This window comes from Daucus carota, chromosome 8, assembly GCF_001625215.2.
Source record: "Daucus carota subsp. sativus chromosome 8, DH1 v3.0, whole genome shotgun sequence".
Lineage (NCBI taxonomy): Eukaryota > Viridiplantae > Streptophyta > Magnoliopsida > Apiales > Apiaceae > Daucus > Daucus carota.
The window spans coordinates 4193241-4265329 of record NC_030388.2 but is presented as its reverse complement, the minus strand read 5'-3'; the positions used below and the strand labels follow the sequence as shown (position 1 = coordinate 4265329).

At 34.4% G+C, this 72089-nt stretch overlaps 3 protein-coding genes and 1 long non-coding RNA gene across 17 annotated transcripts in view; 1 reads left to right on the top strand and 3 right to left on the bottom strand.

Annotated features, from left to right (window-relative positions):
* The window catches only part of LOC108199350 (pumilio homolog 5), a 9024-nt gene extending 336 nt beyond the window's left edge, over window positions 1-8688 (bottom strand). The window contains exons 1-11 of one of the 5 annotated variants that reach the window (XM_017367131.2): window positions 8476-8615; window positions 6308-7038; window positions 5328-5387; window positions 3727-5102; window positions 3504-3645; window positions 3298-3405; window positions 2713-2925; window positions 2501-2611; window positions 1093-1287; window positions 348-519; window positions 1-30 (exon numbers count right to left, since the gene is read on the bottom strand). The exon at window positions 1-30 is cut by the window's left edge and continues 336 nt beyond it. In XM_017367131.2, the coding sequence (XP_017222620.1) occupies window positions 1-30; window positions 348-519; window positions 1093-1287; window positions 2501-2611; window positions 2713-2925; window positions 3298-3405; window positions 3504-3645; window positions 3727-5102; window positions 5328-5387; window positions 6308-6928 (3028 nt within the window). In that variant the 5' untranslated portion in view covers window positions 6929-7038; window positions 8476-8615. Of the gene's footprint in view, window positions 31-54; window positions 188-347; window positions 520-1092; window positions 1288-2500; window positions 2612-2712; window positions 2926-3297; window positions 3406-3503; window positions 3646-3726; window positions 5103-5327; window positions 5388-6307; window positions 7039-8475 lie in introns of those variants that run through there. The other 4 variants (XM_017367132.2, XM_064083326.1, XM_017367133.2 and 1 more) reach the window with 4 other exon arrangements.
* Window positions 8689-45740: 37052 nt separating this feature from the next.
* Window positions 45741-47627, top strand: LOC108198745 (1-aminocyclopropane-1-carboxylate synthase 7). Its single transcript, XM_017366524.2, has 3 exons — window positions 45741-46016; window positions 46109-46398; window positions 46493-47627. Exons 1-3 carry the CDS (start codon window positions 45843-45845, stop codon window positions 47355-47357), a joined length of 1329 nt encoding a protein of 442 aa, XP_017222013.1. The 5' UTR covers window positions 45741-45842; the 3' UTR covers window positions 47358-47627.
* Window positions 47628-48181: 554 nt separating this feature from the next.
* On the bottom strand, window positions 48182-50707 carry LOC108197696 (uncharacterized). Of its 10 annotated transcripts, none has more exons than XR_001802064.2 (7): window positions 50582-50707; window positions 50398-50483; window positions 50143-50211; window positions 49911-50060; window positions 49473-49836; window positions 49046-49084; window positions 48182-48667 (listed from the first exon to the last, which is right to left on the bottom strand). It is a non-coding gene; the product is annotated as an uncharacterized LOC108197696 (long non-coding RNA). The 10 variants fall into 10 exon arrangements; XR_010286083.1 differs by having other exon boundaries at window positions 50143-50199; XR_001802062.2 differs by having other exon boundaries at window positions 49911-50032; window positions 50582-50706.
* Window positions 50708-55357: 4650 nt separating this feature from the next.
* On the bottom strand, window positions 55358-56872 carry LOC135148425 (uncharacterized). Its single transcript, XM_064083635.1, has 7 exons — window positions 56676-56872; window positions 56414-56593; window positions 56223-56327; window positions 56062-56143; window positions 55881-55985; window positions 55694-55790; window positions 55358-55563 (listed from the first exon to the last, which is right to left on the bottom strand). The coding sequence occupies exons 1-6, from the start codon at window positions 56870-56872 to the stop codon at window positions 55698-55700; spliced, it is 762 nt and encodes a 253-aa protein (XP_063939705.1). The 3' UTR covers window positions 55358-55563; window positions 55694-55697.
* Window positions 56873-72089: the final 15217 nt, after the last annotated feature.

The window sequence follows — 72089 nt, the reverse complement described above, 5'->3', positions numbered from 1 at the left end:
CGGAGATCTCAGGATCCTCATTTTTCAGTTCTGCAACACAATAACACCATGGTTCTACCGCACTGAGACTCCATTTTATTTAGAGGTTTATGAATCACCATACTAGATACAGAACAACTTTATGTAATTACTCGATTCACTTCTTAAGAAGTCTTTCTCCAATGTTACATTGAAAGGTTTAGCAGCTCTACACAGCATATAGACCAATTATAATACCATACCCGTGTATCTTTCCATCAATTAATCCAAATATATTCTATCGAGGGTCAGGTACTAGAAGTTAAGAAGAAAATAATATTCCAACAAAAAAATTGGACAATTTAATGCCAAAGAACGAAAGCACTGACCTTCTCCATATAGCTGCTCAAATCGAGCTACAATATGTTTCCCATAGGTGTATTTCTTCAATGAATTCAGATGAGTCTTAATACGGCCGAGCAACATTTCCCTCTGATCACCACTACAGTTTTGAATAATCTTCTGAATCACATAATTTGCGTATTGGTCCTTCACCATTGTCTTGATCATGAAAACATAAAACAAGACTTATTAGTAACTTAAACAACTGATCTTCTATGTACATGGAAGTGTCATGAGAACACTCTCAATTAGATTTCTTAATCTTATAAATGTCTTAAAAAATCCTATAATAGTGCTTGCAAGAAAACTTCAGCTCTACAGAATGTGGAAATATGGCTAGACATTTTTAAGATGATTAAAGGCTGAATAGAGGGCTCAGACTATTCACAGCCTAACATCGAATATGGGTATCAACTGATACCTTAGTCCACAGGACAACACATGGGTTACATTGCTATGCCTAGCAATATCAAACTTGCCATGACCATTTTCAGGGGTTATAGTGGGCTGAATTGAGCATTGAATAACATGATTGCATGGGTAATGTGAAGTGTTTATTAACATTCACACGAGAAAGGGCAATACAGTAACATGGAAATATTTGGCAACAGAACTGCATGGCACGTGACTCGTATAAAGGTAGTGGCAGATTAAGATAATAATAAGCATAACAAATTCCCATGCGTTTCGGTATAATCAAACAATTCATACTAAGCTATTCATCTGGCTTACCAATAAATTATCATTTCCATCTTCATGTCCAATAATCTCTCCAATTATAATGTCCAATGAATTAGAATCGCCATATTCCAAACATTTCTCAACAACGTTTGATGCAAACTTGTGCTGGCTTAATTGTACAATATTTCCTGATAGCTTGTTAATAATAAGATGTCTTTCTGGAGATTTTCCCCTCTCCAATACATGCTATTATTTACAACAGAATATTAGACATCAGTAGAAGATGGTAAATGATAAAAGAAAACACATCAAAAAAATACTGTAAGTAATAGACATTCTGAACTTGCAATGAAGATGGCCAAATATTAGCCACTACATAAACCAATTTCAGTTACGTGAAGATAAAGAAGTATGTAAGTTGCAGATACTTGCACCAAATTAAACATCAAGAGAAAACAATGGAAATACTACTTGGGCAAAGAAAAAAGATCAATAAAAGCAATTACATGCAGTAATAAGGTTTTAGGTACATATTAAATATTAGACTATATAAAGGTCTATGTTCAGTTGGTATTGTAACATTAAAACATTTAGCAACCAGGTGTATTAGATTTCAATCTTTATATAGATTTGAAATGTTATAATAAACATAAAGATATATTTATATTCTCAATCATATATTCCAGACTGGATATTCTTTTCCCTAGTAAGTTGATTGAAGTCATACGCATACTTCGCCACCTAGGCAGCCAAAGAAGCACCTCAGAAACCTTTTAAAAAAAAAAGTTTTCCCCTTAGCAGCGTTTTATATACATATTCTAATATTTAGTAGCAACACTGAACTTAGTAGACAAAACCAAGCAACACTTAACATTTGAACTATGAATTTTCATGTTATTTCTATAAAATTTCATCTCCTCTTAATTTGCATAGTTGGACTGGGTCCTCTTTCATTCAGTGTGCATGGGCCTATGGGGGTTCTGAATTCAATTTTAGACTGGTACATTTCGAACCAGTTAAGTAATTTGCTCCAAATCTATTTTTGGTGATAAGAGGCAAGTCTGAGTAATGTAATTCAGGTCTAAGTCACCATTTTTCTGGGCAAGAATGACCTAGTGAAGATTTGAGAGAAAATTCATACTATGTCCTGAACTGGCAGTAGCAACAATTATAAATGTGGATGACTAGCTAAAAAGTAAAATGTGAGAGTGTATCATAACATTAATCTTGTGATTTGCAGAAGTCAGTCATATTAATTAAGCATTGCATGCTTATTAATAAGCATTGCATGCTTGTACAATGCCTATTTAGTTGTACACACATCTTTAAACAACAAATATGCACAGACATCATGTTTTATCTGAAATGATAATAATTTACTTGGACTAAAACTGAGGAGTTCAACCACAAGACATAAACAAGGTAATTTTAACTCTTGTTTTTAATAAATACAACAAACCTGGGTGACATAATTGCCGTATTGATCCTGTGCTAGAGAACAAACAGATTCCAAAATCTCATCCACAATAAATTGGCTTTGCAAGTCATCAGTGCAATGTTCTAGAACTCTCTATAGCAAGGCAAGCCAAAACCATCAAGCTTTCAAAGAATATATTAAAGAACGCAAATGAATAGAGGTAGGACTGGAGTTACAGAATGTTGTCTTATTACCTGTATGACACGGCAACCATAGGGATGTGTTGAAAGTTTTGCAACTTGACCACGAAAAGAAGAAATTATGAATTCAATCTGATGGGTCGGCATAGTCTCAATGCACTTCTGTATGACATGATTCCCATTTTGGTCACGTACGCATCTAATAACATGTCCATCTAACTCATGAACAAGCTTTACTTTCTGTTCTTGCTCAATAACGTCTAGAGCCTAACAGAAGACAATGGTTAATAAGTGTCAAGACATTATTAAATATCAAAAGAGTGAAATACCTGTAATTTAATAACATGAATATGTTTCAAAGTTCAATATTTTTCACCTTGTATTTGTATATGTAGCCAATTTTCGGAAAAAGAACGTGTAGAGCATGCTCAGTATTATATGAAGTAGTCAAGCAACGAAAGCAGAATATGAACGATGATGATGATGATGATGATGATTTTGGATGATAATAGTAATAATAGTAGGAATTTATAGTACTAGTAGTGATAATAATAATCATAATAATAAATAAATAAAAGAGTATCAGGATTCAGGACTTTAAATAAGAGTTTAACTGCAAATATGGGGTATGGAATGTACCTTTTGAATTACGCGACATCCATACATCTGCAGACTTAAAGTCAGTATCTGCCCAGCAAGTTGCCCTGCGAGTTGCTTCCTTTGCTCCAAGCTTCCATATTCAAAAAACTGCAATTTATAAAAGACAAGTCAATATTAAATGTAATTATGTAGACTAGTATTGCCCATGCATATGTCTTTATTCATACTAACATTTTTTAACTCACCTTTTGAATGACATAATTACCAAAAACATCAGTCATCAGTTTCGAAGTATATGGCAGAACTTCCCTAAAAACAGATTCCTTCTCCTCAAAACTACAATTTTCCAATTTTTGCTGAATGAATCGGCTCCCATGTTGATCACCACTGAAGTCAAAAGTTTACATTAAATTTATTTCTTGGAATAATAGTATAATGATTACAGATTATTTTCAAGGTAGAACTTGCCTAAATTCAATTATATGTCCGACAATATCAGGTAACTCCAATTTTCGACCTTTACCAGATTTCAATTCTTCAAGAAATGATATTGATTTAATACCATCAGGTCCCCTTGCACCCGGCCATCCCGAAGTCAGGCCTGATCTCCTAGCCAGATGTGGCGAGAACCGCAATTGATTTGTCCCACTAAAAAAACTAGTTCCATTAATTGGGGATCCTGGCAAGACTGGACTAGCAACAGCCGTAGCTGGGAAGTGCAGGTGACCTGTGTCTCTTGGACTTCCAACATAATAAGGAATAACTGGTCTTCCCGGGTTCAGATAGATGTTTCCCATGCATTCTTGATTCCAAAAATTTTGATCAGCTGAGAAAGCAGAAAGCTCTGACCCTTTCGTCGAGTCAACTGCATTTATTAGATTCCCAGTGGCAGCGGGTCTAGGTCGCAGATGATCGAACTGACCAGGAAGACCATAGGCATCTCCTAAAGGACGTTGAAAGTACTGGATGTGAAGAGAATCAATTGAAGGTTGTGTGGGATACCCAAATTGTGCATAGTGACTATTAAAATGTGGAAAGTTGATTCCATGTGAGTTTATTCCACTAAATGATGAAGTTTGAGGACTAAAATGCGGATGAGCACTGGCATCAAAAGCAACTGGAACAACTGCTGGGGGAACATATCCAGCTATATATGGTGAAAGACCTTCTGATTGAAAAGTATACGCACCTAGTGTATATTGAGGAGAGAAATAACTGGATGGATGTAAATTCTGATAAAGTACGGATGATGAATTCATATGCTCCGCTGCTGCTGTTGCATACAAGGGAGGGTCGATTCTTGACGACTGTGCTACTGGGTGTACCTCAGCGCTGTGGTAGTTAGAGGGAACATGAAAAGATTGATTAGAACCAATATATGGGGGGTTGATTGCTTGAGGAGACATTTCCGACTGGGAATTTTGAACTTCAGACATATATCTCTGTTCACGGGGTATTTGCTTTTGCACCACATTACGTTGACGACTATGTTGCTGGTTTTGATTTGGACTGCTACTACTAGAAGAATTCAGATTAGAATCAATGCCGGCAGGGACTGTATGAGTAACGCTACTACTTGAGTTGTGATCTTCTAAATAAGAGTCCACTGTATTCGATAGTCGTCTGTCATGATCTAGCTTAGATGAAGTGCTCCTCGAACTAGGGAGAGATGAGGAGCTTGAGACTGAAGAAGCTGGGTCAGGGTATGATGATTTATGCATATCATCTGCACTGAGTACAGGTGTAAAGGAATCAGCGTCCCGAGTAACTCCTTCCTCTACAGAGTTAAGGCTAAAAGATAGCTCCTGCCTGTGTACAGGCGACTTGATATGAGTGGATTTTTCCTGCAAGATTGATAACTTAAATTTATAAAACCCTATACACATGCACATAAATGCAAAAACTAGCCGTAGCTACTTCATCAAATTTCTACTATGCAACAATACGATATACGTGTGAACAAAATATTGGAAAAGGGGTGGAAAACAAGAAACAAGCACATTTCTTTAACCAACCAATGTCAATGAATATAATGAATTTAGCGAAACGTGAGCTTATTAACATCCCACCTGAATATACAACGTTTGGAAGTAAGTGTTCATCTGTCTGTATGTGTGCAGGCATGTGGTCTGTAAAGTCACAATTCATCAATTATATTCAACTAATTTAAGTATATTTATGCAATTTAATTTGATGGAGCAAATGCAATATCTATGTCAAGAAAACACCCACTTCATTTGTGCTACTTGGCGCATAACTGCATATGATTCTGTGACGAATGTCACTGTAATAATTAGAGGTGGACTAGAGAGATACTCGATTATCAAATACATGGTTGTCACGTCGATAAGTCGAGTCGAGTCGATAGAGATCCAGCTTATCGACTAGTCGACTAGTCGTAGACTAGTCGCTGACTAGTCGAAAAGTTAATTAATAATTAATTAAATAATATATACTAATATATACATTATATACGTGGTTTCTTATAACTAGTCATATGTATATCAATCACAAAATAGATATGTTAGTTACAAACATATTTTTTCCCCCTTTCATGTATACACATTAACACACTACACACCTTAAATGTACCAATATATAAGCAGATTATACTACATGTATATTCAGTTTTAATCAACTTATGCATACATAAACACATATCCACACAAAGATCTATAAACTTAGATTAACATGTTGATTATTGCTGATATTTAGCAGTTTCATAGAATTTATTTGTTTTCATTTTAATTTTTGATTGAATTTTACACTTGTCGGCCGACTAGTCGACCAAGTCGACCGACTAGTCGATAAGTCGATCAATTAGTCGACCAAGTCGACCGACTAGTCGACAATTCGCAAGTCGACCTCTCCAGTCGATTTTCTAAACCCGACTAGTCGACTAGTCGTCGACTAGTCGCGACTAGTCGAGCGCCGTGACAACAATGATCAAATATGATTATACATATTACTTAATAGAGTAAGACCGAGAACATGAGCATATTAGATTTGCAGGAAATCTATTTATTAAATGTTATTGTCATGCTCATACCTGTGTCATTCCCGCTACATAGTCTGGTTGGCTTGGAACTTCTAAAGGGGTGCTCCTGTCTGGCCAGTTACTAAAAGTAAGCTGAGCTGCTCTATCATCCTCCGTCTCTTCCCTGTGAGTGGGAAGTTTACCATGAGGCATTAACAAGGAACCATGGCTGGAGTCACCAGAAGGTGTCAGTCTTCTATCATATCCAGCTGTACCAATTTGGCGAACCAGCCGCTTATTGTTACTTGGTATCTGAGTTGGGGTAAGTCTAGGGTTCATTTTGACACTGGATAAATATGCAATATAAGCTGGATCAGCATATACGTTTTCTCCTGATACATGACTGTCTTTGGAACTGTTTATACTTGCCAGGCTAGCACTCGAATCAAAATGTTGGTTGGCTATAATATTTTTGGCAGCGGCAAAGGAACCTTCCATGCTAGGCGGAGCACTCCCACTCCGACTGGGGACCAATGCCCTTCCACTGCCTTGAAATGTTTGGCTGTTTAGGATCAAACCCAGTTCATCAATTCCTCCTATATTGGCAGATGATGATCCATATCCAGATGTGCCCTTCAGAGAAGCCCAAGTTCTACTACTTTCCGTAATTCTAATAGGGCTTTCAGTTGCCATTCTACTATAAAAGCAAGTCTATGGGATTAACAGCGAAGGTCATGCAAATTCCTGAAGGTAGCAGACCCACCAATTCTTAAGATTGTTGTTACTCTTAGGCCAGATGAAAACTTGTTTTACACACAGCAACCGAATAAATAAGATATAATAAATCAAAATCAGAATAGAAAAGGAGAAAGTTTTGTAGGACTAAAATTACACCAATTGCAGATATCTATCCAAACGACTAAAAAATACTCTGTTATATATAAATTAGTAAACAGAAGATGACATGGGTATCTAAAAACTGTCCTTACTGGAGGGGCATGTTGTTCACTAATATAAACCAGAAGATAATGGAAATGATAAACTATACTGATGAGTATCTAGTTACTTATACTCGGTTTCCCAATATATCTCAGAGTAATAAATCATAGCTTGAAGAGGACAGGTCAAGAAATACAAAGTTATCAAATTGAATTATAAAACCCATTTTATTATTGTTATGGAGCCTATACCCCAACTACAGCCAATCTAAAGTAAAAATTACTGAGAATGGCAGTCATAATCTTTCAGGGCATTTAAGGTAAGACTTTAGACTTGCTGAAAAAGCTTTCTTCATCTTACATAGTTATAGACATGTATCCCAGATATCTTTTAGTTAGTTGAGTATGTCATTGAAGTAATGCCGGATACAAAGAAAAATATCTAACATGGATAACAACAAAAGCAGGGTGGTAGAAAACAATCAAAGTGACAAAACAAGCATGAAAAAAAACGGGGAATTTTGATGTAATGCCACAAAGTCTGAAATGTTAGCAAGCTGATAACTTTTTAAATACTTGGGTTGTGTTCACTTAGAAGGAATGGAATGAGGGGAGAATGGAATGAAATTTGTACTCTAACATGGTGTTGGTTTATTTTTCATTCCTTCAATCATTCCATCGCTACTATTTTAACTAGACTTGTAACCCACATGTTTTGGAAGGAATGCTCATTCCATTTCTGAATCATGTTTCCTCACAATTTTTATCACAAGAAATTTAAACTCGTTCATATTTAGTCATTTATCTCATACTTACTTCTTTATCCATAAAACTTCTATATAATTTTTCATTCCATTCTATCCAAGTGAACACAGCCTTAATGTGTCTGTTTCATAGTTATCAATATGTCCAGCTCTAGCATACCCGAACAGAAAGTCTTGGTTTTTACACTTGATAACAAATTCTTTTACCACAATTCCCACACATGGCGATAGCATGATCTCTTACTAGCCACTCTGAACAATCAACGGATTTACAAAGAAACTGAAAACAGTTATAAACTACACAAGAAGCTTCAAAATCAACAAGTTTAGTAGCTTCCTTCTATTGTAGGTTTTGGCAACAATCTAAATCAAAGTAACAACCTAGATATCGTAAGAACATGCTAGCCAGATGGATTCAATAAAATTAACATGCTAGCAATAGTAAGAACATGAATTATACAAAGAGATAAACAAAATAGCAAGAAAGATGGATTCTTGGAACCCTAAACAGCAGTTAATTAGGAAAAAAAAAACTTACCAAGTTATACTGGAAATTCAAATCTTGGAAACCCTAAAAATGAAAAAGGATGAAAGGGGGGTCCTTGAATTTTAGTCAGAGGAGCTTTGCTTGCTTATTCCAGACTACTAGTATCGTTTGTGTGTGTACTGTGTGTGTGTCAACATTTGCTGAGACTTTCTTGTCCTGTTTTGTGTCTAACAATTATTAAAAAAACTAGAAATTACTAGGAGTGGTGAATAAAATAAAGAATTGGATACTTCATACTCTGGTGTGTCCTGTTTTTCTCACCTAAATTCAGATAGAAAATGATGAAATAATATATAAAACAAGACAAGTTGAAGAAGTGATGTGGCCTGGCTAGCCAGTGACAGAGTTAGGAACTTTATCCAATCAAACAATTTCATCTAACTGATTACTCTATAAATTTACTCACAGAGATTCATTGTATTAATAGTGTACCTACACTAAGTACTGGTCTAGCAGACAAGAGTGTAATGATTATTTGTTTGTATATGATTGGTATTGTGCCAATTTAAATACGATTTTTCTATGGTGTGCCCATGGGCACATGCTAAGCGCGGAAAATTTTGTGCTTGGATCATTTTGATTGGCTCCTATCTCATGATAATGGTGGACCCCCCTGCAAATACACCAACCACACCAATCAAAATCCCCCAAATATAAAAATTTCCGCGCTTAGCATGTGCCCATGGGTACACACTAGCCAAACCGATTTAAATACTCTCATCTCATTTGTTTCATGAGTTTCTGGAATCAGCCATGTGATTTGTTCATTTTAAACCTATTTGGTTGGAAAAAAAATAAAAATCTCAAACTCATACTTTAAACCACGATATATGGATTTTTTGATTTGTTCATTTTAAACCTATTTGGTTGGAAAAAAAAATAAAAATCTCAAACTCATACTTTAAACCGCGATATATGGATTTTTGATATCCAAATGGAGAGATAAGTATAAGATGGAGGTATGAAATGCATGCATTTTTTATATTTTTTGTCTCTATTTAAATTATGAAATATTAATATTTGATAAAAAAATATATAATAACTAATATAAATTAATAAATTTTTTTTTACAAAAATTGTATATATTTATTCCAGCGCTCCACCAAACACATGATATCAGATATCATACTCTAACTCATACCAGCTTAACCCGATTTTCCATTCCAACCTCGTACCACTTCTCGACCCAAACGAGCTCTTGACGATCATCATGTCATTTTATGCCTCCGATCCAAGGTAACATACTCCGGAGGGATCTGCAATCCATAAAATTCAGTTATATTCTATTTAAATTAAAATATTATAGTAAAATTTTGTAACTTTCAATCAAAATTTTAATTATATATAAAAATATACTCCCTCTGTCCCTCGGAGTTATATACGTTTGGAATGGACACCGAGATGAAGAAAGTGTATAAAGTAAGATAAAGTAGTGGAAAAAAGAAAGAAAGGTGAGTAAAGTGGCGGAACCCATTAATAAATAATTGATAGATTTGAAAAAGTGGATGAAAGTATTGGGTGGTTGAGACTTTTATATTGTAAAAGGTTACTCCTTCTGTCCCTCTCATTTCTTTACGGTTATTATTTTGAGATGTCCCTCTCATTTCTTTACGTTACTATAAATAGTAAGTTTTTTCCATCATTACACCCACTATCTTCCCCTACTATATCATACTCCCTCCGTCCCAGTCAATAGTATACATTGGGGGACGGGGACGCGGCACGGACTTTAATGCTTCAATATAGTATAGTTCTGTAAATTATTTGTAAAATTTTCTTTTTTTGTATAAAAGTATAACATTTATACTTTTATACAAAAAAAGAAAATCTTAAAAATAAGTTGTAGAACTATGTTTTATAAGTGTCTTAAAAAGCGTGTCGAGCAGTGAAAAAGAAACGTATACAATTGACTGGGACAGAGGGAGTATTTAACAATAAAAACTACTATTACACCCACTACTTTCCTCCACTATCTCAAATCTATTATTAAATATTGATAGGTCCCACCACTTTACCCACTTTTCATCTAACTTTACTCATTTTTTATACATTGTCTTGGTCTCCGTGTCCCCCTTCAATGTAAACAATTGAGGGGGACGGAGGGAGTACTATTTTAGGAAAGTTTTGAGATGTATAGAATTGAATGGGACATTAAAAAAAAAAGTGTATAGAAATCAAAGGGACCGAAGGAGTAGTGATATCTGATTGGAATCAGTTATTTTTAAAATATAATAATACTAGAAAAATGATGAATTTTTTTGCACTTTGTAAAATGATTGCACACTTATGAAATTAAAGTTCAGCAAATTGTGGGTAATATTAAGACAACTACAGTTTAATAAATTTATAGAATAATATTAATCCTCTAAATTTTGAGTTGAATATATAATATATATATATATATATATATATAATTTAATAAATTTATAAAATAATATTAATCCTCTAAATTTTGAGTTGAATATATAAGATATATATATATATATATATATATACATATAATTTATATATTTTTTATATAACATAAATACACATATACTGAATTAAATATATATTATTATGAAAGCCAGAAATTATCAATATATATGATTATATTTAATCGACATGTAAATTTTATGATCTTTCGTATATGTCATATTGTACTCTTAAAATGAAATTTGTAAAATTATGATAGATTTTTCTTATTATAAAACGAAACAAGCAAGAAAAACTTTAAAAGTAATGGAAAAAAAGAGCGAATAAAATAATTAGTCAAATATTAATTAATTTTGATATAGTTGTGTTTGTCAGTCTTTTCCGTAAATTCACGTAATTGAAAATCAAAAGATTAATAATAAATTTTGGTTATAAATTAGGAAAAATTATAGCATTTGACCGATTAGTATGGAGTATATTCTCTAAATATTTGTTACCATTCCAGGGAAAACAAATAAAAAATTAATTCTTTAAAGAGTAATCAATGAAATAGAAAAATTACTTCTTGAAAGAGTAATCAGTGAATTAAATTTTAAAAAAAACTCGTATATGAGCAATAAAATATTCGTATTGCCCTCATTTCTTTTCTTTTTTTGACACAAAATAAAAGCAATTTCATTAACCATAACATAATACTAGAGATGGCAAAATTTCCCGAACCGACAGATACCCGACCGAACCGATCCAAATGGTTTTTACAGAACCCGATTTTTATGATTTGGTTTCGGGTTTGGTTTTTATTTTTAAAAACCGACTGAATTTGGTACGAGTTTGGTTTTTGGGCCAACTGAACCGATACCGACCCGAATATCCGAAACTCAATTCGAATCCGAACCAAATCGAAACCCGACCGAACCCGATATTATAAATTTATCGTATACCACTATACCATATATATATATATATATATATATATATATATATATATATATACATCATATTTACATAACAAATAGTCATTATCACAAGACGAAAAGATATGTGTAAAAAAAAATAATTATATTGCTATTTTTTTTAATAATTATTTATCACGTATTCAAATATTGAATATGATACAAATTTATTTATAAATGCTAAATACTTATCTTTTTATAATAAAATAAACATAATATAGGATTAAATAATATTCTAAAAAGAAAAAGTATTATCAAATATTTTGTTCAACTAAATAAATAAAATAAAATCAATACAATTTTATATTAGAATATAATGCTTTATTTTCTTGTGTATAGCGATCAACCTACATTTATTTTTAATAGGCTGAATTAATAAAAGATTTTTAAGAAGCTGAATTAATAACACTTAACTAATACTTAAAAAAAATGAAGCTTCTTTTTCAATTATGAATCATTGTAATTGCTAATTTGATCATGTATGTTTTGTCATAATTTGAGGATATGTTAATTGTTGAATAAAAGACTTGTTTATGAACCTATATTTTAGATATATTTTTTATATAATTTTCGGTTTGTGTTAAAACCGAACCGAACCGAAAATCGGTGGTTCGGGTTTGGTTTTTGAACTTCGAGTTTCGATTCGGTTCGGTTCGGGTTCGGTTTTGAAAAACAATATTCGGTTCGGTTTCGGTTTTCGTTAAAACCGAACCATACCGACCGATTGTCATCCCTACAGAATACAGTCGGGACAAACCCCCAACTGATCATAACATAATACAGTCGAGACAAACCCCCGACTGACGATATAACCAGGTTGGAAAACAAATAACATGTTGAAAACAATTAGTTGATTTGTTTCCTGATCATTTAAAAAATACAATTTAAACATTCTTAAAACAAAAAATGAAATCAAAGATATTCTAAGCAATCCAAATTACAGCAACATCGCAGAAAGTAGCAACATCACAATTGACCTTATCACGTAAAAGCCATTGTTTGAACAGTGTTGAGAAACCATAATCTCATAAACTGAGATTGGAGGAGCCGCACCCCGGCTATCTACATGCCGGATACGAGATATAGACATTTCGAAAGTGTAAACCTCCAACAGATGAACAATCTTTAATTGTGAAAGGTGAGCTCTTGTCATGATTACCATCGGCTGATATATGACGCGGGCTTTCCGAATCTCCAAAAACATCAATAAAATCATTCTAAATAGATCCAACATCTAACGAACTGAAACATAACTAAATAAAAACATAACAAAACACTCCAAAAGGAGGGACAAATCAAACATACTCCAAAAGGAGAGAGACACACAAACATCCAAAAAAATTGGATTTTATTGAATGAAAATCAGAAAAGATGAAAGAAGCTAAAAGGGTTTTGGGGCTTTCCACCGGTGAAAAACCAAGTGGAAGCCCCTCAACTAGCTTGAAGAAAGACAAGACAATGGACGGAGGCGCAAACCCTAGCTAATTCGCGTTTGTGGTTTTCCTATTACCCTCATTTCTTAATCCTTTGATTTGCAGTAATACTTGAATGAAAATTAGCTAATAAAATTTAAGATTGAACTAAAATAATCAATATACTTATATAAAAGAGAAGCGAGGGGCGTGTAGGTGGCGCCTCTCACATCGCTTCGTTCTATTTTGCTAATTTTCTGGAATTTTTGGATGAAAAATATCAAAAATTAGAATTACCTTTTTTAGTTTGGGATATATCAAAAGCAAGTTTCAGAATATGATATTGTTTTAAATTATTTATGGAATATAGTAACTTGAAAGTTTTAATCTGATTTTGTTTCAGATTATTTAATTATGGGAAAGAGTAGCACACAAGTCTTTCTGCACCTGTAAATATCCTTAAAGATTGTAGGGTTTTGGATCATCTAAACACAACCTCCTCTCTCTCAATATCACAACCCTACCTCTTTTAATCTGATTTTATTTCAGATTATTTAATTATGGGAAAAAGTAGCACACAAGTCTTTCTGCACCTATAAATACCCTTATAGGTTGTAGGGTTTTGGATCATGTAAACACAATTTCCTCCCTCTCAATATCACAACCCTACCTCTCTCTGGTGATAGTTCTCTTGCTCAATTTCTAATTCGATGGTGTCGTTCTTCTACAACGATAAGTGAAGGCTGTTTATACGGTATTAAAAAAAATAAAGGTTGTTGCAAGCAAAGTTAGTTATAGACCGCTGTGTAACATGGGAGAAGAATATAGTCTTGACATGATATTGATGGGTGATATCAATAAATAAACTATTAGTGATGTATGTTTGTAAGTTATTCGTTTATAATATTTTAGTCGGATATGTTTGTTGTTCTTAATTTTTATATGATTTACTTTGTATAGAGAAAAATATTGTTCGTGCATCTGTTTGCTCCGTTCAAGCAATTTTTAAGTGAAGGCTGTTTATAAATTATTAAAAAAATAAAGGTTGTTATAAGCAAGGGAAGTTATAGACCGATATCTCACAGATTTAGGTTAGATGTTTTTGTGCACAATCAATCCAAAAAAAATTGGAGGAAGGTGACAATGTAAGAACATGATTGAAAAAAAAAACACAAATAAAATTAAAATTCGTCGTGCTTTAAATTGTTAATAACGTGTAGAAATTTATTTTCATTTTTTCACCATGAATTATAGTCCAATTTTGCAATTTTATATATTAGTATTGGTATTACATCAAGATTTTTATAATATAAAATTTATTTTATTCTACAAATATTAATTTTAAATCATTAATATATTTTTTGTAGACAACCATAAAATTATTGCATTATACAATATTAATATTAAATTATTAATATAATTTTTATAATCCGCCGCAACGCGCGGATTCTCAACTAGTTGGATTATAAAAGATAAAGTGATATTACTGCCACGTGATATTGTGATATTATTTTAAAAAGATGTTTTATAGTAGGATCAGTATTGATTTGATAAATATATTTTAATATGTGTTAGATTAAATATAAAAATTAAATAATAAATCAAAAAGAATCTATTAGATTCGGACGACGATTTGAGTATATAAACTAAAATTATTACAACCCAAAGTGAGTGTAATTACTTATAATCTCATACTATAATTTTACAAACTATGTGTCTAACTAATAAATAAATTTCATGTTGCTAAATCTATTCACTAAGGGGTCATTTGTTTAGTCTTAACCATAACTTCTGGACCATTTATATCTGAACCTCTGAACCATGAGTGAGTGATGTCATTTGACAATTGTAATTTTTCAAATTTCTGAATGATAATATTTGTTTGAAATTTCTTTTTTTTTATACTTAATGATATATTATTGTTTTTAAAAAAAATACTATTTACATAATAGCATTACATAAGAAATACAATAAATTTTTTTTCGACAATTAGACTTATATACCTTATAAACTTATGCATGTCATTATAAGAAAATTCAAATTTTATCCTTAACCACTTGAATTATTTAATCACACTCAATATACTATATATATTTTATAAAAATCTGTACCAAGATATTAAAATTTTGATAGTTATTGAGTTGATATATGGATACCGACTAGTCACTGATCATTATTAGATTATTAAAAATCAAAAATTTATTGGTCACTCGGTTGATACTTGTGATCTGGTTTGTCATCGATAATTTAATCATTTTGTTAACATATTTATTTATTTTTTAATAGTTACCAAATTAAAATATATTTTATTATTTTAATTCAAACACAAATCTAGATTTAATTATCAATATTTATGTAAGTTATAAATCATAAATATAAATTTTACATAGTTTCAAAGTTTTCAAAGTTAACAAGAGGAAAAAAGTTTAACGGTGAAATTTTTCAAAGTAATCAATTTCAACAAAAATTAAAAAAAAAATAAAGAACGTAACTATGTTTAGTAGAGTATAGAATAGGCTGCTGGACCAAACCACCTCCATTTCTTCACCTCAGTCATCCAGCTAATTTTATCGAGTCGTCCAGCTAATTTTATTTCGTCCAGCAAAAAGAGCACCGAGCCAAATGATCTGAACAAAGGAACCGCCTCGTCCTGTTCAGTTAAGCCATTAACAAATAGCCCTTAAGAACCAGATAGATTGGAGAGAATTAATCTTTTTTTGAAGAAAAATGATTTTCATTACTAAAACCTCGTATCATACATCACCGAATCCAACACAAAACGTGGAAGAGACGTAAAGTTCACATAGCGATATAGCGGACAAGAAACACGAGCCGTCGAATGGGCTGGTAATTAGCATTTTCATTTATCCCTGCACAGCTAGTAAGGATTCAGACTCAACAATATCACATCTTTTTTCCGGCTGGACATAGCCTAGGAAAGAGCTTCTTTAACGCCTATCACCTCAGTCTCTAGCACAGAAACAACCCTGCTAAACTTCATAATACGACCCCCCACCAAAAACTCCAAAATGACTCCTAGCTAGCCACCATTCTAGAATTGTAGATAAGTATAAATACTTTCTGACAATTGTAGATAAGTATAAATACTTTCTGACAATTGTAGATGATCACTCTAGAATGGTGTGGGTGTACCTCATGCAGTGCAAATCTGATTTTCTAGCAAAATTCAAGGCATTTTATGAATATGTGCACACTCATTTTAAAAAAAGAGTGAAGGTGTTGAGGTCTGATAATGCTCCTGAGTTCAGTGATAGTAAGTGCAAGGAGTTTTACACATCTAAGGGCATAATTCACCAAACTTCATGTGTGAATAGACCTCAACAAAATGCAAGAGTAGAAAGGAAGCACAGAAATATTCTGGAGATTGCCAGAGCCTTGAGAATTCAAGGGAATTTGGATTTGAAATTTTGGGGGGACTGCATCATGACTGCTGTCTATATTTTGAATAGAATTCCAACTCAAGTATTGGATTACAAAGTGCCATATGAAGTGCTTTTTGAAGAACCAGTGGATTATGATGAATTTAAAGTGTTTGGATGTCTAGCATTTGCTGCACCTGGAAGCTCAAATACTGATAAGTTTGCTAACAAGGCTTTTCCTTGTGTTTTTCTTGGATATCCCCCACACCAAAAGGGTTACAGATTATTAAATCTAGTAACAAACGAGGTCTTTGTATCCAGAGATGTAAAATTTCATGAGAATGTCTTTCCATTTCATAAGGAGTCTGCTGAATCCTACATGACTCCAGTTCCTGCCATTATGCCTCATACTGCATCATCATATGTTACAGATGATATACTGGATCATTCTGCATATATATCAGATGATCAACTTGGGGTTCCTCATGAGTCTGCAACTGGTCCATCTCACTCTGAGTCATCTGAGCAAAATGCTGAGGCCATTGTGATAAGAAGGTCTGGCAGACAAGTAAAGAAACCTGTGTGGTTAAATTCTTATTCCACTGCAATGGCTCAAGCTGAGTGTTATGAGACTGCCACAAATGTACCTGTGAGCAATCAATTCAATTGCTTTCAGGCATCCCTCAGTATGACTGCAGATCCAGTCTACTTTGCTGAAGCAGTTCAACATGATCATTGGGTAAATGCAATGAACTTGGAATTGGATGCCTTGGAGAAAAATCAGACTTGGGATATAGTTCCCTTGCCTGAAGGACACAAATCTATTGGTTCTAAATGGTTGTACAAGACAAAGTACAATCCAGATGGCACTATAGAAAGACATAAGTCCAGACTTGTGATCTTAGGTTGCAAGCAGACTTATGGGATTGACTATGAGCAGACATTTGCTCCTGTAGCAAAAATGTCAACTGTGAGAGCATTGCTAGCTGTCACTGCAATGTATGATTGGGTGGCAGTGCAAATCGATGTCACCAATGCATTTTTGCATGGTGACTTGGAAGAAACAGTGTACATGAAATTGCCACAAGGATATAGTGGTTTAGGGAGTAGAATTGTCAAAGGAATTACTATTCAGAAGAATCACTCTAATATTGAATTTGTCTGCAGACTTAAGAAAAGTCTGTATGGTTTAAGACAGGCTCCAAGGCAGTGGAACAAGAAGCTTACTGATACATTGCTGGAAATTGGATATACTCAATCTAAGAGTGATTACAGCTTATTTTCAAAGCATTCAGGGGAAGTGTTAACACTGGTATTAGTATATGTGGATGATCTTTTGATTGCTGGTAATAATTGTGCTGCAATCACTGATCTCAAACATATGCTATCTTAAGTTTTTCATATGAAAGATTTAGGAGCTGTGAGGTATTTTCTTGGCATTGAAATAGACAGGTCTGCCTCAGGATTCTTCTTATCTCAAAAGAAGTATGTGACAGATTTGCTGAAAGCTCATGATTTGATAAATGTTACTCCTCTTAAAGTCCCTTTGGATGCTCATCTCAAACTAAGTCCTACTGCAGGTCAAGCTCTGACTAATCCACATCCATATCAGCAGCTTCTAGGCAAACTCATATATCTGACTGTTACCAGACCAGATATCAATTATGCAGTGCATACTTTGGCACAGTTCATGCACTCTCCCACTGATGTTCATATGCAGGCTGCAAAGAGGTTGCTGAGATATTTGTCTGGTACCAAGAATCAAGGTTTATTGCTGGCTTCTTCATCTGCTGCAGAATTAACTGCTTTCTCTGACTCAGACTGGGCTAGTTGTCCTTTTACCAGGAGGTCAACTACTGGATTTTGTTTACTTCTTGGTCATTCACTCATCTCTTGGAAAAGTAAGAAGCAAAATGCGGTTGCCAGGTCCTCTGCTGAGGCAGAATACAGAGCAATGGCTCACACAGCTTGTGAATTAACCTGGATGACTGCATTACTCAAGGATATGGGATTGACTCTTCCACCAGCTGTGCTCAAATGTGATAATGTGGCAGCCATTTCAATAGCTGCTAATCCGGTTCAGCATGAAAGGACTAAACATATTGAGCTGGATTGCCATTATGTTCGAGACAAAGTGAAGTCTGGAGAAATTGTCACACAGTATGTGCCTTCCACCTCTCAGCTTGCTGATCTCCTTACCAAGCCTATCTCTGTTAAGCAACATCATTTTCTGCTATCCAAGATTGGTGCTTCTGGTTATCCATCTGCACAGCTTGAGGGGGAGTATTGCAGTACTAAGCATGTAAAGTGAGATAAGTGAGAAGGAGTGAATTGTAATTTGGTAAGGTGGTAAAAGTTTGTTACAAAGTCATGGCTCAGCTAAGGACTATAAAAAGGCTGCAAGTCTGTACATTGACATTAGAACAAATATTTCAGTGAATGAACAAAATGCTCTAGCTATCTTCTATCTGTTATTCACATATCTTTTTCATTATTTTTCACACTCCATGTTCATTACAACATAAGAATTTGTATTCATTATCTAAATAATTAGCTAAACCGAGTGTAGTGTGCACCTCATTTCTTGACGGCCTATCCGCATTTTTCGATACGAAAAAGTGACTTTTTTTAGTATTGAAATTTATAATACGGTAAATTTTCAATAATTCTTGTATTGGTATAATCTTAATCTAAAATCTCGACTCCACTCACGTATATATTAGCATATAAAATATTAGTAAGATGATTCATAAAATAAATTAAATAATAATATATTACATATTATATATATATATATATATATATATATATATATATATATTAATATGAATATATATTTTAAAAATATCCGCATATCATACGAATTATTAAAACAAGCTTATATTTTCAAAAATATAAAAAAATACAAATATTAACACAAACACGTATGGATCATTTTTTTGGTGAACTAATAATTTAAAATTTTTTCATTTGTTATAAATAATTGGTTTAGTTGAGAAATTAGAACTTAGATATAAAAACAAATATCTTATAATCTAGTGTAATTAAAGATATTTGAATAACGAAATCGGAACATCATTACTCTCTCCATCCCATTTTAAGTGTACTGTTTGACTTTTGAATGATCAAATTGACCAAATTTTTGACTGAGATTTACGTATATAGTATAAATTTTAGAAATAAAATGGATTATGTCATTATAAAGTACATACAATATACTATAAAATGTAATTTTTAGTTTTTTGAAATAATAATAAATTTGTTCTTTATGCTTGGTCAAAAATTGGTAACACTTAAAATGGGATGGAGGGGGTATTTTGTAAAATAAAAAATCGAAGAATTTCACACACTCCCACTCTATTTATGTCTCCCGATAGGTTGACAGCCTTAAGAAGGAACTAGAGACTCAAACCAAAACAAAAGCAGCCCGTGCAAACTTGGCTGAGAAGAAAATCCAGGATCTAAACCATAAACTTGAGAATGTAAGTATATATAGTGGCTGTTTGGTTAGGAGAAGCCGAAGCTGCTTCTGGCTTCTGTTTTTCTTGACCCGTTTGTGTAAATAAGCAGAAACTTTTAAGAAGCTGCGAATCCTAGCTTTTCTCTCCGAGCTTTTGTTTCTTTTCCAAACACTTTATTAATTTATTTACTTCTCACTTTTACTCCACTTTTTCAATTTAAGCAATAAGTCACTTCTTTTAGACTAACTCAAACGGCTCCATATTATTTAAGACGGTGATGGAGGCTAAGGTCATGCTATCCAAACCTTTTAATTTGCTATATCATCTTATTATATTTTTACAAACTCGTTGTTGAGATACCTTCTTTTCCACTTACTCTTTGGTTAGCAGGATTATAACACTCCATTGTATTTTTGGTTTGGTTATAATAATTTTGAATATAGTTCCCAGTCACAAAATATGGTGCCCGGGACAGTTATATGAAATTTGTATAGTGGACACTTAGAGATTTTGAAAGAACTGGTTTATAATAATGTTCCTCGTGTAATACTAATGTGCACTGTTGACTTTCTGTTGTTGCATTACTTAATGTTACCCTTAGTTTCATATTTTTGCAGCTCCAAAGAATAAATGTTCAACAGGATTCTTAAAACTGAGCATGTTATCCAAGTGGCTGAGGTCAACAGATAATTACTTTATTTTAGTATTTGGATTTGAAAGGTCTTATTCAAAGGTATATGTCTAATCCTATTTTGTACAACCAGTGATAACTCAACTAGTGTCTGATAACCACTCAACTTGTAACTCAACCTGGAATCGTCTCTGATAAGTTATGTCAGTAGATAGTAGATAGTTTAGTTGGAATCAGTTCAAGAAAGTCTAGTAGATACAAGAATCATAATGTCAGAAGAATTCCAAGATATCAGCTACAAGCCACTGGAAGAAGTTCATTTCAAATGATCAAGCCTCAGTGTCAAATAAATTGTGTAGCAGTTCAAGGAGTTCAGAAGGTACGAAGATTCAAGTATTTATTTCATTAGAGATTCCGTATGTGTATTGAAATGAAGTTGAACTAGAAGACAAAGATTCGAAGACCCGACCACAGCTCAAATGTTTAATTGATGGAGAATATTCAATTTAGTTAGGCACAGATGAACCAGACAATACATTTGTGTGTCAGCTATTTATATTGAATATTTAACATCAAAGGAAGGTGGTCGTTCAAGCCGTGTGATGATCAAGACGAAGGCTCAAGACATTTGCTTTCTGGAATATAGAGTTTTTAATTAATTCTTTGTTAAATAATTAATCTCTATTAATTTATTTAGTTGTTAAATTAATTCAATTAGAATTAATTTGATAATTAAGTTTATTAATAAGTTAATTGATTTAGAATTAATTTACAAAAAGAAAGCAAAAGAAAGAAGGCCAAAAGGAAGGACAAGGAGACCGCCGCTCAGACCTGTCTAGCTATGGGAAAAAGAATTATCACCAACGCAATGGAGTGTGATATATTCTTAATGCTGGAAACCCGGTTGGAATTGATTTATATTTTTCAAAGCAAAAGGGATCCGGTTCCAGACCCACAGGAGACCGAATCTTAGACTTGTCTGACTATGAGGAAAAAGAATTATCACCAACGCTATGGAAAGTGATATAATCTTAAAGCTGGAACCCCGGATGGAATTAAAATATTATTTGCAAGGCAAAAGGAGTCCGGTTCCTGGCCCTCTAGAGACCGCAGCTTGGGCCGTAAGAATTTATTTATATTAATAAATATTTTAATTAATTAGAAAATTATATTTATAAATGTCTAAAAATATTAGATATTTATTTATATAATTTCTGGATTAAATTAAATATTTATTAATTAAAGATTATAAGCTGTGCGGGATTAAAAGCAGTTCTAAGGGCTGGCTGAAGGACGAAAGTTTATAAACTAGCGTATTGCCGAATGTTGAATGAAACAGCAAGACAATTCAAATGTTTGTAAGACAATCAGATTGTCTTACCTTGTGACAGGATTGTCTTGCCCTTGGATGGATTGTCTTTCTGTCCTAGTTTGTCTTGCTGGCTTATGTAATTGTCATACCTTCCCTGGAATTGTCATACCTTCCCTGGAATTGTCATACCTTCCCAGGAATTGTCATACCTTCCCTGGAATTGTCTTTCTGGCGAGTTTAAAGCTTGGTAGACTATCTAAAATTGTCTTACCTTGCCTTGAATTGTCTTGCCCAAGGTTAAATTGTCTTGCCTTGTTTGTGTTTGTCTTTCCAAGTTTGTAATTGTCTTGTCTTGTGATTGTCATACAAGTTCAATGCTTTGCCTATAAATATGGCTTTGCATTCTTCATTTTCAAGTGTTCATCACTTTGTAATTCAAAGCATTGCTAAGCTTTCAAGTTGTTCGTAACTTGCTTGTTATATCCACAGTTTTCTGTGCTTTGATCACTCGATTGTTTTAATCCCTAAATTAGAATACTTCCTGTCAAATTTATTCTAAAATATTTAGTGGACATTAAAACTGAACCCTAATTAATTTAATAACGACTTTCAAGTTTAAATTACTTTTTACTTGAACCTTGTTTATTTAATTAATTAAAATCTGATTATCCTATTTTATTCAAATCAGATTTATTCCGCGCGAATTTTGTGACGATTGTATTCAACCCCCCCTTCTACAATCGTATCGGGACCTAACAGGATTATTTGGAGTTATATGTTATATATTAATTAGACAATTTTGATCAGGAGATAAGCTTTACTCCATCTATGTATTAATTAATCTATCATTGGGTGTTTTAATTGTATATATATGGCAAGTATGCAGTTGTTAAAACATATGGTTGTTTAAATATATGGATTCGTCACTGCAATACTTAATGTTTGTTTTGTTTTTGATCCTACAGATTTTAAAAGACAAGAATGATGTAGACTTATATTACAAATCCTCTATGACTTATACAGATTGTTCTTATGCTTAGAGGACTGTGTAATAGACTACTACTGATTAACACAGACAAATTAACGGAAATACTAATAGCTTACTGGTAAAATAGTAGCAACCACGAATATCACAGACTCCTTGGTTACAAAAGATAGATATGGGACATTCGAGAGGCCCAGACTCTCCAAACCCTAACCAATTACTCAATATTCAGATAATAACCCTAATCCCCCTTTCTCCTATTACATATCGTTCCCTCTTGCTCCCAAAAGACCAGATTGCCCTTCTTTGACTTTTCTTTTAATTGACTGCGTCTGCAATCCCTGTTTTGCCCTTCTTCTTTGTCCTAGCATAAGTCTTCACCACTCCATTACTACTGGCCTGCATAACAATACCTCCCTCCCAAAGTTTCACCTTGTCCTCAAGGTGAAAAGCAGGAAACTGTTTATTGATCGTTGTAACTTCCTCCCAAGTGGCTTCATATGCTGGCAGATTTTTCCACTTAATTAACGCCTCCAAGCGAACTTGGTTGCCCACACGCACATTTCGAACCTCCAGTAAGGCTTCCGGCTCCACCATCAATTCCATATCAGTTGTCAACTGTGGTGGCAAGGTTGGAGACACATTCGCACTGCCTACTGATTTTTTGAGCTGGGAAACATGGAACACCGGGTGGATGAGATCAGAGTCTGCTGGCAACTGTAACTGATAAGCCACTGTACCCACCCGCTCGACAATACAGTAAGGACCATAATACCTTGCTGCCAGTTTTTCAAATGGACGGCGTGCCAAAGAGCGTTGACGGTAGGGCTGTAGCTTCAAATAGACCATGTCCCCCACTGCAAAAACAACCTCTCTACGATGAGCATCTGCATTTTGTTTCATAACCTGCTGAGCTTTAATCAGGTTAAAATGTAAATCATCCAAAATTGCATCGCGTTCTTGTAGCAGCTCCTCAATGCTATCAACGACAGTAGTATTTGCCCCCATACGCAGCAGATGGGGTGGATCACGACCATATAAAGCTTTGAAGGGACTTATTTTAGAAGATGAATGGGGAGAAGTATTATATGAGAATTCCGCCCAATGCAACCAATTTGCCCAAGTACGAGGCTTACTACCAATAAAGCAACGGAGATACATCTCCAATCCCTTGTTCACAATTTCAGATTGACCATCCGTTTGTGGATGATACAAAGTACTTTTCTTGAGGCTGGTACCATGTAATTTAAACAGCTCCTTCCAAAACGTACTCAAGAATATCTTGTCACGATCCGAGACAATAGATTCGGGAAACCCATGCAAGCGAACCACCTCTTTCAGAAACAACTCAGCCACTTTAAATGCATCAAAAGGGTGTTTGAGCCCCAGAAAATGGGCATACTTGGTGAATCGGTCTACAACAACCAAGATCGTATCAATTCCTTTGGACAATTGAAGGCCCTCGACAAAATCCATTGTAATATCACACCAAACATGCTGAGGAACGGGCAAAGGCTGTAGTAACCTAGCTGGGGAACGCTGTGAAGCCTTCTGCTGCTGACATACGCTGCACTGTTGTACATATCTACCTATATCCTTCCTCATTCCCACCCAAAACCAATCATTTGCCATCCGTAAGTACGTCTTTAATTCCCCTGAATGTCCTCCCATCGTACTGTCATGATACTCACGAAGGAGTGTGATCTTCAAAGCAGAGCTCCTGGGGATGACACGCCGCCCCATGTACAAGAGCTTACCGTCAGTCAACGTGTACCCAGAATATTCAGTATTCCCAGTCAACAACTCGCCCTTTATCTTTTGCAGGACAGCATCCGCTTGAATCTCCTGCTCTAATGACTCCCAGGCTACTACTGGAGTTGAAATCAAAGAACACAAAACCATATCATTCCCCTGCTTCCGTGAGAGGGCATCAACTGCTTTGTTTGAATCCCCAGCTCGGTATTGAATCTCAAAATTAAAACCCAATAGTTTTGTGACCCATTTCTGGTACTCTGTATTCACCTCACGCTGTTGGGTTAGGTACCTCAAACTCTGTTGGTCCGAACGGACTATAAAGTGTCTCCCCAGTAAATATGGTTTCCACTTTAACACGGCTAGGCAGATAGCAATCAATTCCTTTTCGTAGATGGATTTTAGTTGTGCCCGGGGTCCCAACAATTTGCTATAATAGGCCAGGGGCCGCCCACCTTGCAACAATACAGCCCCGATTCCATAACCTGATGCGTCAGTCTCAACCACAAAGGGGAGGTTGAAGTTGGGTAACGCCAGAACTGGTGGTTGGGTCATGGTTTGTTTCAAGGCCTGAAACGCAGTTTCAGCCTCGGATGTCCACGAGAACTTGTCTTTTTTAAGCAACGCTGTCAACGGCCCCGCAATCTTAGCATAACCAACCACAAATTTGCGGTAGTACCCGGTTAAACCCAGAAATCCCCTCAAATCCCGTACATTACAGGGAGTTGGCCATTCGAGGATGGCTTGAATCTTCTCATGCTCTACCTGAACACCATCAGCTGATACCACATGACCCAGATAATCAACCACAGGCTGTCCGAACGCACACTTCTTACGGTTCACATACAGTTGGTGCTCCATTAATTTTGCGAGAACACAGCTTAAATGCTGGTGGTGGTCTGCTTGTGTCCGACTATAAACCAATATATCGTCGAAAAAGACGAGGACAAACTTTCGCAGGAAAGGCCGAAAGATGTCATTCATAAGTGACTGAAAAGTCGAAGGCGCATTCATGAGGCCAAATGACATTACAAGAAACTCGTAATGGCCATCATGAGTGCGAAACGCCGTCTTGTGAGTGTCGGTAGGGCACACTCGAATCTGATGATAGCCCGAGCGAAGATCTAACTTCGAAAAAATGGAAGCACCATGTAGCTCGTCCAAGAGTTCATCAATAACCGGTATTGGATACTTATCGGGGACTGTTTCTTTATTGAGGGCGCGGTAATCTACGTAGAATCGCCAAGACCCATCTTTCTTTTTAACGAGCAACGCCGGGCTCGAAAAAGGACTCTTGGAAGGCTAGATTATACCCGCAGCCAGCATCTCCGCAATTAGCCTCTCAATCTCGTTCTTCTGATTCTGGGGATATCTGTAGGGCCTTACACTCACGGGGTCACTGCCCTGTTTTAAGGTGATAGCATGTTCATGGTTGCGGGACAGGGGAAGCCCAACAGGAACCTCAAACACAGGAGCGTACTGCTCAAGCACCCCTGCTACAAATCCAGGTAACTGATCTGTTACTCGCTCCAGGCTCTGAAGTGTGGTATCCAACATCCCCTCCACCGCTTTGCATTCCACCCAATAACCACAGCCTTGTTTCCGTAAAGTGCGTCTCATTGCTTTCAACGATACTTGTGAATGGACAAGGGAGGGATCCCCCACCAATGTAATGGGTTCCCCATTTAACTCAAACTTCATCACCTGCGCCTTCCAGTCTGTTAAAACCATGCCCAGTTTCTCTAGCCACGCAATGCCCAGTATCACATCTGAACTGCCCAGTTTAAGTGGCAAAAAATCTTCTGTGACTTCGATACCACCATCCAACTGCAGTGTTACGGCTTTGCAAATTCCTTCACCCCGTATTGCTTCACCGTTTCCCAAACATACCCCAAAACCAACAGACTTCTCAATAGGCACTCCCGCCTCTGCTGTCAGACGCAAGGAAATAAAGTTGTGAGTGGCGCCTGGGTCCACCATGACCACCACTTCCTTGCTCCCGATGAACCCTTTCAATTTCATTGTCTTAGGATTAGAGATACCCACTACTGAGTTCAGTGAAACCTCTGTGAAGACTTCCTCTGGAGGCGACGGAGGTACATCACTATCGTCCCCCTCTGTTTCAGCATCCTCTTCTGCAATTAACATTACGCTAAGCTCCTTTTTCTTACACCGGTGACCCACAGCCCATTTAGCGTCACAGCGGTAGCAGAGGCCTTTTGCGCGCTTCTCCTGCAATTCACTCTCCGTTAGCCTCTTATCCTCACCCCTAGTCGTGTGCGTGGGTGAGTGCACCGACCCTTGTGATTCACTAGAACGACTACTCCAGTTGCGAGACAGAATGGGGCTGGTAGGTTGGGCAGTCGAGAACGAACCCCATGTGCTCTTGGGGTAAGAAGAGTAAGTACTAAACTTGGCAGCATTCAAGTTAGTACGTCGTTGGGAGGTGACCCTATGCTTTTCCTCCACCCTCACCGCTTGCTCCATGGCTTATTCTAGACACATCGGGTTCATTAACCGCACCTCTGCTTTGATTTCATCTTTCAACCCATTTACGAAATGCCCCAACAACATATCCTCCGAAACTCGATCCAGTGGCGCTGCGGTTTCAATGAAACGCCGGCGGTACTCTTGCATCGTTGTAGATTGCACCGTAGACAGCCACTGTTCGTATAAGGACCCGCCATTGAGGGATCAGAACTGCCTCAACACAAACCCCTTAAGATCTGCCCAGCGGCGAATTGGGTGCCGCTTATTCTCCCATTGAAACCAGCGGAGTGCATCTCCTTCTAAGGCTACAACCACTGCTTCTAACATTTCCTCCTCAGTCAACCGATAAAACCCAAAGTACCTCTCAACCCGTAAAATCCATCCATCCGGGTCGGATCCATCAAACACCGGCATATCGAGCTTCCTATACCTCCAATTGCTCGGCCCCGAATTTGCACCGTACCCCCCACCTGCACCAGGCCCACCATTCCAGTCACGACCCGCACTGCCCTTAACTTCGTCCCCAAAAACCCCCAGAGTGGAGTGCAACAGCATACCCCCACTATTTGCGTTTGGGCTCACAAACCCCATCTCCCCCCGATTAACACTACTCTCAGCTTTGTCCCCAAACCCCACCGGCTTCGAAGGTCCCCCAGTCAACACCGACTTCATTTCTGCCTGAAACTTCAGTTGATCGGTACGCGTAGTGTTAATTAGGGTTTCGTGATACTCTCTACTTCGATTTACTCGCCCTTCGAGGCGGCCAGTTAACGCCTCAAAATCCGCCCCCAATTGCTTGGACGCCATCGTCTGGCCCTCGATCAAAACCTCCGAAAGCGACTGGCGCATCGCCTCCATCGCTCGATCAACCGCCTTCGTAACCAAATCTTTCATCACGATCTCCATCTCAGCTATTTTCTCCTCAACTGACTCCAGACGCTGACCAACAGTCGGCGGCCCCATGAGGTCGATTGCTCTGATACCACTTGTAATAGACTACTACTGATTAACACAGACAAATTAACGGAAATACTAATAGCTTACTGGTAAAATAGTAGCAAACACGAATATCACAGACTCATTGGTTACAAAAGATAGATATGGGACATTCGAGAGGCCCAGACTCTCCAAACCCTAACCAATTACTCAATATTCAGATAATAACCCTAATCCCCCTTTCTCCTATTACATATTGTTCCCTCTTGCTCCCAAAAGACCAGATTGCCCTTCTTTGACTTTTCTTTTAATTGACTGCGTCTGCAATCCCTGTTTTGCCCTTCTTCTTTGTCCTAGCATAAGTCTTCACCACTCCATTACTACTGGCCTGCATAACAGACTGCGGGATTTAAAGAAAATAGCTAAATTTAGCTTTAGGTCCCATTTAATTAAACAGGCAAGTTTTTTGAAGTGATCCTTTTGGTGGGTTAATAGCTTGAGGTTCATAGTCTGTATGCCTCTAGTTTGCTGCAACATTATGACATATTCTCTGTTTTTACAGGCTTGCCGTGGACATGGCATATTATTATATCTGCTTAATATTTCGTCTTTATAGATGGCAATAAATGTTTACAATTTCATAAAATACATTTGAGTTTTTGTTTAATGCATTTTGTTTATAAAACATCTTTTTAAATACATTTTCTTTGTGACATCATAAGATATCACACCTTGTTGCTTTCAGTTGCTAATAACATATTGTACACATTTTAGAAACTGCAATTAGTTTAGCAAGTCTCGCCAACGTCAACCGGATCTGGCCTTTTTCTGCAATTTATTTTAATACTTACCAAATTCCAGTAATCAGTCTTGTCTAGAGGAATATGTTGTCAAAGCATAATAACGGAGTCAGATTGTACCATGAAAGGTTAGGAGTCAAAATGTACCATGAAATATAAGATAGTCGGTTGATAATATATATCACCTCACATTTTTCTTTCTTCCAAAATTATCATCTAGATCTATATTCATTTCTTCACACCTATTGATCTTTCCTTGTTATCATTTTTCAACTTATTGCAATTTATGTGCACTTGGAAAATCCATATAAGAACGGAGAACCTAAATGTAGGACTGCGGGAGTACAAACCGGGTGGGGGAATTAAGTGATATACACATTCGTGCATTCTTTAAGTTGTAAAATATGTGGATAAATTGTTTTAAAGCACAAATTAGATGAAGATTGTATTTTCCTATATATTGTAATTCTAAGGTAATAAAAGATTGCTCAACCAACTCATATATATATAGGGTACTCGTCCTTGACAATCGATTGTCAGGGACCTACTAAATGGCAAGTTGTTTTCTGGCGTTCGATGAATATCCAACGGTTAGAATTATAATAATATTTTTAACATGTTTAGCGCTTTTTATCTGTTAGGAGGGGATTCGTTCAGCGCTTTTTTTAAGCGCTGGGCGAGGTCATTTTCCTTTTCCAGTGGTTAAAAAACGCTGGGCGTATAAAAAAATTGTTATAATCATAACTTGGATATTCATGCAATATGATCGAAAAACTGTATGTTGCTTAAAGGTCCTGGCAATCGATTGTCAGGAAACAGGACCCGCATATATATACATGTGCGCGCGTATATAATTGATGAATGAATGATATCATATAAAATATATACTAAAACATTTTATCTCCAAAAAAAATTAGATTATTTTACGGAAAGAAAAAAAGAGTTGAGATTAGTGTCCTGTACAAAAATCTTATAAAATTTATGTTAATTTTAAATATCTTATTTTTATGAAGTAGTTTCTTGTTGAATAAGTATCACTAGATATTATAATTCTTCCCCCTTAACATTTTTTTCTCGCTGGAAATGGTATTTTAGAAAGAGTGGGAAACAATCTATCCCTGATATTAACGGGGGATTTTGGTTAACAAGAATCTTATGAGTTTGGGGTTTATGAAAATAGAGGGCGGAGCTTGAGAGATGTCTCGATTTGTCTCATGTATCGGATCTCATATCCCAAGATGCCTGCGTACCTATGTTTTTTTATAGGATCATGCCCACGCAGTTCTGTTAGGATTGGACCTATCCCGAGAGACTTTAGGGATAAACAACGTGATTAATTGATTTTATTTGATATAATCTTCGAGTTGTGATATCTTTCCTGATTTAAAAGATATCGTTTAGAGATATTTTCTGTAGTAGTTGATTCTTTCCTCGTTTCAGAGAGAGGATAATTACTTGTGGCCAAGTAATTTGATAATAATCTGAATTAATAAAAAAATTTAGGAGATTATTTGAAAAATAGGCTATGCCAAAATATGACATAACAATTGATATTCTAACTAGTTGAGAACTCGCGCGTTCCGGCGGCCTATAAAAATTATATTAATGATTTAATATTAATATTTGCAGAATAAATTAATTTTGTGGCTATTTATAAAAGGTATATTGATGATTCAAAATTAATATTTGTAGGATAAAATAAATTTTGTATTATAAAAATCTTGATGTGATACCAATACTAATATATAAAATTGTAAAATTGGACTATAATTCATGGTGAAAAAATAAAAAAAAATATACATGTAATTAACAATTTAAAGCACGACGAATCTTAATTTTATTTTAGTTTTTTTTGAAAAGTAATCATGTTCTTACATTGTCACCTTCCGCCAATTTTTTTGGATTGATTGTGCACAAAAACATTTGACTTAAATTCGTGAGGTTGTAGTATTGAGAGAGAGAGAGAGGAGTTTGTGTTTAGATGATTCAAAACCTTACGATTATAGGGGTATTTATAGGTGCAGAGAGACTTGTGTGCTACTCTTTCCAATAATTAAATAATCTGAAACAAAATCAGATTAAAACTTTCAAGCTACTATATTCCATAAATAATCCGAAACAATATCAGATTCTGAAACTTACTTCTAATATACCCGAAACTAAAAAAGGTAGTTCTAATTTTTGATATTTTTCATCCAAAAATTAGAAAAATAGAACGGAGCGATGTGAAAGGCGCCACCTACACGCCCCTCGCTCCTCCACGATATTTTCCTGTATACAAAGTAAATCATATAAAAATTAACAACGAACATGTCCGATGAACAAAACAAATATTATAAAATAATAACCAACAAACATACATCGCTAATAGTTAATTTATTGATATCATCCATCAATATCATGTCAAGACTATATTCTTTTCCCCTGTTTCAATTTGTCGACTCCCACCACATAGCGATCTATAACTACCTTTGCTTGCAACAACCTTTTTTTTTTAATACTATATAAACAGCCTTCACTTATCGTTGCAGAAGAACGGCATCACCGAGTTAGAAATCAAGCAATAGAACTATCACCGAAGAGAGGTAAAGTTGTGGTATTGAGAGAGAGGAGGTTGTGTTTGAATGATCCAAAACTCTACAATCTATAGGGTATTTATAGGTGAAGAGAGACTTGTGTTCAACTCTTTCCCATAATTAAATAATTTGGAAAAAAATCAGATTAAACTTTCAAGTTGCTATATTCCATAAATAATCTGAAACAAAATCAGATTCTGAAACTTGCTTCTAATATACCGAAACTAAAAAAGGTAGTTTGTAATACTCTTTCCCATAATTAAATAATCTGAAACAAAATCAGATTAAAACTTTCAAAACACCATATTCCATAAATAATCTAAAACAAAATCGGATTCTGAAACTTACTTCTAATATACCCGAAACTAAAAAAGGTAGTTCTAAATTTTGATATTTTTCATCCAAAAATTCCAGAAAAATAGAACGTAGCGATGTGAGAGGCCCCACCTACACGCCCCTCACTTCTCCTTTATATAAATATATAATCTGAAACAAAATCAGATTAAAGCTTTCAAACTACCATATTCCATAAATAATCTGAAACAAAATCGGATTATGAAACTTACTTCTAATATACCCGAAACTAAAAAAAGTAGTTCTAATTTTTGATATTTTTCATCCAAAAATTCCAGAAAATTAAAAAAATAGAACGTAGCGATGTGAGAGGCGTCACCTACACGCCCCTCGCTTCTCTTTTATATTGATATATTGATGGTCATTATATTTCTAACCAAAATTATATATTTATGTATTTTTTCTACTGACTACAATAATTATAGTTCAAATTTAACCTTGCTTAACAAATTTTATAGTCCCGAGAGTATAATTGTATAAAGGTTCAGTTCAATGTGCTCATTTGCAGATGAAGGCATAAAGAATTTGACTCTACAGTAATATAATATCAATATTAGGAACGACCAATCCTTATTAAGCAAAATTTCTCATTCCTTCTTTGAACTGTGCATATTTTTTCTAGAATTGTTTTACGAAATTTCTAATCCCCCTGTCTTTAAACCTCCCCAAATTATTTTATACCATTTGTTTTTCTAGTAGTAGCATGTGTGCTATAGAAATAACTTCGGGATATAGAAATATAGTTGCCTCTGTTCATAATTATTTGTATCCCTCAATTTTTCCACTGCCTGACCACTATGAAATTGTCTCCCGTTCTTTTTAACGTCTGGGCCTTTAACTAAAGTAGGATAATCAAATATCTGTTTGTTATGCATGTGGGCTTCTTTGTAATTATTTAAGGCCCAACCTTTATTTTAAGGGTAAATTGGCAATATTATATCCAACACACCAGTAGTGGGGCATCTTTAACTTGAATGCAAATACATTATACTACATAAGAAGCACATACAAAATGCACTCATATTATACATATTATAGAACCAACCCTAATGAGCGTTTTATTAAATTTTCGCATAGAACATGGAAATACATCTATTCAAAATATCGTGCGGTTATTAAAAGGCTTTTTTATAAATAATCAAGTTTTAAAATTTTTTTTGTAAAAATACTGTCACTTTTTAAAACAAATTGCAAAACTACTATGTTCCTGAAAATATTTTCAAAACTACGGTGGTTGTATATTCAATCATATCTGCAGTTGCTAGCAACCATATATGCAATCAGAAATGTAACTTTGAAAAAATCTTTTGAAAATTATATTTATTTGCATAATAAGTTGCAACTGGTTGTAAGGTTGAAAAATAAATACCCCTAGACCAAACATTGCAATCTAGAAAAAAACTAAAATAACAAATCAGAAATCAACTCAAAAACAATTAACTAAAATAAACAACCTTCTTTGTGAATATCTTTTCTGTACATAACAGAACATTGCAAGAAAATCCAAGCCGATCTCCGATCAAACGACTCTCCGTCAATCCGGCGCACTTCTCCAAGCTCTCCAACAATCCGCCGCCAGCCGCGACATCTCCGTCATCGCCAAGTCCACCGTCAAAAAAGTTAGTCATCACTTCTCCCGTCTCCAAAAAACTCGCATTTGATCTCATCTGATCCACTCGCCTCACCTGTGTGATCTCTGGGAGACTGTTTGCAGCGGGAAGGTAGTATATTTGCAAACAAGATTCAAAATATAGTATATTTGCAAGATTCTAGAGAAGATAGTATATTTGCAAATAAGATCCAAAAAGTAGTATACTTGGTAAATTTCCTATTAAAATTCTGTAGTTTAACGAATGAGCCTATGATAATATTTGATTTAAATTACAACAAAACAGTTGATACCTTTTCTTGTAGATAAATACTTTAACTATTAAATAATTCGTACAAAATGTTTCACCAAAGTTTTTACTTTTTATCTTCCAGTTGCTATATACATGAAATTAAGATATAAAACAACTTAAAGCATTGTTCAAATGCATTTAGTTTACTATGTACTTATCAATTAACATATAGTTCTTGAGGGTAGTTAAATATCATTGAGTGGAGTTGTTCGAATGCATAATTTCATTAAATTACCATTTTCTTAGACAAGTCCTCTTTCAAAAACTTATGGTGTAGAATAAACCATAACATGGATCAATATCTTTGATTCTTCCCCTCGGAAGCCATTTAAGGTTAAAGATGGATCGCTATAACACACTGTAACAAACCCACTAACGTGCACGCTCGCTAAGGATGATAATTAAAGTTTTTATATTAAATTGCGAGAATTGTGGACGTATTTAGGTGGGGAAGTTCAGATTCGATAACTTCGATGTCATGTTAAGCCTGTGATCAACTCTCCTAAAATCTTATAAGGTGTTACAAAATTATTCACCAAATGGATCTCATATTTTCGACAGTTCCACTTTAAAAAGGGATGGCATGTATTTGCAGAGATCGAAAATAAGACAATTGCAAGTATTTATTACCTTCCATGGAAATCTCATCGCTGTAAAACATGAAGAAGTTTCTGGTTGCGTGTTCTATAATTTTTTGAGTGGACTGCAATTTGCAAGCTACATCTTGAACTGACCTTTTATGTCTTTTGATATATATGTAATCCACTTAAGAAGCAAACCCTACTCCTAATTAAGTTTGGTACTATTATTTAAATATTTTATTGACCTTAGTCACCAAATTTGAGACTAAGATAGTGGGGCCGTTTGGGCAAGTTTAAAAGAAGTGACTTCTTCCTTAAATTAAAGAAGTGGAGCAGAAATGAGAAGTAAATAAGTTAATAAAGTGTTTGGAAAAGAAGCAAAACTCTGGGAGAGAAACTAGAATTCTCAGCTTTTTAAAAGTACTTCTACTTCTTTACACAAACGGGTCAAGAAAAGCAGAAGGCAGAAATAAAAGCTACTTCTGGTTAACAAACAGTCTTTTCTCATCCACTTTTTAAGTACAAGTTAGCTTAGATGATTAAACCATCTAGCCATCTAGCCCTAGTCCGTTCTGGAATCAAGACAGGACTAAACGAGCGTGATCAGATAGTAAACCCTACTCCTAATTAAGTTTAGTACTATTATTTAGGATTATTCTTAATTTTTTAGTTAAAATTTAATAAAAAATATCAACTTTTTTTTTTTTGATAAAAAATATCAACTTAAAACGCCGAACTAATATGAAAATATTGGTGATATATGAAATCATCTAGATAATATATACTCGTTCCGGCTGCATACTCCCTCCGTTCTCTTTTGAGCAGAATTTTAATAGAGTTAATCATTCAGTTTTGCATCTTAAATAATTTAAGTAAGGCAAGCACAATTTTCAAGGTCTCAATTATCAGTAAAACAAATTGTGGATAATATAATCACATAGTATTCAAATTCACAAGTTCCGATGCAAAAGCTACCTGGCTTGAAGCTGGATCATAATTTTATTTTAAAACATCCTACTAGAAAGAATTTATTATAGCCTTCTTCAGAAGAGATGTAAAATTTAATCTAAGGTTGAACAGAAGGAAAATAAACAATTACTAAAATCATCTTGTTTATTGCCACTTAGTTGCATTGATGAAGCAAGTCCTTGGGTATGTTGTTGGGTCAGGGTCAGAATCTCCTTTAAAAAATTGTGCCGAGTTGCAAAAGAGCTAGGCTAGTGGGTAATCTAAATTCTAAACATAAAAATGACTTAAATATCTCGAAAAATAACTGATACTGTGCACCTGTTTGTTTCCTAGTTTCTGGTTCTGGTTTTTTCTTTTCTTCGTCCGTTTGTGTAAATAAATAAAAAGTTTTAAAGAATTAGAGAATGTTAACTTCATCTAAGAGGTTGTACTTCTTTTCCAAACATTTTATTAATCTATTTACCTGTCATTTTTAATTCATTTTTGACGTCATTCTTCTAAAACCTGTTCAAACCGTCCCAATATCTCGCTCACCCGCTTAAATTTGAACGTGTCGTTATAATAAGAATTCGTACTCTCCCACACACTCTTAGATTCGTCCTTAGATTAAACTTAAACCTCTGTTATTAGAGACGTGGCCTAGGTGTATTAACTAAAATTGTTAATTCTTTTTCTCTTAAAATTTCAACTTGTTAGTAATTTAATTAAATTGCATACTGCAGACAATGCATACAGTGTTTGACTACATAAAAAGGTACATTTTGGCCGATAGTGGAAGAAGTTGATTGGATGAATACATTATTAGAAGAATAATCCGAGAATGTTATAAAAAAAATTACAAGTGTTTTAGATTCTAAGACACAAATTTGGTGAAACTAATTAACTAGAAACATATAATCAAGTGGTAATTAATTATTATGTATCGATATTGCTAACTGATGATACACTATGGCTTACTGTGAAGAAAGATATTGCAGTTTCGTGGAAGCAGGGATTTGACTTAAAACACGGTTTAGAGCTGAAATTTAATGGAGACAGAAATATTTGTGGATAAGCCGTGTGCATGTCTACAATTATATGGAGGTTGGACGATAATGAAAGGTGGGCACTGTGAACATTACACCGCCACTAGTAAATGACAACCAAGTGTACTTCTTGTGTGACACCCCGTCGAGCTTGACATGCTACCTTTCCTCCAAATTTAGAAAATTTGAAAAATTATAGAGTCGTTTTGAACAATTTTAAAAAAAATGATTCCTTATTTAAAAAAAAAAGTGGATTAAAAATTAGAAGCAATTAAGTTAATAAAGTGTTTGGAAAAGAAGTAGAAACTGTGAGAGGGAAGTTATCATTATTCAACTTCTTAGGAGTGATCAATTTATTTATACAAACGGGTTAAGGAAAGTAGAAGCCCAAGAACAGCTTCTGCTTCTGATTACCAAACAGGGGGCTATGATATCCTTCTCGCTCTCTTTAAACAATTAAAGTACTTCTCCGTCTCAGCCAATTTTTTACTTGGGTACTGAGTTAAAGCAATATATATAAAATAATAGAAAATAGAAAGAAAAGTAACTGAGAGACAGTAAAGTAAAGGTCGTGTAAAAAGAGAAGAAAAATGAGAAAGTGGTGGAATAACAAATTTTGAAATGCGAAGAATTGAATGAATCAACCAAAAAAATCGTAAATAAATGGTTGGGACGGACCGGATATAACGTTAATGCGGAATGTAGTGTGCATTATCTGAACATCGACATTGTGATTGGGAAGGCTCAGAAGATTGACACTTGTGGATCACCGCACGTACGCAGGAAGATTTTTTCGTCGAAAGTGCAGGAAATTTCCTAGTTAAGCAGCCTGCTGGTGCAACAAACACAACACTACCAAATCCGCAGTGTGACAAGTGAAGACTGAAGCAATTCATAAATATTAATGGGGTACACAAAACGTGTAGGCGCAAGTACTCCTGCCAAATCTTCTGCACGTACGCATTAATTCGATCTTAGGTATGTAGACCTAGGCCTGTCAATGGAGCGGAGCTCCGACCCGATCCGATCCGATCCGGGATATTTTAGCAGATATGGATTCATGAAAAAAAATTCGATCCGATAAGAAAAATCCGATTATAAATGGAGTGGATATGGATTATAAATAGAGCGGATATGGGTCTACAGTAGACCCGGTTAGCATCCGAATATCGAAATTAATCAAATTTAGGTTCCATTTTTTCGTTTTACACAATTTTGGTTCATGAAATTCCATCACACAAGTTCAATTGGGTTGTTCGATCTTTTTTTAGGCTTTATGGCGGTATTTGTCCGAATTTAAGGACTTATTATGAGGTGACAAATTTCAAGTTTGCACATTATTTTTTCGAAATTGAATTATTTAGATGGTATTTCATATTCATTATTTATATGAACGGATGCTTATTTTAGGGAATGAAAATGCACGTTAACATATTTTTTCAAATATAACTGATTTATTCCTGAAATAAGGCCACATTCGGCTTATTTTATTTTTCAAAAAAATTGGTATTTATTTCTACTCGAGTGTTAAACTTTTCAAAAATTCAAAAACAAAAACAAAATTAAGTATACTATAATTTTCAAATCCTCTCAAACTTCTTCCTTTTCCCTAGCCGTCGTGAGGGGCTTCCATCGGTTTTCACCGGTGGAAAGCCCCGATTCTCTTTGTTTTGCTCTTGCTTTTCAATAATACTCCTCCCCGGGTAAGGATTTCTATCTTTCAAGATTGTATCTTTGTTTGATAAAATCTTTTTTGGGTGAGTTTTGTTCTCAATTTATTTGGGTTTTGTTTATTCTCTCATTGTGAGAGCTTGGTGTGTTTTTTTGTGTGTTTTTTGGTGTGTTTTGGTGTGATACAATGTCCAGGACGTTAGATCTGCAAGATTTTCAAAAGATTGATTCAGTGATAAAGATTGATATGGGATCACAGTTACGATAGATAGTTCAAACGGGTTTTGATGAATTTTTGATGAAGGCCACATGTATATATATCAATTTAAACAAATCGCTTGATTGTGTCTTTATAAAGACTAGATTAATCAGCGATATGATCTGTTTTATGTTTGTTCGACTCGATTGTTCTTGTAGATGCCGTATGGCTTTTCATTATTGAATTAATTTATTTATTTTTCAAAAAAACAAAATTCAATTTATAAAAATAACATAAAAATGTGAAAATCTGAAATAAAATTTTACTATTTTGGCAACAAAAATCCAGCCAAAATAAATCAAAACTTTACTATTTCGATAACAAATGTCCAACCAAACACATTTAGAATAAACCAAATGAGGATAATATTATCGAGTGAAATCAACATTTCGTACGTGTCTATTTTTTGATCTGAATAAATTTGAGGAGATCTTAAATCGATTGATTTTTAGTAGGGACTAGATAGATTACACTATACTAACATATGACAGATCCTAATATAACTAATTTCTGTACGATTTTTTCCGAAGCAGTACGTTCTGTACGGTGGTTGCAATTAATTTGTGAAAATGAAATATAATTAATTTGTAGTGTGACAAGTGACGACCAAAACATTTTTCAGAGCTTATGGGGTACACAAAACGTGTAGGTGCTAATACTCCCAACAATTTTATGCCCGTCTCCATTAATACAATTGTATGGGCGTGCAGCTATGTGATATTCTTTTTTATGTATTTAAACCGCATTATTCATTTTATTGTTTTTGATAAATAAATTAAGTGTTGGTTAAGTGAAAACTTTGAAAGGGGCACATAGTTTTAATAATTTACTTTTTATATGATAGCCGTGGACAAACTTAACATGAAGGAAACAAGTATGTCTTGGGCACTGGTTATAGGTTACTGTGATTCAATTGAATTACATTCAAAATCCAAAACAATTAAAAGTATATGAGAATTTTTCGACTGATGAGAGACAAATAAAAGAAATACTTTGATAGGATGGCGTCCGTCGAGCGATGTCAGAGTAGCTCCGTTAAAATTTAAAAGAATAAGAATTAATGACAAGGGAGTAGGTGGAGTTTTACAAAAGTTTGCAAAATATTAGCGAGAGTTTACTTCCACCTTTTAATATGAACCCAGTTAATTAACCACTAACGGTCCTAACGAAACTAGGGTTAAATGAGAGTTTTCGTTAAAAACAATGATCATTATCAGTGTAGTAATATATACAATATAAACAGGAGCTCAATCAACCAAACAACTTTTCTTTCTTTCCTGCAATCTAAAAGAAATAGTGAGAGATATGGATTACTATCATTGTGGTATAGATAATCCATGCTTCTGACAATTTCTTTTAAAATGAAAAAAATTGTTTTAGTTGATTGAGTTTTGTATGGAATGTATTTACTATACTAATCATGATTGTTTTTATCGAAAATCCTTATTAATCCCTGGCTTAGTTAATGGTAATTTAGTGGGCGCCATCTTAATAAAAGGTGAAAGCAACTCTAGTCACTATGCTACTATTTTTAAATTCAACCATTGTTTTGCAACTTTTGAAAAACTCCAGCCACCCTCTTGTTATTTATTCTTAACGTTTTGGAGTTAACGGAGCTATGTTGATGGCGCTTGATGGGCGCCACTTTATTAAAAGACGGAAGTAAACTCTGGCCACAATTTTGTTATTTTTAAAGTTGAGCCAATATTTTGCAAATTTTGAAAAACTCCGACCACCTATTTGTCATTTTCTCTATTTTTTTCTTGTTTATAGTTTTTCCCGTCAAACATATATTATTAATAATCAATTGTACTGAATTAAAAATCTATATCCATGCATATAAACCGAAACGAAATTAAAAATCTATACCAAACATGTAAACTAAAACGGAGGAGGTAGTATATTCCAGTTTCCTATTAATCATTTAACTGACAGCTTATGCTGTTAACTCAAGAGGACGCTAGCTACAAGAACAAGATAACGAAGCTACCAAAATCTTAAAGACGGAATCTCAAGTACAATCTTTAGGACTTGTTGATAGAAGTGGTCGGTTTTAGATACACATAAAGTAGATACAAAAATCCCACAATCTTTCTACCTAGTTTCCCTTCTCTGACCTTAGAGTTGGATTTATTAGTTAATTACATGGTGAATAGAATAAAATAATTGGGTTAATTATCAAGTTGGTCACTGAAGTAAGCTTAATGTATCAAGTTGGTCACTGAACTCAAAACGGTATCAAGATGGTCACTGAAGTGGCCATAAATATCAAACAAGTACTAAAAATATTATTTATAAAGTTTTACACATTATTTTTGAATGTTACCAAAACCAAGTAAAAGATTATGACTTCTAATATTTATGACAAAAAATTTAGATTTTATCAAGTTTATTTATTATTTATTTTTAATTAAAACAAAGAAATAACTATATAATAAAATATAAATAATAAATAAACTTGATAAAATATAAATATATTATTTTAAATACTAGAAGTCATAACCTTTTAATTGGTTGTGGTAACATTTAAAAATAATGTGTAAAACTTTATAAATAATATTTTTAGTGCTTGAACTTATATTTTAAGGCACTTGTTTGAAATTTATGGCCACTTCAGTGACCGTCTTGATACCGTTTTGAGTTCAGTGACCAACTTGATACATTAAGCCCACTTTAGTGACCAACTTGATAATTAACCCTAAAATAATTTAACGTCATCACTTTGTGGCTATTTATCTATTTACAAAGATTCATGCTATCCATTAAGGGTACAAACATGTCACTTACTTTCTGCTGTAATGTTAACAAATCTTCTTGTTACTACGTCATTTGGTAGATACTATCGTTAAATATAAGTGTGGACGGGAAATTATTCGTACAAATACACAATTTTGATATGATTTATATATCGTTTATACGAAAAGAATATGGAGACAAACGTGGCATGTTATATACTGAGTACTCTCATTTCTCCCATGGTTAAGATAAGAACAAGATAAGACGTGTATTTATATGAATGTCTTCATTTAATTTTAAGAAATAGCAAAAAAAGCACTTTTCATAATATGTCATGGAATTTCAAATCCGTAATATTTCATATGTAATGTTCGATTTATTTAGCGTTTATTATTCTTGTTGTAAATTAATAGTATAGTTTTGAGCTTTCATTATTAAAATGATCAATTTTTGACTGAAAATTGAAAAATATATTTTAATATAACTTATATTTACTTTTCATGAGATGATTTTTATAATATATATTTTAATTGTGTATGTATATATATATATTTATAAATTTCAATTAAAATTTGATCAATTTTATAACAAACAAAAGAAGTCAAAATGGACTACTGCTAATTTGAGAGGGAGAAAGTATTATCTTCTAAACCAGTGAAGTTAAGATAACTAATTACACACTTAATCTTAAAACACATGCTTATAAATAAATCGACAGAAAATGGTTTTATATGAATCAAGAAGAACATAGTAGTAACAAACTAACAAACATGCTCTACTGGATTAGGTCTTTGAAGGAGCAAATTGCTCAAACAGTACAGTACTACAAGAAATAATTACTAATTTACTAATCACATGTTGGGTACTTTGCAGCTAAATTCAAAACACCGTGAGCTGTTAAGTATTAACTTTGTCTAGTCTATGTGTTATTCTTCAGACAGAAATTAGGTAATCAGAGTATATTTCTTATCATAATTATATATTTTCTAATATTCTGCATGCCCTTTTTGAGTAATCTAGTTGTCATTAGTTATTAATTTTCTATATATGTGCTCACTTATTCTCTTTCTGGGAAATTACTTGTGTGTAATTATTTGTTTATTTATGCATTTGCGATTTGTTCTATATATGTAATTATTTGTTGTCTTCTGAAGGAGATAATATTCCCCTAAGTTGTAATCCACTTAAGAAGCAAACCCTACTCCTAATTAAGTTTAGTACTATTATTTTAATATTGGATTGACCTGAGTCACGGAATTTGATACTAAGATGGTGTTTGTTTTTCATTAACAAATCTTATGACGTGAACATAAAAGATCACTGCCAATTGTTTCCACACAGGCTATTCTTTTATGCAAAAGAGCCGGAAGTATACATATTGTCAATGAAATAAGAAGGAAAAACGAATTTTCCCTTTAGAACTTTGCTTTTTGTTTGAAGTAAGTGAAATAGAAGTCGGGGGTAATTAAGATTTAAAAGTCATTAAACTGTTTGAAAAGAAGTAGAAGTTATTAAACAAAAGGTAGCATTCTCAGATTCTTACAAGTATTTCTGGTTTTTTACACAACTTGGTCAAGAAAAGCGAAAACCGATTTTTTTCATTATAAAAAAAACCAAAAATGACGTTTCCAAACAGGCACTGTATGTCTTTAATTTGTCGAGAAAAGACTGTGAATGAAATGGAAATTTAGAACAATATACTTTAATCGAGAAACATGAGATTATTTCTAGAACTATATATTTTTATCGAGAAAGATTAGATTACCGCGCGGAGGGAGCTTTAGCCACTCTGAACTTTAAAAAGAAAAAAGAAAAGAAAAACTATATTTTAAAAAGTTGTAATATTAATCTAGGCCTCACAATATATTTTAGCCCCAAGAAATGTATCATATTTATATTTAATTCTATATAATGAATTTGAATGATGTTAACGTTTTATCTCATCAGCTTTTTAAGTGCAACTTAGCTTACATGAGTAAAAATTCTAGCCCTATTGACTGTTCCCGATCAAGACAGGACTAAGCGAGTGTGATCTGCATACAAAACATTCAAAAAAGACTATTCTTAATTTTTTAGTTAAAATTTAATAGAAAAGTATCAGCTTAAAACGCCAACTAATATGAAAATACTGGTGATAATATGAAATTATCTCGATAATACTCAGTTCAGACTACATAGTTAAGAGTCCAAAAAATGATTTTAAAATAAGTGTTTTTTTATTAAAGCAAAGAAATGAAGTATAATTAGCTAGAATGAAGTTAAAATTTAAGTGATTAAAGTATTTGAAAAAGAAATACGAGAAATGAAAAAACAAAAGTCAGTATTCTCAATTTTTTATAAATATTTTTCACTGCTTACGCTGCGCTAACAACTGTTACGGATAAGTAGTTATAACTTATTAATCGAGAAGGGGCCCGAGAAGCGGGTTAAACACCCCCTTATGAGTTTATTACAATCTTCGTCAAGTTTTACTCTCAATAAACACAGCCACGGACCGGGTACAATATAGCATGCACGGAGTAACTAAGAATCCAAATCCGTAAGAGAAAATTACACATCAATAATTAAAGCTAGAGATTAAAAAACAGTATGTACAAATCAAACAGTATCTTCGATGCATGTCTTTACATTGGAGGCTGAATATTAAGTTGCCGTCATCAATATATTATGCTGTTTAGTTATTGTTGCACATGGATCTTATACATGATTTCCATCCCCTTCCATATAATATACAGAATCGTATTATTCATATCATCATCTTCTCTTTTTTCTATTGAGACGTTGTTTATTCTCTAGGGCAGTTAGTTGAAATCCTCATAAACAACACAATCTCATGCAACTTTCTCCAACTCCTATTTCTATGGCTCATCATACGCCAAGGCTCTATACCATATTATTTTATTTTTGTATAATGTAATCAAAACATGCATTTGCATGTTACTATATTAGCATGCATGTATTGTTTCCATTTATATGTATCCAACTTGAGCTTCGTTGTAAACAAATTTTGATGCAAGAACACTATTAAGACAGGTCGGAAAATATATAGTAGTTATATGTAAAGTATCCAACATATTTTGATGCAAATACACTATTAAGATAGGTCGTAAAAAAAAAAAAAATTGTTATATGTAAAATACTTATAAAAGTCACAAGGAGAAAGTGAAGTAGCTATAATAAGAGTGAGAGGTAGGAAACTGAAATAATTACTTGCAAAGTAGTTACAAGAGAAAATGGAATAGCTATAATAAGACTAACAGATCGGAAAATAAAATAACTATTCGCACGGTACTAATAAGAGACAGATGAGAAAATGAAATAGTTATTTACATATTTATGTATATGCCTACAAAAGAACAAAAGACATTATCACAATGTTCAATATGAACACAAAAATATAGGATTTGTTGACAACACATTTTATTGTGAAAATAATGAAACATTAATGATGAATTATTTGTTATTTTATTGTAAAAATAATGAAACATTAATGATAAATTGTATGTTTGCATGGCTAATTGGTTAATGTTTATGTATATATGCACACGAGAATGTTGAACATGAACACATGAAAAAGAAAGAGGAATGGGTATTAGGCAATGATTAGACGAACAGAACTAAGTACAAGCTTAAGTGTGATTAGTTACAATCCTTAAACACACCAAGTCATAAGTTATGTTGCTTAAATGGTCAGATTCTATAGAAATGGTGTGGAGCCCTCAAATCTTCATCGCAGCTTATAGGCTGTCTTGACTTTGGTTACAAATCAGAATCCTAATCTTGCGCAATTTCGATATCTTTGTCAGATCATCAAAAGCTTAACTACTCTTAGATCTCCTCAATATTTCATGTCAAGTTTAATCTCTCTATGATTACTACTGTGTTTAATTAATGTGGTCATCAAAATGATGAGATTAAGGATTTCTCTTGGTCTTAGATTGAATTTTATGACTCTCTGTATCAAAAGTATAGAATGCATGTTATAAATTGGGCGTGCCTAAAATTATAGTAATTAAGACAATTTCATAAGTAATTAAGCATTTGGCCATCAATGCGAAGTCGTTCTTAATCATATGCTAAAATGTGTGGTCCTGAATATCGACGAACAAAACAGGGTACCCAATATTAGAAAATTTTGGGACAAATATTATGTTAAAATTTCGAAAATTGATTTTTACTAGAATCTCATATTACATTTTTACAGAAACTGAAACAGAAATATTTGATAAGTAATAAGTAGTAATAATTAAAAAGGGTACATAAGCTTATACATATATACATGCATATTTTATATGTACCACTTGTATAATGAATAAGAGTTTGAAAAAGGAAGGTTTGAAGTATACCCACCCCATCACAACCACCATAAATGATGTGGATCTTATGAGAATGAGTCATACAGAGAAACTTTAAAGGCCTTAGAAAATATGACAGGAACTCAACAGTTGTCACCAGTAATAACACCTACTAATATACAGGTTTGTAAAAAGGTGATTTTGATCAATCCTGCTTACTCTACAGAATCAATCATTTGTTCTCCTTTCTCATTTCTTTATTCACAGAATTTTTTAGCATCTCCACTGGGCCCCTCTTTATGACTTAGCCTCTTCCTCTGTAGCTATATATACTTGTCAATACATTGGCTTTCAACAGCAACAAACAATACTCTCTCATCTCTCAACTCAAGATAAAGATTTTAAGAAAAGCTCTTCATTCATTCCTCCTCAGTTCCCATATTTGTACACAGACCATCTATCAAATGGCTATTGAGATTGAGCAAGCTTCATCAGTTGAGCTATCAAACATTGCCAACTCCGAAACCCATGGAGAAGACTCACCATACTTTGCTGGATGGAAAGCTTATGATGAGAATCCTTATGATGAGTTCCATAACTCCACTGGTGTTATTCAAATGGGATTGGCAGAAAATCAAGTAAGTCATCCCGGATAGTACCATATATTTATATACTTACAGACGTTTTTAGGAAAACTGGTCACTTAACATTATTGTATCTTGGTCAACAGGTTTCATTTGATTTGCTAGAGGAGTACCTAGAAAATCATTCAGAAGCAGTTAGCTGGGGCAAAAAGACTCCTAGTTTCAGAGAAAATGCTTTGTTTCAGGATTATCATGGACTCCAATCTTTCCGAAAGGCAATGGCAAGTTTCATGGGAAAAATTAGAGGGGGCAGAGCTAAATTTAATCCCGACAGAGTCGTTCTAACAGCAGGTGCAACAGCTGCTAATGAACTCCTCACCTTCATTCTAGCTAATCCTGGTGATGCATTGCTAGTCCCAACTCCATACTATCCAGGGTAAGATCTCATTAAAATCTTCACGGTCAACTATTTCATTTATACATCGAATAAATGATCATCGAACTTAATTTCATTTATTTTCCACTTGCAGATTCGACAGAGATATTAGATGGAGAACTGGAGTGCAAATTGTACCCATCCACTGTGACAGTTCAAACAATTTCCAAATCACTCCGAAAGCCTTGGAAGCCGCCTACGAAGATGCAACATCGAAGAACATGAAAGTTAGAGGAGTCCTCATAACAAATCCTTCAAACCCTCTAGGCGCCACAATTCAAAGAAAAGTCCTGGAACAAGTCCTTGACTTCGCGACAGCCAAGAACATCCATCTAGTCTCCGATGAAATCTACTCCGGATCAGCCTTCTACGCCTCCGAATTCATCAGCATTGCAGAAGTCCTAGCTGCCAGAAACTATAAAGAGTCCGAAAGAGTCCACATTGTCTACAGCCTCTCCAAAGACCTCGGCCTGCCAGGCTTTCGCGTAGGCACAATCTACTCCTACAACGACAAAGTCGTGACCACAGCACGAAGAATGTCGAGTTTCACCCTCATATCATCCCAAACTCAGCACCTCCTGGCAGCCATGCTGTCAGATGAAACTTTCACAGAGAATTACATAAGAGAGAACCGAAAGAGGCTGAGGACTCGATACGAGATGATCATAAAAGGCCTGAGGAGGTCCGGTATCGAGTGCCTAGAAGGGAATGCAGGGCTCTTCTGCTGGATGAATCTGAGCCCATTACTGGAGAAAAACACAAGAGAATGTGAGCTAGAGCTCTGGACATCTATTCTCAAGGAAGTGAAGCTGAACATTTCTCCAGGATCATCTTGTCATTGTTCAGAAGCTGGATGGTTCAGAGTCTGCTTTGCAAACATGAGTGAGCAGACACTGGATATTGCACTCAACAGAATCCGAGTTTTCATGGAGAAGAGGAACAACAAGATCCATGCATGAAGAACAGTAATTATATTAAATATATAAATATATATATACACTAAATGTTAATTTCTTTTTTATATTAATTTATTTAATTATTTATAATTTTTGGGGTTAAGCTTATATATTCCTGATTTTTTTTATGGCAATTCCTTGTCCAAAATTTTGGATTGCCAGGATACTGTAAATCAGAATATACTGTAATACCAGCATCTTTTTTCTTGTTTAATGCTTGTAATAAGTTTTATACAGTGAACATGTGGTTATAAAATTCTCTTATTATTAAAATTGTTGTTTCAATTATTAGGGCAACTTCACGATTATAATAGAAATATACTTTTCCTTATTACGTTTTAACAAAATTTATCATCTAATCGGAAAATCATATCATTATATGTCTTCAAAGTATTATTATTATTTTATTTTTTTTTGACAATGCAGGCTTTTATGCCTTACAACTTAGTATCTATTCTAATAATTCTCGGGGTGAGCCAGAGTCAAACCCGCACTACGCCATATATGACCTACAACAACATCAAAAAAATGATGCCACAACCTCAAAATATGTTGCAATAGCCTGAAAAATGGCTATTGCAACATAAAATTTAAGTTGCTTTTTTTCATGTTGCCCTAGGCCTCTACGGCAACATTATGGTCACCTATTGCAACATGGGGTTTTCTGTTACAATAGCAATACTACTGCAACATCTGACTACCCTATAGCAACTAAAATTTTATGTTACGTTAGATCTTCTCATTTCAAAAAAAATGGGATCCACGTGTGGGTCCCACGTGTAGGCTCTATTTTTTGGACACATGTTGGTATGTCTCATTTTTGCAACATTTTATTTATCAATGGCAACGTTATTTACTAAAACGAATTAATATATTGTTTAAATATAAACATCTCAAAAAATCCAACCAATTCCACATAGCTACACATCAAATTAGCTACATAAGTCCAATGAAATCCAAACAACTACCAAATCCATATTTAGCTAACTAAAATCAAGGAAACATCAGCATCTTGTGTCTGATCAGGCCCTTATTTTGTTTTCCTTCGAGTCTGTTTACTACTTTCATCACTAATAGGAGCAGTTTCTTCCGGCTTTTTACTACCCCGATATGCGGGTACCAGCGAGCCTGAGAACTTATTTTTTGGTATCACAAATCCAGACTTTGCTGCAAACCTTGAAATTTTTGGACTAACTGTTGGGGCTGTAGAGGAGGTGAACGTCATATTGGTCTGAATTCCATGATCAACTCTAGAAGCCTGCTGAACCTCGGTGCTCATCTTGATCTCAAGTACACACTTCTAATTGGTCACACTACAATGTTCAAGCACACAAAAAATAAGGATAGATAAAGATAACATAAACACTTTACATATATGGCCTAATTTTTTTTTCATCATGGTGTATTCAATTATTATTTTCCAATTTCATGCTTGTGGGAGAAACTGATTTTAGCAATTATTGATAACACAGTCACCAGGTATTTAATTTTGTCGACATACCAATCACTAGTATATGCAAATACTATTTTGCAATAAAGGGACTACTGATAATAAATTAAGTATACACAATACAGAAAAACAGAAAACCCAAGGCAAACAATTTACCTTCTGAGAGCTATTAAATAATGCAAACCCAGATATCAGAAATTCAGGATACATATGCTAGTAGTAATTTATATAATTTCATTACCTGATGGAGTTGTGGGATTATCCAGAGTTGTTGATCCTCCTGGAAAGGAAAAATGAAATGAGTACATGTTCCCACTCAAAGCGAAACATACTTGAAACAGAAGAACACGGTATTCTAAGTTCTCACCAATCAGTCAAGTACTCTAGTTATGGAATTAAGGAAATGATAAGCATAGTACTGCTTCCATTTTAAAGAGTGATCTCTAACATAACTAAGGTTCAAGCTACCAGTCCATTACATTAAAAAGCTGTTATATGCTGGCAAGGGGAGGGTCGTGGGTGTCTTTAATTCTTGTCTTCAAGTCTAAAGACTAGACCGGCATATAGAAGCAAATGACCTTTGTAATTAAGTTACTGTATCAAATGCTGAAAATCCGGATACTAAGATACGTAATAAAATTTTGCATTATTTGAAACAAACTGATTACCTGGTTGGATTATTAGCATAAAGACACCTTCAGAATCTGAAACTTACAATCCATAAGCAAGATGTACAAGATCTTCTCGTCGGAGGAACCTGAGAGCTTTAGAACATACAAAGCAGCCAAGACTAATGTTTGCTTGAGATAATACAATGGCCAAGTAGGCAACTTGATCAGATATTAATTTTTTTTAGATAAAATGAACAAATGGTAAAAAACATGCTGGAAAACAACTAAAGCAAACAATGAATGAAACAAAAATTGTAAAACATATATACCTCAGGAATTTATTTATCAGTAGCCATCTTTGAATACCTGTAGACTCCCACAGAATACATGTTGACCTTGAGACAATCATTACCCATAGATGCTACAAATGTTACATAAGCATCAAACAAAAATTGTAAAACATATATACCTCAAGCTCAAAGTAAAGAAACACACCTCAGCAAGACCTTTCCGACCAAAAAACAACAAAGCCACAACTCCGATAACCAGAGCTTCAGGAGCTCCAATTCAAAACAAAGAAGCATACACAACATTTATTTTATATCTTCTTCTCTTTTCTGTAAAATTCAAGAAAACAAGAATCCCCTGAATTTATATACAAATCAGCACACACCTAAATAAGAAAATCTGTAAAACTATTAAAAAAATAAAAATTGTCATAGAATACCTCAATTTAAAAAATGAAGTTGTGAGGTTGAACTACCCAAGTGCCTCAACAACTACACTAGAGAAAGAACTGGACCCAATTGGTGAATCCGTGAGAAACTAATGTTTGTGGTGGTGGAGATTGAGTATCAAGAAGTAGAGAGTGTTCAGAAAGTGGGGCTAATTAACAGAGGTGGGGAGAGACAGATGGGAGAGAGAAGGAGGGAGACTGCGGAGCAGAGACATGGAGAGAGATAAGGAGAGAGAGGGATTGTACCTTAAATCCAAGCAAATCGAAGCCCCAATTAAAGTAAAAAGCTGTTTAAGCCCTAATTCCGGTGAAATCCCAATTCAATTCAAGGCCTGAGAAAAATAAAGACACAAAACTCAAAACATTATAGTGAAAAACAAAATGAAGAAGCTTGAGCAGAGAAGTGAGTTTGAGCAGAGCGGTGAGTTACAGCGGAGAGAATGAGGTGAGTGTCTGCAGTGAGATGAGTTTGTGTATGCGTGTCTACTGAAAAGAGAAAAGGGGGGAAATCTGCCGCTACCAAATTTTTAGGAGCCGCCCAAGTTTTCAATTTGTTTGTTTAAATTTTTAGTAATTTATTTTATTTTTAACTTTTCAATTATGTATAAATATGATTATTTTATATATTTTATATTTTTAAAAATTCAATTGTTGCATTATTATCTTATTCATAATTAATTAGTTTCAAATTTATTATTTTATTATTTTAAAGAGATTATATAAAAATTAATATTGCATTTCAAAAGTTAGCCTTTTCATGCCTAATATATTATATTTTCTTAATTAATTATTTTTGCTTTATTTTATGTAAACTTTATTCTCATATTATAAATAATTATTTTACTAATACTCTATGCAACACATATATTCGTCTATTGCAACATCATATGGACATGAATGATTATCGTTGCGATAGATATGGATTAGTGCCTCTAATGCAACATAATTTTGCAACACTCGTGTTCATACCATTGCGGTAGGCCATATATGGCGTAGTGCCGGGTGACCGGGTCTGCCGGGTCAACAGAGGATAAACCCACCACTGGGCTATCCAATCGTGCTCTCAAAGTATTATTATTAAGCTCAATAGCAATGCATTTTTGTTCCTGTTTTTTGTTGGCACACGTTGCATATAAAAATCAAGTCGTACGTCTGACCGGTGCGTTTGTTCCACCAAACACATCTTTGCTTCACCAAAAAAAGAAATACTGATCAACACCGTCTATGTTTAGGCGCATTATCAATTTAATAGTTTATGCCATGAAATTATATATAAATTAAAGAGTAGAATATTTAATAAATGAGGTTGAGAGGATGGCATCAAAATTGTTCTCTTAAACTAATGATGTATTTAATTTTCGCACATTCGAGAATTATTAAAATGAATTATAAATTTATAAACTAGCTCGTTGGAATATCGGTTTGATTTCATGAAAAGTAATTTATAATAGTAATTTGAGAATAATTACTTATTTATAATTAGTAGATTAATTCACGGATTTTAATTGAATCTTGCGTTTTACACTTAAAATTTTGCTCAACCTTGTATTGGTTCCTAGGGTCAACCTTAAGGAGGTCCATAGTCAAACTAAAAGTTGATTAACAATTGTTAACATGCGTTTCTTCACTAAACTTGTTCTCCAACGTATGTAAAAGTCAACGACCAATCAAGGGGACACATGCTCGTGACGCAATAAACAAAAGTTCTGATCCACTTGCTTCTAATTAGCAATTGACTTTGATTAGGATTTTGTTCTACTACACTAATAAATCAAGATTAGCAGCAAACGGTCATGCTAATCAACTGTGTAATCTATCTGATACCATGTAAATATGTTTCTAGACCAGATTTAGAGGCCGTTTGGGTGAGCTCAAAATAAGTGCTTATTGCTTAAAGTAAAAAAGTGAAGTAAAAGTTAGAAGCAAGTTAAGACTTATAAGTGATAAAAGTGTTTGGGCAATAAGTAGAAGCTGCGAGACAAAAGCTAGTAATCGTAGCTTTTTTTAAGTACTTCTTGACTTCTTACACAAACGGTACAAATAAGTGTTTCTAACTTAATTTAGAAGTTGGCTTAAAGTAAAAAAGTGAAGTAAAAGTTAGAAGCAAGTTAAGACTTATAAGTGATAAAAGTGTTTGGGCAATAAGTAGAAGCTGCGAGACAAAAGCTAGTAATCGTAGCTTTTTTTAAGTACTTCTTGACTTCTTACACAAACGGTACAAATAAGTGTTTCTAACTTAATTTAGAAGTCGGGCTTATAATCCGGTGCCAAACACCTACTTAATAAGCAAATGTTGACCATTAATTATTGATTATGCGTTGTTAAGCAATGTTCCTAAAATCTGAAATCATAGTTAAGAAACAGCAGATTTGTGATTGTTTTTTGAGACACCTGCTCCAGTAAAATCCCAAATTTAGCTACAAAGTTTGGCTAAAATTATTCATTTATAAAAAGCTGCAGCATTTAGATAACTAATTCTCTTAAACTTCAAATTATTAGAAAAAGATTATCATCATGATATTTTTATTTTAACATTTCTCATTTTATGGGTGAATAAGACTCCATTTTTAGACATAATTTTGTCATTTATGTTCAAAGTTAGATATGAAAATATTAAATATCATAAATTTGACCTCTTAATATCATGTTAAGTACCTTCGACACTTAAAAAGATCATGAACCAGCTTTCAAAAATCGAAAATGACACTGAAAATATAAATAGATATTCCAAGAAGACACGAATAGTACAAACAGACACTCAATTAAAAACTAAGAAGTGACTGACAAGTCACAAGTTTAGTCAAATCTGCTTTAAACAACATAATACTCCCTCCGTCCCTAAATACTTTTCCTGTTTCCCCTTTTCACGTTTGCCAACACACATTTTTGATCATTAATATCTTTAATTTTATATTAGTATTAAATATAAAAATTTCACTGTATTAAAGTACTCGTAAATACGAACCCAACAAAATCACTCATGACTATATTTAGTATTATAGATTAGACGTAAATTAGTCATTTGTCTCATGTTATGAACAGTCCCGACATATCAAACGAGAAAAGCTTTTTGGGACGGAGGGAGTATATACTATATTTTTAAAATATTAGATTGTATTTGAGACATATTTTTTATTTCAAATTTTAGTTTAAATAATATAATTTGAAATGTTATTTCAAATTCTCGATTTTTTATAAGTATTTCAATATCTTGAATTTCAAATAAAAATCAAATTTAACTTTTTATATAAATAAAAACATATCACTCGATCAAATTTATGATTTCAGATCGAAACAAGTTCACAATCAGGGGAGTAAATAATTCGACTCTTCGGTGTCTCATATGAAAGAGTGGGGCACAAAATGCCTTAACGAAAATATTTTAAATGGCTGCAAACTAAAATATCATTTGCCAATATTTTAAATGGCTGCAACTAAAATATCATTTGCGAAAATAACAGCATTAAGAAGGGAAGATATTGACATAATTGACATCGATAAATTGTTTAGACATCCCATGCTTTTAGCGAGGGGCCTTTAATATGCACAACACTACTCCCTCCGTCCCAGTCAATAGTATACATTGGGGGACGGGGGCGCGGCATGGATTTTAATGCTTTAATAAAACATACTTCCGCAACTTATTTTTAAGATTTTCTTTTTCTGTATAAAAATATAAATGTTGTATTTTTATACAGAAAAAGAAAATTTGAAAAATAAGGTATGGAAGTATGTTTTATAAGAGTCTTAAAATACGTGTCGAGTAGTGAAAAAGAAACGTATACAATTGACTGGGACAGAGGGAGTACTACGTAGTCTACAGCGTATTATATTGACAATTGGTGGTGATCCACAAGCGTCTATGCGGTGCCGTGAAATATTACATTTCGTAATTGACTTTACGAACTTGTTATTAATCCGGTTCACATAAATTAACATTTGAACTCTCTTTGTATTAGCTTCGACCCTTTTCTCTCGTACTCCGTCTATCCATCGTTTCTTTTCCATTTTGTTAGATGTATCATCTAATTTTTTACATTTCAAAATTAAAAAAAAAAAACTCTACTAAATTAGTTGAGAGGTTCCACTGCTCCTACTTTTCCTCTTTTTTATACTGCTTTTACTTCAATATCTTTTTTATATATTAAAAATTAATGAATCTCACAACTTCACCTATCTTTCTTTTCATTTTCTATTATGCCCTATTTGGAAATATGGATTTCATTTGAAATTCTAGATTGAAATCCAGACATTCAAATACTAGTATAAATTTGAGAATTTGAAATGACAACTCAAATTTGGCCATTTGAAATGAAATGCAAGTTTTCAAACAGTCTCCTGTTATATATATATATTTCGTAACCTACGTGCCCAAATCAAACATAAGAAATTGACGGGCCGGATGGAGTAACTCTTTTTTTTTTCCTAACTCACGAAGGGAGCAACTTTTATGCCTATGTCCATACAGCAAATTCTATTTTCCACTTGATTTAAGTTCGTAGAATATGTAACGGACTTTGTCTAGAACGAATATGTTTCTCTATCATCTAACGTCAAGAAACATATAAACTACGTGGATTTACAGTTCACATTGTCGCAGGTTAACTTTATCGTGCCATTTGTCTTAAAAGAAAACGGATTAGGATTAAACATTCACGCAGCACTAGTACAGAAAAGGCTTTTAGCTACGGTCAAATTAGGCCTTTAGCGTCGGTTTTTCAGCGTAGTATATGAACCCGACGCTATAGGGTAGTTTCTACTGAGTCGGTTAAAAAGACCGACGCCTAAAGTGTTCAAGCCACGGTTAAAAACCGACGCAATAGACCCTTTAACCGACGCTGAAAGTGTGTTTTATGCGTCGGGTCTTCAGAATGCCGTTGCTTAAACTTCAATTTTATGCGTCGCTGGTCAAAGAGCCGACGCTAGAAGTCAGTCTTTTAGCGTCGGTTAGTCAATATGCCGTTGCTTAAAGTCATGATTTTTTGGTAAGTCATAAGCGTCGCTAGTCAAACGACCGACGCTAAAGATTAATCTTATAGCGTCGGTTGTCAAAATGCCGTGGCTTAAAGTATTTTTTTTTTTTAATTTTTTTCCCAACTGCTGTGCCATATTTATATTATATAATACATATATTAACCCTGCGTATCATTCATTCATGAAAATAAAATCCAACAACAAATACACAAAGTCAATAGCACTTATTAAACTTAAATTACAAAAACTTAAACGTAGGAATTAATCAATGTATATTAAGATTAAAATGTATTACAACCCATAAATCTTCTAGTGAAATTACATGTCAACACTAAAAATTATGAAATTAGTGCAGTAAATAAGCTAGCTGCCTCGAAGTCTTCGCTCTCGTCCTTGGCACTAAAAAGCTTGTAGTGGTCATTACAGTCTGTCAACTAGCTGTATATATAAACAAAACAAATCAATAAGAAGTTCAATTATTACAAACGAGTACATATAATTTGTTGTACTTGATTATATAGTGGACTGAAAAAAATAATTTAATTAATGGAAGAAGAAGTTTTCAAACCTGATTATAGACATTCAACTGTAAAAAACTCAGCCCACAATTCTCGAACCTCGTTCAGTTCCTTCTTTAAATACCTTCTTGAACCAAGGCCTAGGCCCTTGCAAATGCAAATGATGATAACATATTTAGACAAAATATCGAGTTTAATATGCCTAAAAGAATCATTAACTATATATTTTGTTCTTACCTCTTTCCAATTGGTATTAGGATTTTTTCGAGAAAGCAGGAATATTTCATGCATGTACCTCATAACAAATAAACCGCACTCCGTACCTCCTTGTTGTTGAGGACACTATACGGAGAAACCAATAATATTATAAAAATGTATCATGTCAGAAAAGAAAGTCATATTAATCAACAAGTACTACCTGAACATCTGCATGACACCAAAGAAATTCCTTTCGGTTATTATTCTTCCTGCCACCTTGTGCTACATACAGTTTATATGCCCTGTACAATAAGAATAGGTTGCATAATCCACATCGTTTATATCATTTACTTCTTCAAATTAACATCAAATATGACTTACGTCCGTGCCGGTGTTGTCAACCGAATATCCCGCTCCCTTCTCAATAAATCAAACACGTAGATGATACTTTCATCCAAACAAAATAGAAGCAACATCCAATGATCACTACAACAATGCACGCATAAATTATAAACATATATAGAAATTATAATGTCAATGAAAATACTCAAGTTAATTTATTTTGTTCTTACTCTTCGATGTATGGTGCTAAGATAAAACGCTTATCTTTGTTTGTAACTAAAAACTCTGCCATATACTGAGTGACTTCCTCAATACGGTTATATTCACGCTTGTGATTTATCACCAGTCTAGATGGTGACATAAATGCAAATTTATCATCATTCATATCGTTGCACAATTTCGCAATATACCTGCAACATTATATATCACAATAAATATGCATAGTTATAAACAGTTCAAGAGCAGATTTTTTAAAAAAAGGACTACACTTACTTCGAATAGATTTCTAAGATGGGTATATTTAACCAGCTCTTTTTCAGAAATTGATCAACATCTTCGTATGTCACATATATGGTAATCGTTCCATATTCAAAAGTAAAAGTTGCACCTTTTGAAGCAGGTTGGTCAAGCAAGTAGCGTAAAGATCGACAATTCTGAGTTGAATTTTCATCACTCAGGCCTTTCTTCATTTGAGTCGCTGAACCTTTACTCTCAGGCTTCGTGACAACACATTGCACAATGCTGAACCTTTACTCTCAGGCCTTTCTTCATATGAATACTAAATCTGTACAAGTATGAAATTTGTACTAAATCTGTGATTCGGTGTTCTAAATTTTTTTGATTAATTTTAAAAAAAAATATTTTACCAATTTACTAATTATATTTTGATTTAACTAAACATCCTTGATTTATTAAAAAATTCTCCGAATAATCTCTACAAATCCTGGCTTTAGGGCTGGCAATTTCGGGTTTCGGGTCGGGTTCGGGTCGGGTTGACAGTCGCGGGTCAAAAAATTTACCCAACCCGAACCCGACCCGAAAATTTAATGGGTCAGAATACCCAACCCGAACCCGACCCGCACTACCCGCGGGTAACCCGAACCCGACCCGAAAATTAATATTTATTAATAAAAATATTTTTTAAATAATAAATAAATATTATTTTTATTAAATTAAATAATTTTATATTAAATTTAACTAATAAATTTTATAAAAATAATATAAATATATATAATATTTATATTATATATTAATTTTCGGGTAATTTAGGGTCAATTTCGGGTAACCCGAATTCAACCCGAAAATGACCCGATTTTTCTGGGTTGATTTTGGGTCAACCCGAATTCGACCCGAACCCGAAAACCCCCAACCCGAATTCGTATTTTGCGGGTCGAATTCGTGTCGGGTTGTCGGGTCGGGTCCAATATTGCCACCCCTACCTGGCTTGATAAGTTAACAAATTTTGATTCTCAATTCCTGCCACCATCATCGTTCATTATTGATATTTCACATTGATATGAAATATACAGTAACAAGAACAGTAACAGGATCTTATGCTTACTTGTGTTTGATTGAACCAAAAATTTCAACTTAGCTAATGTCAGTGACACTCTCCTACTAGTAAACAGTAAGAAGAGCCTAGCTCATAGGGGTATGTGATGTTGGGCTAATCATATAATATCATTTGAGGATCTAAGAAATAAACTTAAGTTTTTTAACCAAATAAATGGATAGCAAATATGTGTCACATTGCACAAAGTCACAGAGAAATTTGAGCAGGCAAAAGAGAGCCAAATAGAAGAACATGAATCTGTTGGTCTATTAAGAACAAAAATTTAGCTTTAAAGGATATAGTTGCTGCACTATTAATCTTCTAAATGTTTCTATTTGGTAATTTAACAGATGAAACAAGATAGTACAAATATTGAAGGTCCTTACAGCAATGAATCGATCTCGAGTCCCGGTTCCGCTGAATCAGAGGTATCCTTATCTGATTAAAAATATAGTAACATTATATGCAAGCATTTTATTACTTCAGAGTTGCAGTTGTCTATCAGCATAAATCCAACAAATACCATGCCCAGTCACAAATTGGAAATACAAATAGATGTAGCCAGTGAAACAAAAGATTAATCTCTGTCATTATGTACATAGTAATAAATGAAATGAGTCTCATACACATTTCTAACCCCTCACCACTCCTCTGTAATTTACAGTAGAAAGTGGAAAACGGTGTGCGGAAACAAACATTATAGCATTACCAAACCAAAATTACAGGCATTGTACCCAACATAACTACACCGACTCTCTTCAGTACTCTCTTCAGTACTCATTTTAGTTTTTTTTGGTATATATTTCAATCAACTAACAAAACTCAGTCCAACCAAAATCACCGTAACTTAATACTTATAAATTATAATAAAGATTACAAATACATACTATTTCAATGACCATTGACCATCTCCCCAGACAAGGCTTTCATAATATGATACAACATATAATGCCATTATGTCTATAATGTAGGTGCTAAAACATGATCTCTGTACCACAAACTGATTGAATTAACCAGACCACACCATTATTATTAAATAATTATATTAACAACCCATGTAACAAGTTCAACTGAAATATCAAAATCAAACACCAAAATCATGCGAGGTAAACTAAATAATCTTCAGGAACAACTCAAATCTTCGGACAAATCACAAAAGCACATACCAGGAAATTTATGAAGAGCCTTTCGTAGCAAACCCACAACGCAATTCAATGAGCAAAGCAAATCAGAGAACGATTCAGAGAACCCAGCAAACCCACGAAGCAAACCCAGCGATTTAGACTGACAAAGAGAGTATTGAACTCAGCCACAGAGCAAACCCAGAGATTCCGATTGAGAGATTTCCAGAAAGCAAAGATTCCGCTTGAGATATTCTGGTTGAGATTGAGCAAAGATTGAGAGAGAATCGAGAGCAATTGATGTAGATGGAGAGAATCGAATAAACAGTTTGAAGCAATTGAGATTTTGGTGAGGGGAATGGCCGCGCGCAGACGAGTCTGCTGTTTCTAAAAAATAAAACCCCGGCCCGATGGGGGCAATTTGATATATTCAGATTTTTTTAAAATTATTAAATAGTTTCTTACGTCGGTCAATTTGAGGGCGACGCTAAAAGCGTATACTTACAGCGTCGGCTATTCACGAACCGCAGCAACAAGTCAACCTACAGCGTCGGTGTTTTGATAACCGACGCAAAAAGCAATTTTTAAGCGTCAGTGTACAGTTAACCGACGTAAAAAGTTAACTTTAGGTGTCGGCCGTTCAAAGAGCCGACGCTATAAACCAGGAAAAATCATTTTATGCGTCGGTTAAGTACTGAACCGACGCTAAAAGCAATTTTAAGCCACGGTTGTTACAGAAACCGACGCAAAAGGCCCGTTGCAAAAGGCATTTTTTTAAGTAGTGCAGACGTATAATTATTGAATTATGTAATGAAACACAATATTAATATGCAAAGTATAAGCATTTCTCACCTGTGATTCGAAGAGGATTCACATTTGGCTGTATTGCAAAGCTGGAATTGTTATTTTCGGGTCATCACTGTCATGTAGTTAAGACTTTTAATCAAATGTAACTTGGTACATATGAAATGGCAAATCACCTAAAGTATCATCTCAACCGTTACTGTCCACAAATATTAATTAGTCTGCTAAAGTTAATTATAGGTAATTTAGCAAATTAAAAACAAGTACTTCTTATTAATCATAGTTTAATCATATATAGGTACCATTTTGCCGGATTTTATATGTCAAAACAGCTTATCTTTTGGTTGAATAAAAATTTTATTAGTCAATTTTTAATTTATAAGCCGGAGTACGAAGTGTATAAATTATGCTCGGACTAAACTTATCAATGAAACTTAAAATTTATATGGAGAAATTTTTATATTTATATAATTTTCTCTAGTTAGACATTTAAAGTTATCTAACCTGTCAGATTCATAAAAATAAGTATAAGACCATTTCTAAAGATGCAAAACCGTTAGTTATATTTATTTCACATCTACGTATCAAACTAGTATATTTAGAAATTATGTAAAATATGAACACTTCAATAATCCATCTATTAGTAAAAAAATATAAATAATAATATTTGATAAGCTATATTGTTGAATTAATGCAACTCCTATGTATAACTTTATCTAATCATAATTATACATAATCTTATTAAAATACATATTTTCTCTCTCATCAAAAATCACTTTATCGATATAATTAATGATTATAACTAATTATTTTGACAAATCTCCTTCGAAAATACTCTTACGTCAAGCTCGAAGTTAGTCGCAACTCAGGTTGATAGAAGTTGACAAAGAGAAGTAGCTTTCGAACACCCTGTGACTCACTGCAGAAGGTGGTTTGGAGTTTCTTTTGCAGTTCTTTTTCATTGATGTTGATCACATAGAGCCCTGAGTTAATCCTAGCCGTCCAATCATGGGGCACATCAGGACCGACTTTTTTCATAGTTATAACGCTTTTCTGCCAACTACTACATTTTAAATTAATTATTTCGCTCAACCGTTTAGACACCGTAGTGGCGAAAACAACCGGGGTTGATTCTGTATATTAACAAAAACTAGCGCATAAAAACCGGGGCAAGATACGGACCGTCAATTTATATTCTATTTTAAATTATATTTTTGTATAATTATCTTGTTTAGATCGTATTAATTTATCTATTCTTTATAGAATTTATGAGTTCGATTACCAAGCAAGTTAGAATATAATATTTACCGTTCAGTAATAATAATATTAATAATCATATCTAAAAAAATAGAGAAAATCAATTTTTGTCACTCAACTATGTTTTCTTTTAGAAACCTAGCACTAAAGAATAAAACTGCGTATAATTAGAATTATACTAATTATTGGGTTAGTAACTAGGTACTCCGTTAAAAATAATTAACAAACGTCAAGATACATCTTCTGACACGTGGCTGCTTACATGTAGTTTGTATATTATAAAAAAAAACCCAATAACACATGACAAAAATCAAAGCCTCTGTATCCCGGTCAAACAAAACCCTTATTTCCTGATCAAACCAAACTCACGTTCTAAACAACATCATCATATAATCAATACTTGAATTTCATTGTTAATAACATTGCAGTCTTATACAAGTTTCAGAACAGGAAAATTGCATCATGGCAAATAAAGCAATAATAATAGCTATGTTCCACACCATGGCTTCATTCTTGGATTGCAACTTTAGCTTCGAGCAAGTAATTTCAGTCTTTGCACAATCTGATGAAGCCTCCAAATTTTTAATTTTTTCCTCCCATGCGGATCGGAGGAATTCCAATATTTAAAGCCTCCAAAGTCTTAATTGCACAATCTCAATCTCTAAAGCTTGAATTGGATTGTCTTCTTACATTTCAAACCTCTGGACTTTGATTTACAAAATACCCAGATTCGTGACTTAGACTCCACAATAACAACGTACAGCTTGACAGTCCACGTAGGCTGTAATACCCCGAATCCATTTTATTTGAATAATACATAATGTGTATTTTAATGTGGTGCAGTACAACTTCTATATTGAATAGAAAACTCCCGACCGACATTGATAAAAGAAAAGAGTAAGATTAAGAATATATATTAAGAGTCGAGGCAAGGTTTAACAAAAATTTGTTGATTTTGGCCATGCACCCTAGAGCGCCTTGCTAGCGTCCTAGGAGCGCCTTGCCAGCGCCCGTAAGCTAGTAGCACCCTGGAGTGCCTTGCTAGCGCCCTGGGAGCGCCTTGACAGCGCCCGTAAGCCAGCAGCGCTCTGGAGCGCCTTGCTAGCGCCCTGGGAGCGCCTTGACAGCGCCCGTAAGCCATCAGCGCCCTGGAGCGCCTTGCTAGCGCCCTTGGAGCGCCTTGCCCTGTTTTTGTACCACATCGATTACAATATGTTATACTATTATGTATATAAGCAATGACTTGGTTTATGAGTTTGTGAATATAAGCCAAGGTTGGCGCCACCCCGTCGCTCCCCCTTGTCTTGGCGCCACCCCCGTCGCTCCCCGTGTCTAGGTGTCACACAGGCGTGCGGAAGCGCGACCTGATGCCAACTTTTCGCCCGCGTGATTCCCACCAAAACCCCTTGGTGCCTTTAGCCCCGTGGATGTCAAGAACCCTGCAAGATGATTAGTAGCACAATACACTTCTATTGAAAGAGACACAACGATTTACGGGGAAACCCCCAACCTTTTATTACCTTAAAAGGACCCTAGCAACTTAGGCCTGATGCCTTACAACGTTTGGCTATCTACCTTCTAGCTACTAGCTCTTACCACGAAGAGTGCTACAGAAAACCTCACTACAATAGCTCTCTCTCTCAAGACTATTTAGTGACCTCCCTCTCTGATGCTCTCATTGTGAATGCTTTCCTCCAATAAGAGATACCTTGAATCAGTGATGATCCTCCTCTTGATCTTCTCCAGCATTCTAGAAGATTCCTTTATACCATATCTCTTATGACATGTCATATCTCCTCCTTCCATATTCGGAGATATTCCATTCATACACGATATGTATAAGCGTATCTGTAACAAACCACAAATGTTTCAATATTTAAGGATAGTACAAATTTAGATTTTTATTCGGTGTTGGCCAGTAAATTAGATTTAGTTGTGTATCCGTAGAACCAAAATATTTGTTGGTAAACATAAAGTTTTATGGTGCGATTCAGAAATTTATAAATATTACGGGTTAGCTAGAGTAAATTTTTTTTTTAAATTTATAAATTTCGAAATATTTAGAAATATATATATATATATATATATATATATATATTAGAATAATTATTTTATTATTTTTATAGTTCCGAAAAATGTTAGAATAATTAGCGTCAAATGAGCCGGGACCAGATAATTCAAGAATAAACGAAACGATTTAATTTTTTGCAAATCGTAACTTGGTGCACAAGAAAAGAAATAAATAAATAAATAATAAAATATATTTATAATAACTTGGCGACCAAGTTCCTTAAATTAGGGCCCAAGTTTACTTGGTGAGCAAGTAATAGAGTAATTAAAGTTTAATTAATAATCAATTAACAAGTTAATTACAATTAGTGGCTCAGTATAAATAGCCAAACAAATAAACAGTCATTCATTTTACAAAGCAAGGTGAAGGAGTAAGTCGGCAGGAAAGAATTGAGCAGAGTGACACAATCACACAGGACTTAACACATCTATATTAAAAAGGTATTCATTTTCATATATGAGCTTGTTTTATGCTTATTTATGGTTATAAGCTTAATCAACTCTCTTACTGGATCCTACTTGTGGTGAACTAAATGTTAAAAACTTAGATATTGGGGCTGAGTATATAAACACAACTATAAACAAGCCTATTTGTTTACAAACTAATTAATTGGGATTTATATTTACAAATTGAATCTTGATTGAGACGTTGAGTTGCTTGATTTTGTTGACTGGGGTTAAGGTTGGATTGAGGTGTTGTTGGAAGAGGGAATATTTAATAATAAAATTGATAAGACAGGGGAATTATATTCAAAAGGTGGAGTATATTTATTTGAGTGAATAATACCGAGAGCAATGTTTATGGTAATTGATTTAATAAAAAAATAAATAAATTGTATAATTCGGAAACTATAAATGAAAATTTTGGTTCTTTATTAAAAAGAGAGATTAAAGGGATTGAAAGTTATTTTAGATTTATTATTATATTGAGAGAATAAAGTGAAGCTCAAAAGAATGTCCAGAGGCATAATTAAACGGAAAATGAGATTTGAGATTTAATAAATATCTTAATTGATGTTTTAAGAATTTAATATGGAATGAGTTAAATTGTTTAAGGTAGTAAGGAATTTAATATTAGTGAAGAATTTTGGGGATTAAGAATTTAGTTTGCTATTAATTAAAAAAATAACAAACTTAAAGGAGGCATTTAAATGAGATTTGGAACTTAGGAGTTGTTTAATAGTTTGGGTTATTAGTTAATAAATAAATTGATGAATAAAGGATTATTACTAGAATAAGAGGACGTTATCAAAAAGTGGGGAGGTGTGATTTTAGTTGGATGATTAAATGATTGTTTGAATAATAAACAAGAGAATTCCTTGGGGTGGTATACATTTATTATGTCTCTCCTGTTGAGATTAAAACATATGTAAATTGTGTGCGAGAAAGTTACCCCTTTTATAGTTAATCAAGTACGTGTAATAAATGGAGGTTTGTTTGAAATAAATATTTTATTTAATAAGAGAAGAATAATTGAGAAACAATCAAGGTAATATTAAATAAATAGATCCTACAAGATGACTATTTTAAGTTAGGGTCTCTAAATTTATTATTTTATGGCATAAAAGGTTGACTATTCTGGTAGACGAGCTTGAGTATTCAACTTAAATTGGAATATTATCAAGCTAAGGACGACAGGCAAGTTCACTATCCTTGTCTTGACATGAAATTTTTGTGCCTATTTCATAATTTTGTGAAAAATGTTGATTGTGAAGATATTACATTTCGTACAATTGTGAATCGAGAAAATACTCCGTTTCATTTTGAAGGCTTTAAAGATATTGTTAACATATTACTTTCTAATTTGAGCCCTCCCATTGTTCGGGAATGAGCTAATCCTATAACGATAATATTTTGAATCTTTGAAACTTGATATGAATACATTGCAGCGATGATCTCAAATTACTCCTTTCGGAGATCATCTTATCCATTGGAATCTAGTTCTTTTAATTATCTTTCGTTTCTACCTTCGGGTAATCTTTGTTATGACGAAAGGTGCATTGTTCGCACTTCTTTGATAGAGATGAGTAGTGATGATTGAGAAATATTTGTTTGGGAAAAATTTCTTTGAATTCGGAGGATCTGTTCAAGCTGGTCAACACGAATTTATTAAATTCGTGGCAGAGTTGAAATTTACTATCTGGTAAGGCAGATAGTAGGGTTCCAGTGTTAAACCCTGATGCTAGCAAATAGAGTGTTGGTGTGTCTTCAGTGGTTATGATCAAACCACTAGGACTACACAGGAGAACGGTATTCACGAAATGGTGCTGATCGAGCCATGTAGTGTTACCGAGAGGTGGAAGACCAGCGTTTTCTTTACTTGAAATTGATTTGTCATTTGATGGCAACTGTTTTGTTACTTTGACTTGAATTGTCTTATATGCTTTATTTGCATATCCTATTAATTGTTGTTTTGTGCTATGTGGACTTGATGAGCAATTAGTTGCTCATTCTTGCATCTACTTTATTCCTTTTGAGCAGTAAAGAGTGAGTATGGCACAACTCAAGAGAACTGCCCGGAAACGGGGTTTGGAAAGGAAAAGGAGAAGGCACATCACATGAGCTGAAGCTGCTAGGCCACGCTGTTTGGTGCTACCAACTATAGTTATTACGGTAGTCTGTAATCAGACCTGCTATTATGTAATAAAGTTAGACTTGGTAGTAGTGTTGTGGACGATCGACCCTGGACTGGTGGGTAAGAGTTAGTTTGTATAATATTAACATGTAATGTAAGTGTTGTTTTGAGCCAGATATTTAGTGACGGACCAGATCTACGGGATGCGGATCTGGGGGCGTCACAGTATCGTACATCGAACCTAGTCATCCTTGCATCGGGCTTCAACTCTGACCCCTCCCATGGACTCCTCAACCCAAGCCCATATCGTTGATCCATTATCCAGCAAAGCCCACCATATCTGACCCAATAAGGACTCTTTTCCCATGTCGCCTCTGTGTCATAGAGGACTCTTGGTGTATGTGGACTCTCCCTTGGGCCAACCCGGCCCCTGTTCAAGTCACACCCAAGCCTGCCTCTCTTACCCTTGCGCCATGCAGCCTGACCCCCATAAGTCCAATGTGCCTCTAGAACTCATGAACCCAACTCAATCTCTGTTGATCTGCCCATGCTTAGACTTGCTCAACTGTACTCCAGTGCCCAACTTCATCTCCCCGCCCTAAGTCTGCCACTTGGTGCCATGCCAAGCCCAAATGCTTGGCCCATACTTGTGCTAGGACCCAACTCTAGTGAACCTCCAACCGAGTTCACAGCCCCGGCTCTTAGCCCAAGTCATAGACTCCACTTAAGGGTCTAACACTAGGCGCCACCCTGTCGCCAGTTCAATTCTATTTTCTTTGAACCATCTTTGTACCACATCGAGAACATAATGGTATATTCTTATGAATATAACCAGTGACCTAATTATTCAACAAAATATGTAAGTCAAGCGCCCACCATGTCGCTTAGGTGCAAACGCCACCCCTGTCGCCGTGGTGCAGGTGCCACCCCTGTCGCCAATTCAAATATTATTTCCCCACAACCACCTTTGTACCACATCGAGAAGATGATATTATATTCTTATGAATATAACAAGAGCTTAGCTATTAATTTAAAAATATGTTAGTCGAGGTAGGCGCCGCCCCTGGCGCCACCCCTATCGCCAGCACCTAGGCGTCGCTCCTGTCGCCGTTCAAATGTTATTTTCTTAAACCAATTTCTTCGTACCACATCGAGAAGGAGTAAAAGGAGGGTCACTCCTTTCCTTATATATACACAACACATGTTAGCTTACTAAGATTAGGAAGCGCCATTGCTAAATTTGGTACGTCTTCTTATTTAATCCTAATTAATGATTTATTTTTATAGTTTTGTTAGCTCAATTATTAAGTTAGCTATGATTATAGAATTAATATATGTGTGACTTATAATTAATAAATGTGTGAACATTCTAGGGAATGAAGTTGTAGGACTCGAGAATGTTGTGCACTGTAAGTATATACTGTACCCTTCACTGTGATATTTTATGATGTTTCGGTGAACATTTTATTGATGACTTTCTGATGAGAAATGAGTATTCTTACATTTGTTCTGTGTGATGCTTCCTTTGTGAAGTAAAGTATGATACTTCCTTCGGGAAGGAAAGCTAAACCAATTTTTTAGCTGGCTGGGATCCCCAACAGTAGAACGTGTGAACTTTGAACGTGTTTGAATACTCATACTCATACTCATCTTGGTGTGTGAAACTGTTTTGATGACTCTGATGAAATATTAATTTGGTTCACCAAGTTTTGTGAAGAAAACTCAGTTGAAATGCACGTATATGCTTACTGAGCTTTATAAGCTCATCCCTTTTTATGTACTAACTTTACAGGGAAGAATTTCGGAGAAGGATATTAAGGATAATGCTAGGTGAAGAGTGTGAGCTGTTAAGTATCCAATAGTGAAGAGAGATATTCAAGGAAATGTTCAAGGTTGGTCTTAGCTGGAATTGTGTAATTGAGATGCAGTTGTAAACTATAGTTGTAGTAGATTAACAGTGATTCTTCTTATCGGAGTTGATTTGATAATGGTAGTAGTTGATTCTAATTTCAATACTGTAACCTGGATGCGATCCTGTTGTTTTAGGGGGTTAAAATGTTCTCTTTTAAATCTTTTATTAATGCTTTCAGGTTTTAAATTATCTGGTTTTCAAAAATACAATTTTTCAAAAGAGTTTTAAAAGATTTTGTGTGGTGACGTCAGGATCCAGGCCCCCGGATTCCTGGGGCGTCACAGGTGGTATCAGAGCAACAGGTTATAAGTTATTGAAATTAGAATATTGAAATTATAGTTACTAGTGTTCTAGAGGAGAATGTTGTGTGACCTCATATATAGAGGTATTTTGAGACTATTTGGGAGTAGTCTATATATGTGAAAGAGGAGTGGAATCTAGTTAGCCGATTAAGTTAAGTGTATATGTTTAGAGAGATTATGATCTCTAAGTCTAGACACTTGGATTCAAATAATCACTAAATGTGAATGGTGGATTATGATAAAGGTCAGAAATAGACCTAGACAGAAGAATTTTGATAGTGAATGATTGAGTTGAGAATGGTAAAGATGCATGGTTTAGAGTATTCCGACTATGATGCACATTTGAAAGTTGTATATTGTTTGAGTTGAGATATGAAGAGAGAGTGTAGGAAATGAGTTGTGCTGGATTATGATGAGAACTTTGTAAATAGATGTTAGATAGAGGGGGAATGAATGATAGAGAACCTGTTTAGTGAGTCCAGTTATTAGAGGTGATATCTGCAAGTGAGTTAGAACGTTCGTCCTCAGTGATGATGCTTCAAGCTAGTTGGGACTTCAAATGATAATGTGGGCCCATAACCCACAGGTTAACAATTCAGACAATTAAAGTTATGCTATGTGTTTTTGCTCTCGACTTCAAAGGCAACTGGGTTGAAGTGGGAGAACGTAAACTACTTCAGCCAGACTTATTACGAACGATAACGTCTATGATGACATTGTACGAGGCTATTACGAGTTAACGACAACGTCTACGATGACATCTTATGAGGCTGTTACGAGTAAACATTGATCGATTATCGAGAATGTTTAGAAGAAGACATATAACGTACAACGATTTATTGAAGCAGAGCGGGAATCTGAGAAGACCTTGGCAATACCCTTCTTCAACTAAAAATTATTTTGTTGTTTCCTCATCAGTGAGTTTATGATAGCTTTTCCACAAAAGTTCTAATAATGAGACCTTCAACTTCTCAAAATTTTGAGATGACATTGTTATTGATTATTGGTGTGAGTTGGTAATTGTAACTAGGTGTGTGATAAAGATTGCTGTGAAAAGACAGTGATATTCTTTGATATTCCTTGATACTCTTTGATATTCCTCGATATTCTTTCCATATGATTGGGATGAACAACCCTATTTATAGGGGACACAAGGTATACCTATCTGTGTGATAGGAGTAGGATGGGACGCCATAACTTGTGTGTGTTGTGATTACAAGAAGGTTAACAACCTTTAGTAGTGTCTTAGTTTGGACATGCAACACCAAGTTTATTTGATCATATTGATCTCTCAGTTACTCTTTTGTTCAAATGTGACCTGTTTTGAAAACATCATGTTCTATTCTAAATTCTCAAAGATTGATTCAGAAAAGTGAATTCCGCAATTGTGAAAGTTTTGATATTCATATTTCTTTAAAGTTGAAGGTAAGCCAAGGTTGATCAAAGGATGGATGACGATAGGATATTACAAAGCGTGTACGTTTTTGTTCTCTTCACGGATTCCGAGGACGGAATCCTTATAAGGGGGGTAGAATGTAATACCCCGAATCCATTTTATTTAAATAATACATAATGTGTATTTTAATGTGGTGCAGTACAACTTCTATATTGAATAGAAAACTCCCAACCGACATTGATAAAAGTAAAGAGTAAGAATAAGAATATATATCAAGAGTCGAGGCAAGGTTTAACAAAAACTTGTTGATTTTGGCCATGCACCCTAGAGCGTCTTGGTAGCGCCCTAGGAACGTCTTGCCAGCGCCCGTAAGCTAGTAGCACCCTGGAGTGCCTTGCTAGCGCCCTGGGAGCGCCTTGACAGCACCCGTAAGCCAGCAGCGCTCTGGAGCGCCTTGCTAGCACCCTGGGAGCGCCTTGACAGCGCCCGTAAGCCATCAGCGCCCTGGAGCGCCTTGCTAGCGCCCTTGGAGCGCCTTGCCCTGTTTTTGTACCACATCGATTACAATATGTTATACTATTATGTATATAAGCAATGACTTGGTTTATGAGTTTGTGAATATAAGCCAAGGTTGGCGCCACCCCGTCGCTCCCCCTTGTCTTGGCGCCACCCCCGTCGCTCCCCGTGTCTAGGCGCCACACTGTCACCAGTTCCATTCTATTTTCTTTGAACCATCTTTGTACCACATCGAGAACATAATGGTATATTCTTATGAATATAACCAGTGATCTAATTATTCGACAAAATATGTAAGTCAAGCGCCCACCCTGTCGCTTAGGTGCAAGCGCCACCCCTATCGCCAATTCAAATCTTATTTCCCCACAACCACCTTTGTACCACATCGAGAAGATGATATTATATTCTCATGAATATAACAAATCTTAGCTATTAATTTAAAAATATGTTAGTCGAGGTAGGCGCCGCCCTTGGCGCCACCCCTATCGCCAGCACCTAGGCGTCGCTCCTGTCGCCGTTCAAATGTTATTTTCTTAAACCAATTTCTTCGTACCACATCGAGAAGGAGTAAAAGGAGGGTCACTCCTTTCCTTATATATACACAACACATGTTAGCTTACTAAAATTAGGAAGCGCCACTGCTAAATTTGGTACGTCTTCTTATTTATTCCTAATTAATGATTTATTTTTATAGTTTTGTTAGCTCAATTATTAAGTTAGCTGTGATTATAGAATAAATATAGGTGTGACTTATAATTAATAAATGTGTGAACATTCTAGGGAATGAATTTGTAGGACTCGAGAACGTTGTGCACTTTAAGTATATACTGTACCCTTCACTGTGATATTTTATGATGTTTCGGTGAACATTTTATTGATGACTTTCTGATGACAAATGAGTATTCTTACATTTGTTCTGTGTGATGCTTCCTTTGTGAAGTAAAGTATGATACTTCCTTCGGGAAGGAAAGCTAAACCAATTGTTTAGCTGGCTGGGATCCCCAACAGTAGAACGTGTGAACTTTGAACGTGTTTGAATACTCATACTCATACTCATACTCATCTTGGTGTGTGAAACTGTTTTGATGACTCTGATGAAATATTAATTTGGTTCACCAAGTTTTGTGAAGAAAACTCAGTTGAAATGTACGTATATGCTTACTGAGCTTTATAAGCTCATCCCTTTTTATGTACTAACTTTACAGGGAAGAATTTCGGAGAAGGATATTAAGGCTAATGCTAGGTGAAGAGTGTGAGCTGTTAAGTATCCAATAGTCAAGAGAGATATTCAAGGAAATGTTCAAGGTTGGTCTTAGCTGGAATTGTGTAATTGAGATTCAGTTGTAAACTATAGTTGTAGTAGATTAACAGTGATTCTTCTTATCGGAGTTGATTTGATAATGGTAGTAGTTGATTCTAATTTCAATACTGTAACCTGGATGCGATCCTGTTGTTTTAGGGGGTTAAAATGTTCTCTTTTAAATCTTTTATTAATGCTTTCAGTTTTTAAATTATCTGGTTTTCAAAAATACAATTTTTCAAAAGAGTTTTAAAAGATTTTGTGTGGTGACGTCAGGATCCAGGCCCCCGAGGCGTCACATAGGCGCTTTATTTAACGGTCAGAGGTCAAACTTGACGGAATGTGGTACAATCTAATACAAAGGTAACATTAGTGATAAAAAAAATTAAATCATTAGTTCGATGGTAGGTTTCTAAAGAAAAAAATTGTTGAGTGACAAAAAAATTGATTTTCCCAAAAAAAAAAAATATGCATCATAACATATTTGAACTAAGTTCCATGATATTACAAAAATTCTTGTTATGGATATATAATTTTCGATATTTTGATTTGTGATTTGATGACGATGTATCACCACCACTCTCTCACACTCTTATTTTTTTTATTATTGTTTTTATGAGCGGCCTTACATGTTTTCAAAATGTACTTCAAATGTATGAAGTATTCAAATATTTTGATTATACTTAAGATATCTTTGAACTCAATGTATAATTTTTTAAGCAATAATAATATTAATCCCTACCTTTTAAATTTATTATGCATCATAAGTATGTTTGGACTAAGTATCATGATATTATAAAAATTCTTGTTCCGGATATATAATTTTTTATATTTTGATTTGTGATTTGATGACGACCACCACTATCTCACTCCTATTTTCATTTTATTATGAGCAGTCTTATATGTTGTCAAAATATACTTAAAGTGTATGAAGTATTTGAATATTTTGATAATATTTAAGGTATCTTAGGACTCAATGTTTAATTTTTTTAATGTTTAAGATTAAGCCGACCTAAGAGATTGTAGAACTGGTGTCACGGTTGAGTATGTGATGTATATAAATAATCTCTCGAAAAGATCACGCCACGATCACACTATTTT

What these genes read in the sequence shown, in the direction of transcription:
- LOC108198745 (XM_017366524.2), top strand. Translation starts at nt 45,843, where the DNA reads ATGGCTATTGAGATTGAGCAAGCTTCATCAGTTGAGCTATCAAACATT. An exon ending in TGGGATTGGCAGAAAATCAA is followed by an intron (nt 46,017 to 46,108) that starts GTAAGTCATCCC and finishes CTTGGTCAACAG; the next exon opens with GTTTCATTTGATTTGCTAGA. An exon ending in CCAACTCCATACTATCCAGG is followed by an intron (nt 46,399 to 46,492) that starts GTAAGATCTCAT and finishes TTCCACTTGCAG; the next exon opens with ATTCGACAGAGATATTAGAT.
- LOC135148425 (XM_064083635.1), bottom strand. Translation starts at nt 56,872, where the DNA reads ATGAAGAAAGGCCTGAGTGATGAAAATTCAACTCAGAATTGTCGATCT. An exon ending in ATCTTAGAAATCTATTCGAA is followed by an intron (nt 56,594 to 56,675) that starts GTAAGTGTAGTC and finishes ATAATGTTGCAG; the next exon opens with GTATATTGCGAAATTGTGCA. An exon ending in TTGACAACACCGGCACGGAC is followed by an intron (nt 56,144 to 56,222) that starts GTAAGTCATATT and finishes CTTATTGTACAG; the next exon opens with GGCATATAAACTGTATGTAG.